The 63,396-nt window shown below is 37.5% G+C and overlaps 1 protein-coding gene across 1 annotated transcript; it reads right to left on the bottom strand.

Annotated features, from left to right (window-relative positions):
• Positions 1-7,083: 7,083 nt before the first annotated feature.
• Positions 7,084-54,681, bottom strand: LOC121391472 (carcinoembryonic antigen-related cell adhesion molecule 1-like). The gene is made up of 4 exons (XM_041523097.1): positions 54,610-54,681; positions 22,001-22,369; positions 7,570-7,830; positions 7,084-7,199 (listed from the first exon to the last, which is right to left on the bottom strand). The coding sequence occupies exons 2-4, from the start codon at positions 22,203-22,205 to the stop codon at positions 7,084-7,086; spliced, it is 582 nt and encodes a 193-aa protein (XP_041379031.1). The 5' UTR covers positions 22,206-22,369; positions 54,610-54,681.
• Between the last annotated feature and the right edge of the window lie 8,715 nt (positions 54,682-63,396).

Genomic DNA, 63,396 nt, shown 5'->3' with positions numbered 1-63,396 from the left:
CAAAAAAGAACCTGTGGTTGGTCCGTTAAAATTTGTCACAAATAAATTCAAAATAGGTCAGCTTTTAATGGTATTTTCATTTGACAAGATGCATTTGAATAAGTTGTGTGTAAATAAATACATGTAGCATGTCACAGCAGGCTTAAGTTTGATGACATATTGTAATTGTAATCCTGATATTGACACTGAAAAAAGTCCAAAATGTGACAACCCATTTACATACAATGTACCTTATATCCAAATGTATCATATGTCCAAATGCCATAGGAATTGACAAAAATATATTGAAAATGCCTCTCCTGTCAGGCTTGTCTATATTGCCCTGACAGCCATACTGGATGTACAACCGGGCTGAAGTTTGGTTTTAAGAAGTGGTTACAGTGGAATCACAATTTAAAGGTTTTTGGTTGTGCCCCACATCAGGCAGAACTGAGAATTGCAGTTCTGCTAAAAGTGGTCTGTGAAGACCTAACTATGGCCCAGCTAGGGGAACATGTGGAGTCTGTAGTTCTATGCCTAGTTAAAGGTAAAAGTTAACAGCAACAACTATGTTGGACAATGGACAATGCATGATGATATAAACTAGCTCACCTAGGTGAGCTAAAAATACCTAGGTATTACCCCGAAAAGAAATGTTATGTCCAGATTTACATTAAGTTTAAGTACATACTTTCAACTCTGTTTCCATCATTCAACTCCATCACGGAGTGGAGTTATTTATAATTAAGTGGATTTATCCATGCACTATAGTGCAGTAACATTTGAAGCTTCCTGTCATTCCATGGAGGGTCCTGCTTAAGTTAATTGACAATCATAATTAAAAAAAGTTCTTCAGCAGTTACCCTGAATAATAATGGCAGGAACAGATCGAGTGGAGTTTAGAAAAATAAGGATATGACAGAAAAATCAGTCAGCCATTCTAGTTCCACTGCACATGGCAGCTACGATGCTGACACAAGCAAGAGTTTAGCAGGGTTTGTATCCTCTAGTCACAAGTCCTGTTCATAGGGGGAGTTTGTGTAGTGATGGTTATGGTGTGGAGTAGATTTGTGTGGACACCCAATGCTGTTTTCTGTAATTTTTCATGTATGAATGCATGTTTAAAAAAATTTTAACTTTAGATTAGTAACTCATACTACTTTTGAATTAATATATGCTATTTGCAGTCTACAAATGCAGAAAAGATTAACACACTGTGACCATGAATGTTGTTATCCTGGATTGGAACCCCCTCAAAAGTTGCAAAATTCCTAATATTCTACCCTGAAACTGATAGCTACATGTAGGACGAAAATACACCACTGGTACATATACTTTATTTCCACATTGAAATGACTAAAACCTACATTTTAATGGCTAAAACACTTACTGACAATCATCACTTTTCATTTGTGCCCTTATTGAGAAAAATTACCATATATATTATGATTTTCTACACAACAAAAAAATCACTGACAAATAGTCTGTGAATATTATGTGTATTGTGCATTGGTAAAATTTTATTTGACTTTTGACCTCATTTTAACAATCTGATCAAAAAAAAATTGGAATAATAATTAAATAAAAAGTAAGATAATTGTTAATAATAAGTTTAATTAGAAGTCTTGATGAAGCATGACTGCCTTTAACATTAAAAGGTTCATGACTACACGTAGTTTCGCTACTACTGTATTTCAAGATTATGCCATTAAGGAGAAAATGATACTTTTTGGCTTAATTTCTATTGCAGTTGTACTGTATATCTTCACCTATAAGTCTAGTTTTTTTTTTATCAAAATATTATTTTATAACTTAGGGGGTCGACTTATAAGGGTATCAGAAAATGACACCAATTTTTGTTTTAGCATTTTGGAAATGGTATTGCAAGGATTTATTGTTGAATTATCCCAGTGTTTATATTCAATTTAATTTTTTGGCATTAATCGAACTCGAAACTTGTTTTTGCATGCCTATATCCATTTAAGGTTCAGGCATGTCTCTCGGATTCTACCATGGCATGGCCAGCGGTTTGATCCGGGGGAAGAGGGAGATTGACTGAAACAATTTAGAAATTATTAACAATGGGGAGGGAGACATTATCATTTTGGAAGTGTCAATTCGAAAAAAAACTAAATTGCAATGATATTGAATAACTAATAATATGTTTTGTTTGACATATAATTTTGATCGGGCTGTTCTAAAATATATATAACTCATATACTTATCTTATTAACTTAGGCCTAGAAGAATGGTTCAAAAGGGGTGGGCTTCATGACCAATCCAGTCTGCCGATCCAACATCCAGGTGAGGTTCCACATGCTCACCGGGCCGAATTCCCATGACGCGGGCCGGATGAATGCTAGACAACCCTAGCTCCTAATACCCAAACTGCCAACAACCTAGGGTAGCTATGTGCTTACGGTAATCTTAGGGCTAAGATCGCTTCATGGAACGGGGCCCTGGATTGTAAGTAAATCTGAACGATGAGTTTATTTGTGTTATCTACCAATATTCATTTATACCAGTGGCGATATTCGTTAACTGAAACTAACGTAACAGTTAACACGCGAATGACACATGCACAATCAAGAACAATGGGGTTGTAAGGCGATGAAAATTTATCATACAAAGCGTAGTCAGTCTGCACTGGCATGCTATTTCAATCTTTATCTTTTGATTATATTACATCAAAGTGTCAGAATATGTTTAATGTGACACAGAATTTAAATAATTTACTTTAATAACGGCATAATTGTTGTTAGGAAATCTGTCACCAAGACCAAAAGTCCCTTTCAAACCCATGCATGTAAATTGGTAAAGTTTGTTTTGTTTTGGTGGATTAGGCTATTCGGCACCAAAAAAGGGTAGCATACTTTGTCAATATAAATGTCAGAGAAAATTCTATTAAACTATCGAAACGATTTCTCTCTATATATGTATATATAAAGAGTTTCATTGCAAAACGCGATAAATGCCACTATACACACCCAATCCTAAAAACTTTTATTCCATAAATGCCATAAACACCACTCGTTTCTCTGCAATCTGCAATATACCCTCAGACAATCATATCACGTTTTGCTGAAAACTGAATTTGAACTTGTGTTTGTCTACGTGTGAACAGTGTCTAAGTGGTGTTTGCATAATGTTTTTTAATACGGCGTTTATCATTTAACTCTTCATATATAAATATCTCATTATCTGGCTGATTATAACACTACAAGCAACTTGTAGGAGTATATGATGATGAAAACACCCAAAACGCACCATACCTACTGTTCAACAATGTATAAGCTGTCATCCCCTTGCAATCTAGTGGTCCCTGCAATGCATGTGCTATGAATAGTCAACAGAGTGCAATGAGCTAGTTGGAACTCACTTTAATGCGAGGTCAAATTCAGCCAGACTGAGAAGAAAAACGTCCGCTAGACTGGTTTAAGCGCATCACGTTAAACCAAATGGCCACGTCGGGAACCAATCAAATAGTTCATAAACGTTAACGAAACGCTTGCCTGTTGAATTTTGGAAAAAATACTTCTTGAAAAAAAAAATCCAATATAGTCCATGGCAAAATAAATCCCGCTAAACAACCATCTACAAGTCACTTCTCTCGATTTGCTATCACGTGCAATATTTCACTAACAAATAGTTGACACCAATAATCTTTGACCCCATCCATGACATCAATATACCTACCGATATAACTTTATTCAAGTCAAATCAATGTGCTCTAGTGGTGTCGTTAAACAAAACTAACTTTAACTTTTAATTCAAGTTATAAAGTGTAAACATCGGAAAAACTAAAGTTTATCATTTTGCCGCCATTTTTTTACACTTGAATCCAAAGATTTGTTACTCTAATACTAATAGTAGTACAGTGCAAGCGTAATATGCAAAATGGTAACCAGTCTTTTATTAGTTTTAAAGGTTGCATATCGCCATTTATTTTTGCAAAACTTTAAAAGTGTAAATTATTAATTTAATTTATAAAATAATCACATAAATAACAAACAAAAAAATAATAATAAATAAATTAAAAAAAGTTTAAGAACACAATATCATGAAATAGATAAATTTAACTACGTACCTACATTGAAAAATTACTAATTTGGTGTGGGGTGGGTGGCTGGGGGTAAGCCTTAAACTGTAATACATGCATGCATTGTACACTTTATGCTAAAAAAGGCTCTTGTTTCTTTTTTCTTTCTTTATTATTCTTTTTTTTTTATCCCATTGATAAGTAAATAAATAATGCTGTTAATTGTTGTAATAGCTTGGTAACATGGATTATTTTTTATAACTTAGGTGGTTTTAGTGGAAGTTTTAATAGGTAACTTTATTCTAAACTTATGAAAATTATTTACATATTTTTCTAAACAAACCATAAAGTATGCCCAATGAGCCTATCTGTTGTGTAAATTGACAAATTGATTAAGCATGATCTCAGTATAAAAAATGTACATTAAAAAGTTAATAATTTTAATTTACTGGTTTTTTGTTTTATCAACATTGGGCAAGTGAATTTTCAAATCCACTAGCCCTATGGCAAGTGAATTATTAAAACATTTCTAGAACCCCTGCTTTGATATACGAGTTGTGGTCCACTGGCTGGAATGAGCAATAGCCCAATGGGCGCATCGAGTGAGCACTTTACCACTGGGTACATCCTGCACAAGTTAAATGGACACGCACTAGTTGTTAACCATTGCGCCGTTGTTTTTCGCTATTAAACCCATTTTTTCACAAATAAAATTGCACTTTACTTACCGGTTATTATTTAGAATATACATTTCCATTCACTTGAAGTGTTTTTTGGTAATCCTGGTAATCCTGGTGTTTGTAATACCACAAAATGCATTTTTCGTATTTCTTAAAAAGCCACGTGCCTCTGAGAAAAAAACGTTGAGCAGACAAGGTCTAATCTATTTTTAGAGGGGATATTCCCATTTCAATGTCACAGACGTTGGTATCATTTTGGTTCGGTTTGTTTTCTCGTGCACGGTTCGCGCAATCAACATCCGATTTGTTGTCGTTTGCTTCTTGTTCATTTGCGAGATTTTTCTTCACAGTTCGTGAAAATTTTCATTAACAATAAAGTTCAGACAAGTAAGTATCTCAATACAAAACGTTACAAACCCTTAAAACCAATAATTTTGCTAAGTCTTACGATATCTGGAGAGGGGATACAACCTTGGGGGGGTGGGGGTGGGGGACACAAGCTATATTGTTACCTTTATTTAAATAGAGTAGGGAAAAAAAATCTTACATTTTCGGCCTAGGGAGGGGAAGTGCCTCTCCACCCCTGACGACGACGACGACGACTACTACTACTACCACCACCGCCAAAAAAAAAAAAATACAAAATGATGTCACTTCGGGAAAATGACGTCATTTTGTCGTCTCTTTTTAGTTGTGTTTGAAATATTTTGACATGGTCCTAACTTGCTATTCATGTAAATAATATTTGGGATAATGTGGATAATAAAGAAATTATTACACTCACTAAAAAACAAAAATACTTTTACAAAATGTAGCATTTTGATAAGCGGTTACACTGTGAAAGCTACATTAAGTTATAACGTCGCTTCACAAAATTACGTCATTCGATGTGCACGTGTAATCATTATGACACACATGGGTCATACTGGTTATATTTCCCTGAATATCTTGAATTATGTGGATAATAAAAATTTATATAAATCTTATAAATTATTATTCAGTTTTTACTATAATGAGGAACAGTGGCTAGGTACTTATTTAAAATCATTATAATGATGCAACAAACAGTGTATTTCCATTCATCATAAGTAAAACCTCATTACGGACATTGTGTGAAATATAACAAAATTATACCCATTTTTGTGAGTAACTTTATGTCAAACACAACATTTATTAATTGTACAAAAATAATCTCTTGAAGTGTACCCTTGTTACCAACATTTTACTGCACAAACATACAAAATTAACTCACACAAGTATGTTTATATAGCTAATTGGTCTTTTCATTGTCTTGCTGTGACATGTGATTTTAACATGCATTGTGTGTATCGCTGTCAACTCTGGGCCAGATGCTGGCACTTCAGATTCATCATAGTTGCATTATGTAATCTAGTGGGAAGACATTTTACAATTCAGAGGCATTATGAGAACTAAACTGGATATTTTTATAAATGGCAACACTGAATGTTGATACACAGCCTGTTGAATCAGCGGCAACACGCTTCATAGCCATTACGATGACAACAAACATTATAATAACACTTAATTTTTAAACTCCATGTGCTTTTTCAACAATATAAATATCCCACAATTCTCATTTCGGCAAAGGTTAAACAGTCGGGACAATTCGGCCCGTTACATTCTCGGAAACCGAAAGTAGTCGACATTTTCCGAATGAGAAAAAAGGCAGAGTTACTTCCCTTATGTTATTTTGGCAAAAGGGGACCAATTTTTGTTTATGCTTTCAAAAATGTCATTTAATAATCAAATACTGGGAGACTTCTGTGGAATCGGGGAGGATTGACAGGTCTGGGCTGTTGGGTACAGGGTTCACAGCCTGGTATACCGGCTCCCATCCAGAGCGAGTTTTAATGACTCAATGGGTAGGTGTAAGACCACTACACCCTCTTCTCTCCAACTAACCACTAACAACAATTAACCCACTGTCCTAGACAGACAGCCTATAGATACCTGATGTGTATGCCCAGGACAGCGTGCTTGAACCTTAATTTGATATAAGCACGAAAATAAGTTGAAATGAAATTAATGTCAACTTTCAGCTTGACGTACACTGGATATCGTACCAATTTGTGGATAAATAAAGTCATTGTTAATGCACACAACTATGCATGTTGTACAGTACTATATGGTAACAGCCAAACAGAGTGTTCACCATCTATTAAGGATACATTCAGGCACGGCGGAAGCAAGTAGACATTGGGTGGGGACTGACTCAGATCAAGGGCACAAAGCAAAGTTTCTAGGGGCATTTGGGGGTATGCTACCCTGTAAAAATTTTGAAAACTAGATGTCCTGAAATGCAATTTCCTGCATTCTACAAGTAAAATTCATCTCTGCTTTAAGATTTACTACCAATAGTATTTTTTATTCAAAATTATTGCACGGACTAGAGCCTCCCATCTCCCATCCCTTCTCCACCGTACTGATATTCCCTTTTGCTGCCATGGCAGATGTAATGAGATTTGACTGAAAATGGAATACTGCAATGTACAAAGCAGAAGTTTTAAAAATAATAATTTTATTTGTTAAAATATTGTATATATGAACCATTTATGACTCTCATTTACTCAAAGAAAGAAATACTTCAAAATTTATTGTTAATTTTTTATGGGTCAACTTATAAACGGGTCGATAAAAAAAGATGTTTTCTGGATTGGAAATTAGGGAGGGGGGAGCAACTTATAAGCAATAATTAGGTTAACCCCAATCTGTGGACCAATCACATTACAGGTTTGTCTGTAAAAATCCATTCATTACATTAATTGTTATTACATTGTGCTCTCTCACAGGAGAGTGATAAAATACAATAGATATCTCCTAACAAGTATAATATATAAAATTAATACTCACAATTTACTGTCAGTGTGAACTGTTCAGTTTCAGATTTTGATAAAAATGAGTTGGTCGCATTACACGTATACACACTCTCTGTCTGACTTCTGTTGATGCTTGCCAGTGTTAACTGAGAGGTTGATGAGATCGGCTGGTTTCTCAGAGTCCAGGAATAGGAACATGGTGGATTACAACTAGCAGCACACATCACAGTCAGACTTTCTCCTTCTGCTACAGGCCCAGGTGATGGTGGACTGAATGTAATAGAGTCTGGACCACCTAAAGAATAAAACTGTACATATTAAATAATATCACATGTATCAGATGCTATAGTTACATGGTGGATTACAACTAGCAGCACATTGTCACAGTCAGACCTAGGTACCAGTGCTCTAACCCCTGACCACACATGTATAGACATACCGAAACAGCAGACAATGAAAGTGGTTAAACTAAAGAGTGATCTACTTCTCACTCAAAGTCGGTTCTGAATGGTTTGTACAGACACCCTTCTCAAACCAGGTATGCGTCCAGCAGTGTTTGTTGCTGTGGCAGTTCGGTGACGCAAGTACAGAACCCGGATGTAGCGATCTTGTGCTGCAGTTGTTATGCGAGGTCTTCCACTTTTGGGCTGGTCTTCAGCTGATTGAAACTGCTGGTACATGTCCCAGAGACGTGAAATGGTGCTCTGATGGACGTTCGTGTGGTGTGCAACTGCTGACTGTGATTCACCTAACTGGAGGCAGCCTATTGCAATGTTTTGATTTGGCAGGCTTAGTCTTGGCATCTTGTAACTCGTCTACGTCGAAATGGAAATGAGGCATCATTGCGAGCATTGCAGCTTTAAATACCCATCACTATACCCAAATCTTTCCTCCCCCCCCCCCCCCCCCGAGTTTCACGTGCATTCGCCAAAATCTGACCATTTCACGCCGATTTCCTGCATTTGTCGCACAACGTGCCATAACGTGTGTTAAATTTGTTTTAGGGTGCATTTGGGCTTGCTGTCCCATTCCAGGAACATTAACAAACATGGTCGTTCAGCAACATTGTACAAAAAAACTATATAGTTTGTAAAATCAAACACTTTTCTTCTTTCCCTATCACCTATGCGGTTTTGTTTTTGACAAGAGTATATATCATGCTAAATTTTAATTTTGTTTTAGTATGCACATTTGTTGCTAGAATCACTTTAAATTGGGAAATGAAGAACTTGGAACTTCCTACGATTTGCATATACAGTGAAACCCCTCTTTACCAGACACCCATAGGTCATTCCATGTCAATTCTTATCACCCAAAACACTGACCCTCTCAGATTTCAATGAAACTTAATACACTAGTAGGGGCCCAGGAAATAACCTTTACGCCAAAAATGTAGAACCATCGGTCAAGCGGTTGAAATATAGACCTCCAAAGTTTTACTTAATTTGTCCAAAACATTGCATGGAGCAAGTCACATTATTAAGAATGCAGTAACTTGGCTAGAGATTAAGCTAGGAAGGTCATTCAACTATCATTTTAAAGCTTTTTACAAGAAGAACAAATTCCAATAAAGCTCTAAAAAGAATAATAAATAGTTTCAGAGATGAGTAATCTCAGATTTTTTCAAAAAGTTAAAAAAAACAGATACAGTGCATGTATATGTGTAGAAATTAAAGTCCCTGTACAGCTTAGGATAGTCACTTAAAGGGTTTCTAAGATCGAGCCAATTATGTATACATGGGTACTTCAATGTAGCCTATGGTCCATTCATCTTAAAGGGGCAGGATTTAGCTCAGTCAGTTGAGAGCTGAGATGCTTGCATCGCAGGATCAAACCACCTCGGTGGATCCATTCACCTGATTGGATTTTTCTCGTTCCCACCAGTGCACCACAACTGGACAAAGGCTGTGGTATGTGCTTTCCTGTCTGTGGGAAAAATATAGAGGGTTTCCTCTAATGACTACATTTCAGAATTAATAAATGTTTGAAATCCAACAGCCAATGATTAATTAATCAATGTGTTCCAGTGGTGTCATTAAACAAAACAAACTTTTCCATTAATCTTAAAAGTCACACTTATATGTACAACAATGAATAGTACTAATATAATCTATATCAGGTGCCACTTTTAAAAGAAACAGACTATATTATGTAATGTATTTGGCATATTATTTCATTTCTAAAAGAATACTTTATAAGAATATACACATTATGGGATTCCCCACTTGGAAATTTGGGAAATCCCAATTATAGTGTGGGGATTCATCAGCAGCTGTTTAATGAAAAGACCATAGCGGCAAAAGCTAGCTTGCAAAGGCCTTATGATCAGCAAGTTATCACTCGACAAGAGCTGTTTGATTTTGCATCAGCAAACATCTTTTCTATCACCTTTCAACTCACCAATACTGAAGAATACCATCAAGAAGCTGATGCCCTCAAACCAAGACTGGAGAAAGCAAAGACCATAACTGGTACTCAAAAGCTCAATTTTTTCAGAACAGTATCATTTGTTAATCTAGAAGTCAGAGAGTACTCTTCTTCCCCAACCATGAGGAGAGAAGCAGCGACTGTTAAAGAGGAGCATCTCAGTCTTGAGAAAATCAAGAGATATGTTACGTGTATCTATGATGGACAGTGGTGCATGGCCCAGAGAATCAAGAAGTAGAACTGAACATTCTTGACCCACCCCTTTGTTTGTCTTTCCTTGTCGCCCAGACATACTATTGGTTGATGTGAATGACATTTTAACTCCTACTGGTCGAGTCTGTCAGACAAGGAAGCACAAAAGGCTACTGGAACAATCAGGAATGTGACTGGCAATATTTTAATCCATCACATTCAGGCTTGATTGTTTTGTTTAACAACACCACTAGAGCACATTCATCGGCTATTGGATGTCAAACATTTGGTAATTCTGACACATGGTAATCAGAGGAAACCTGTTACATATAATGCAGCAAGGGATCTTTTATATGCACTTTCCCACAGACAAGAAAACACATACCACAGCCTTTGACCAGTTGTGGTGAACTGGTTGGAATGAGAGAAAAACTAAACAATTACAGATGAATGGATCCACCGACACCGTTTGATCTTTACGCGAGCACTCAAGCCACTGAGCTAGATCCCCCCCCCCCCCACCACCACCAACATTCAGGTAAACCTAAGCATATGAAAATAGGTTAGAAATATGGAAGGCTGCACCTAAATGTTCAGTGTATGTTTGCAGTAAAATTCCTGGGCTCTCTGCAAGAGTTGGTCTAGCTTAAACATTGGAGGTACCAGGAAAAAACCCACTTCCAATCTGTGCACATTACCAACCTTACAATGAGGTCATATGTGACAAACACGCCAATTGCTGCAAAATGCACCACACCAGACGCCCCCAAAGGGCCCCAAAATGTGGGCTAGCTAAAACATTGGAGGTACCAGGTAAAACAAATGAACATGTACATGTTTAAATGAACATGTACATTCCACTGAGTGTAATATGACCAATGCCAGACAAATTGTCTGCTGTAGTCTAGTAGATAATGTAAAAACCATTCAAAATGTTAAAAAAGAATGTGAAATGTTGAATATATTTCATATAAATTGTGCCTACCATCAAGGTTTTCAAAATGGCCACCATCGAGAAACAAATTTGCCAGAACATGTAAGTACTTGATTTAAGTTGCAAATCCCATGTTTTCACACTCAAGGAATTCAACAGAACTAAAATACCTTACCCTCATGTCTTGTATGTCAAACTTAAACATGACCTTCATCAGAACCCCCCCCCCCCCCCCCCCCCCCCACACACCTCGCCATAAAAAATCGCATATTAGTTTCTTGGCCAAGGAACGAGAATCATACACATGTATATTTTTTGGCTAATCTGTTTTGGCAGCAACAAAAACAACAACAAAAATGAACAACAACAAATTAACAAACAAAATGTGTAATCTAGTGCAGTGGCCCCTACTGTATAACACCTAATCAGTTGCCACACATTTATGGTCCTATTAGACAGGAAGTCATATTTTGAACCTTTGTTTATGTTAAACTGATTGTAGTCATGGTAGTACTACAAGGCAAAGAGTTAATAGTCTTTATTTGCAAGGGTTTTACAAAAGAGGGACCACTGTATTAACTGTTCCAATTTATATGTTCTGTTCACTTGATAGGGGTGGGACGTAGCCCAGTGGTAAAGTGCTCCCTCGATGCGCTGTCGGTGTGAGATCGATCCCCGTCGGTGGGCCCATTGGGCTATTTCTCATTCCAGCCAGTGCACCATGACTGACATATCAAAGGTTGTGGTATGTACTACCATGTCTGTGGGATGGTGCATATAAAAGCTCACATGCTGCTAATCAAAAAGAGTAGCCCATGAAGTGGCGACAGTGGACTTCCTCTCTCAATATCTTGTGGTCTGTAACCATATGTCTGACGCCATATAAATATAGCATGTCCTTCCTTCCTGCTCACTTGATAGTTGTTTAAACACTGATCTTTTTCCCATGCAGTTTGTGTGTTCTATCCATGAAGCAGACTTCAAGCTCTGTGTTCACAGCCTTGGATAGATAGTGTTGTGGATGTGTTAATAAACCGTACAAATTATGTATATTAATGATAGTTGCATTTGCAAAACCAGGTTCCAACAGATCATGAGGAATTTGAAAAGTGTCAGTTTGTTGTACTGTAAAAAAAAAATGCAAACCTATGAGCAAATGAACCAACACATGAAATTTTTTGAGATGATTGGAATTACAAATAACCCCTCTGAATAAGTGAATTACAAGTTGGAAACTACACTTTGAATGACCACACACACACACACCACACACACACACACACACACACACACACACACACACACAGAAACAACAACAAAAAAACCTAAACAAATGAGAAACAAACAAAAAACAAAAAGGAAACAAAACAACAACACAAAAAAGAAAATGAACACAATAACCTCCCACCCACCCACCAAAAAAACAAAAACAAACAAAAAAACAACCCTGGGAAAGTTGATTCAACTCGGCTAAACGATTAAGTCCAGTGTCAGAGAACAACATGACTCTCTTTCATAAGATATCACATTCAAAGCAGTCAATGATTGCAGAGTTTTTAAACCATGAAACACGACTGAGAATTATTCTGCAGGATGTACAATTTTTGTCAATCCAAAAATAGAGATGTGAAACATATTTTCACTGCCTGCACTTTTAGACATGGGAGAACTGTGACAATGCACCAAATAGGATCTCATTGGCTGCTTCGATAAATTGGTTATAATTTGTAATTATGAGATGCCAGAAGAAGATGCAAACAAAATAGCTGGTTCCGTTATAGTCAATATGTTGCTCCTCAAATGTTGAGCAACATTTTGTGATTATGCAGAACTAAAGTCTGCATACCTTATTTACCCAGAAACTTTCAACCATAAAGTGTTTAAATGTAGTATGGGACCGATATATCAGCAACCACCTAAAGAGATCAGTGAGGCAGAATTGAAAACAGGGAACTATACTCAAAGGCAAAAGTTATTGTGACATGGATTGTTTGGAGTAATAAATTTGTGAATGGATTTATGGATGTAAATCAGAGAAAATGTGCATGAAACAGCTCAAAGAAATGCAACTAAGCAGTTGTTGCAGCGATTGTATGTTTTGTGCAAGAAACATGGAATATTCAGAAGAAATGCTGTCCAGTGTTCACCATAAAAGGCCAGACATTCAGTCGCAAATCATTGCCACTCTGTGCAGCCTTCAGAAGTCCAGAAGTCAGAAAAACACCATTAGTGAACTGTTTGATGCAATTTCGTCATGCCACAGCTTAGTGAAAATGACAGATGGCGAGTCATAGGGATGCTTGAATCTGGGACCTCGCAGCATGATGTTGCACATCAATTCAACTTCCACAGAAACACCATATGGCACTTATGGCAATGATATCAACAAAACAACCAGGTCAGGGAAGTACTTATTTATTTAAACTTGGTTTTATTTGGTACCTCCAATGTTTTAGCTAGCCCAAATTCTGGGACCTTTGGGGGTGTTGGGGGGGGGGGGGGGGGTACCTTTTGCAGTGGTTGGCGTGTCTATTGCATATGAACTTATTGTATGGTTGGTAGTGGTAGCTTAAAAGTGTTTTTCCCTGTACCTCCATTGTTTAAGCTAGACCAGTTCATGCAGAGCTGAGGTGGTGAATATTTAGGGGTGTCTGGTATGACCAATGCAGCAGACAATTTGTCTGGCATGGGCAATTTTACACTAAGTGGGATGTACTTATTTGTATAAATTTGGTTTTGCCTGGTATACCTCCAATGTTTGAGCTGGCCCAAATTTTGAAGTCCTTTGGGGACGTCTGGGGGGCCTTTTGCAGCGGTTGGCGTGTCTGTCGCATACAACCTCACTGTAAGATTGGCAGTGTGCACAGTTTGGAAGTGGTTCTGACTGGTACCTCTGATGTATAAGCATGACCAATTTTAGGATTCATTTAAGGGTTCCCAGGGTTCACATGCAGCAGGTGGGCCCCCGGCAGAAATCCATTGCTGTGTCTCATGTTACTCCCCAACTGTCCCTGTACTCTGATATTAGTACGCCATTCGTTTAAGCTACAGTCTATTACTCTGTAACTTAATAAAGCTGTGAGTCTCCTAACCCCCAAACCCCACAGACCTCTTTGTCTTTGTCATACACAAATGCCAGTGAGTTGTTAATTGCTGTTGTAATTCTTCTCAGCATTAAATTTTGGATGTAAATAAACAGCAGTGGTATAAAGAAGGTATATTTCTGATAATGAGATAATAATAAAAAAAATATATATACAAATGTATTATTATTATTTATTAAAATAATAAATACATGATACTGAAAAAAATTAGTTTTCTTCCTGGTTAATTTTTTTTTTTTTTTTTTTTTTTTTTTAAACAAAACTGGCCCTCGTCTCATAATGAGTTCTCTTGGCCCCCTGGGCTTATTTCTGGTTAAATATGGCAATAATTATTTTGTGGAGTTTTTTCTAAAAATATTTATACCATTATATTTTGTGTTACTAGTACTTTGATTGAATACCAAATATATCGCTCTTTAGTTCACTTCACCCCTACCTATAGATTGTATGTCAGTTCACCCTCAGATATTTACAGGGCTTCTAGATTATGGCAGCCCAACACCCGTGGCTAGTGTTTTTCACCTAGCTTCACTGCAATTTTGCTACTTAATTACATGTATACTGACAATTGTATTTAATTTATTTCTTACTTCTTATTACTTCGTAAGTTAATAATGCTTGGTTTTCACACACATAAGCATTTTGAGGTATGCGATTTTTCACTTGCTTAGGTTTTTCAAAAACAAATGTCTGTATTTTATTCTATAGAGTATTTATTACCAAACCAAACAGAAATACACATCTAATAATATTGGTCTAATTATGTCATTATATGACAGTCAAAGCAAAGTCTCAGTGTTACAAAATGTTACATGGGGGTCAGAGTAGGTATTTTGTCATTGCAACTTATTTTTGTGCTTGTATATCCAATTAAGGTTCAAGCATGCTGTCCTGGGCACACATCTCAGGACAGTGGGTTTGTTGTTAAGGTATTTCCATGCCAGCAGGGAAAATGGTATAATTTTTGTTAAATTTTGTTTGAATTTCCATTGTTTGACAGGAAATAAGTTGTAGTTGCTACTTTCTATGGCTGTACACACTGCGTTCATGGAAATCCCACCTTTCAGACTTGATACACAGAAAGTTCTTGTTTTCTTCATTCCAGGTAGCACATTTTTGTTGGCCCTCTACAGCCCAGTGTTCAAATACTCTCTATGTTTCACTGCTGATATAATTTCGTTGGACTTTATTCTTCATATTTTTGGTCATAAAAGTTCATTGTCTAATTATTTTTTTTCAAGGCAGTCTCTTTAACCCAGCATTAAAAATCCTGTAACGCGAGTCACAAAAAAGGTCCCTTTTTTCTTACCACACTGAAGGCCCTGGTAGAATAAAACTGGCAATGGTATATCTGCATCCCCTGTCCTTACTTAAGAAAATGACACCAACAACAGGCCGGCCTGCATGTCTCTCTTTCTCTGATACAATAGTAGGCATGGGAATATCTGTAATGCGAGACACATGTAACGCGAGTCACCGAAAAAAATGGGATAGAGTAACATGAGTCACAATGATTTTACTGAATGTTATGGATTTCTTTAAATTTTTCTAATTACGATAGCCTTTAATTAGGTTCAGAGATTTATCAAAGAGGTCAGTGCTATAATTTTCCCCAGAATCCATCTCACTTCCTGTTTGTTTATGAAACCACATGCTCATTAACCTTCTGAGTACTGCAGGCGAGATATCTCGCCCGACGTCACGTCAGTCGATATACTGTACACTGTATACAGTGCATTCCCCAATTCATATTTCCCGCCGTTTTGCACACGACACTCACCGGAAACGGAAATATAATAAAAGAAAAGATTTTTTTTCAAAATGGTGGCTTTTGTTTTGATTTTTTCAATTGAAAATACCTTGAAATTCTTAGTTCAAAAAGTGGTTTTCGGCAAGTATTTTCGCTTGACAACAATGGCGGCACGTCGCGGTCATTTTCAGGGATCGATAGCTGATTGTGACAGCTAATTTGGTAATATATTTGATCGTTTTACCAACAACAAAAATTACCAAATATTGCAATATGAATCGTAGTTCGGGTTTAAAAAAAAAATCTGGTCAGAAAACCACTGTTATCAGGAATAATGGACATAAATACTGGACAGCTGGCCACAAATGCCCGTAAGTAAACGCAACTTTTTTTTATTTGTAGTACATGTACCGCAAAAGACAAGCCTGTGCCAATTTATCTTACCATTTTGTGTTGAAAGACCTTATTAGAAGAAATTTAGTCGTAGGATTGAACCACCTCGGTGGACCCATTGGTTTTTCTTTCCTGACCTGCCAGTGCTCCACAACTGATTTATCAAAAGCTGTGGTATGTACTGTCCTGTCTTTGGGAAAGTGCTGGCAAAAATTGAAAATGGCCAGCTAAACCTAATGAAATAGTTTACATCCCAACAAATTAGTAAAAAAAAAGAAAAAAAAAGCAACCCTTCACTGTAAACCACCACGGTCATTTTGGGTTCCAAGGTTTCTAACTGTCCAGAAAAGCTTTAATTTGGAGTTGCATGTATGCAAGACATTAGTGTCTTCTTTAAGGCCTCCTTCAAAACTATTAACCTTTTGCAAGAATCAGAGTTTATATTTTCAATTCCTAGAAGATGGTAAAACAAACTGAGTCAATTTATAAATCCAAATTTCGGATAGAAAATTAGTTCCAATATTTTCTTTTAGACATTAAAAGGTTAATAACAAGTTTGGTTAAAGACATACTCTCCCATAACCAAACTTCAGTTTTACAACAACAGAAAGTTAGAAATACATCATATATGTGACCTGAAGTTTACTTTATTAGTCATGGGAAATATGTAGCGTGATTCACGCTGATTATGCAAGATCTTGCCTATATATGGAACAAAATTTAATTCACTTTCTATGTTATCTGATAGCCTGTTTAATTGTTAATGAACTATAGGTATTAATTCATTTCTGTCATTTATAGTTTGAGGAGAATTTTGAAGTGTTATGGTCGTTTCAGGCACTTTCCTTTTCGTTTAACGCAAGTCACATGATAATTAAATGTAATTAAAATATTAATTATGTAATCATGTTAGTTATTGTTGATATCATTTAATACCTTATGCAAATAGGTTCAGGCATACAACAGTTGAAATCTTAAAATATACAATTGTAGCAGATATACCAAGATATAGTTTGAAAAGTAGGCACAAAATGTAACGCAAGTCACATGGAAATGAATGCCTGTTAGTTGGTTAGTGGTTAGTGAGAGAGAAGAGGGTGTAGTGGTATTACACCTACCCAATGAGTCATTAAAACTCGCTCTGGGTGGGAGCTGGTACCGGGCTGCGAACCCTGTACTTACAAGTAGCCTAACATTTTCTATGGCCATTTGTGTTACTGAACACGAATTCAATGGAATTTTTGGTCTACGGCCATGTTTTATATCTGGAACAGTAATTTATTCAATATGGTAACCAAATTCCCTCATTTGCCATGAATTTAAATGTTTTTAGAGAAAATAATATGTGTAATATATCAATATATAGGTTTTGGGGGTTGTTAAACATGAATATGGCACTTGTAAGTAGCTTATACTTCAATCTCTTAAAAATACAATATTTCACTGATTTGTTTTAGTAGTTTGAGTGCACACTTAGTAGCTGGTTCATGTGCTCACCACTGGCGTGTAGGAAGCATGGGGGGGCGGGGGGGGGGGAGGAGAGCAAGGGGGCATGTGCCCCCTACACACTTTTCAGATATTTTGCGTTATAATAGTGTAAAAGTATGTAAATATAAAAGTGTGCCCCCACCATTTTTTGGCACCTTCCTACGCCATTGCAAATAACTTATCTGCTGACCCTGAGGACTATCCACAGGTTTACAAATACCTGTGTGTATCAACCAAAAATAAAAAATGGTGGCTGCCTAATCAGCAGAATGTTTTCTGTGTGCAATTAATTAATGCACCAGACAAAGGTTTCACGCAGAAAGGGCAGTGCAAGTGAAATTGTAGGTAAGGAAATTTGAATTTGATTGGATAATAAAAAATGTTTATTACTAGACAGAAAGAGCAGTCGTTAAACAAATATTGATTGACTAGCTATGAAACATTTCAGAAAAATGAACAAGCATGAGAATAGTTCAAAGCCAAACTCAATTTTTTTTTGAAAATGTTAATAACTGATTCCTACAATATCTGAACCAAAAACAGTTACCATGAGAAACAAAGTTAGAATCTGAAAATGGAGTGTGTCGGTATAATTTAACATGAAGTATAAAAATGAGATTTCAAAAACTGCCTTTAATAATATAATGCACTATGTATACATGTACATTGTGTAGAAAGGAAATACACAGATGGCAAAGAAAATAGGCAAGTAAAATCTACCACAGAGTTACATGATTTACTAAACCTTATCAATTGAGTTCACAAATGAATCTGGTGTAGGCATACCATTTGAATTAACATCTTCCACCCTGACTTTGGCACCAGTCACATCTTGAACACTGACATAATGCATATTCAAACAGTACAAAAGATTCCTTCATAAACACACTGATTGGGTTCGTGGTTAATCTCAAAAATGAACCTCGATCTGTCCTTTTCTTTCTGCTTCTTCTTTTATATGTTCCTTCTCTATTCACATATTTTCTGCGGATGCCAGTTAAAGGAATGTAATGTTCAAGAATGGAAGGTGTACTGTTGCATTATACTGTTCATGGCAGTTATTCAAGAACATGTAGACGTCTTCATTATTTTCAGTCATCATTACTTCATCTGCTATCTTTGCTGATATATTGAATGAGTTAGTAGTCAATCACTGAATTTGGACTTTCCCCCATAAGTTTTTGCTATATTCTGAAATGTCTCAGTCAACCAGAGTTTGTCTTGTTTTTTTAATGCTCTTTTTGTCTTGGGGATAAACCTGTATATTTACCCCCCCCCCAAAAAAAAAAAATTAAAAAAAAAAAAATTAAATTAAAAAATGCAATCTTTTTACCTACAATTTAATTTGTACTGTCTTTTTAGTCACTTGAAGTCTTTTTTCTGGTAAATGACCGGCCTCGGTGGCATCATGGCAGGCCATCGGTCTACAGGCTGGTAGGTACTGGGTTCAGATCCCAGTCGAGGCATGGGATTTTTAATCCAGATACTGACTCCAAACCCTGAGTGAGTGCTCCGCAAGGCTCAATGGGTAGATGTAAACCACTTGCACCAACCAGTGATCCATAACTGGTTCAACAAAGGCCATGGTTTGTGCTATCCTGCCTGTGGGAAGCGCAAATAAAAGATCCCTTGCTGCTAATCGGAAGAGTAGCCCATGTAGTGGCGACAGCGGGTTTCCACTCAAAATCTGTGTGGTCCTTAACCATATGTCTGACGCCATATAACCGTAAATAAAATGTGTTGAGTGCGTCGTTAAATAAAACATTTCTTTCTTTCTTTCTTTTTTCTGGTACATAATATATAGAAAGCATTCTACTTATAAGATAGGCTCCTGTGAAACAGTTTTCATTTTGGTTGGTATTAATGAACCTGCTGATAGGACTCAATGAACAAGTTTCCCATTCTGTCCACACTGAAAATTTGTGCCATTTATTTTCAACAATAAAGATTTAGACCCATGTTTAGGTATTAAATATGGTGAAGATATGACTCATTTACAAATTGTTCACTCAAGCTGCTAACAAAATAGTGAAATTCAATGATATCCTGTAGAACAGGTAATAGTTTCAGTGCAAAAAGAAAGGCAAGACCTCTATATGAAGTCTATGCTATTTGAAAGTGTCATTTTTGTGTTCTGTGACCCAGAAAACCCACATATATATATATTACATGGAGCGTAGGATGTAAAAGCTACAAAATACACAAAATGAGATGAAATTTTGCTGCCATTTTGAATAAATTAAAGTTCTGGATATAAAAAGTGGTTGTAAAAAAAAACTTCCACCGGAATCGTGTTCAATGACCAAAATGGCCATATAAATGACAAGGCATATTTATCTAATGTAGAAAAAGTATTTATTTGCCCAAGCCTACTACCAGCCTCATGTCCAATGGCTTAACCATTACACCAGTGAGGCCGGTTAGTCCAAGTACTCTGACTGTAGAAGGTTAGGTGGACATTTTGACAGATATTCAGCCCTATAGTCAAGAGACCAAACTAAGTAATTTCCGGGTCCCTGTAACTTTGTGTAAGGCGGAATCACCCAGTAAGCGATCACGTGACATACGTCATGATATAGGTCAGCGAGCTTTGTAATTCTTGCAACACTGTCAGATTTCTTTCTGTATATATATATATATACAGTGTACCCTCGATTTATTGCCCCCCGATTTAACGCCAACCTCGCATACCGCCAACTTTCTTTAAAGTACAGTTTTCATTCATGTTTATTTCCCTCGATATAACGCCACCTTGGTATCCGCCATCCGCCAACAACGTTTTTGAACGGAACTCCATTTAGCCATTATAATTCCCTTGATTTTGCTGCCAATGGTCTGGTCACAAAGTTGATTATAGTGACATAATTACTAGCGATCTGTTGAATGGGGAAATCCTAACTCCGTTGTACTCTGGCAGTACACACTGAATCTGTTTTTGTTTATTGTCTAGCAATTAACGGATGTAAGTGCTAGAATTGTTTAGGCAGGCGCGGTGTTTGTGTCCAATCAACACTCGGTTTAGAAAGAACAGCCGCTATAGTGATCACGTGATAGAGGGGTGCATTAGATTCATTATTTCAATCGCGGATTGTTCTGTCGGGTCTTTGAAGTGCTGGCAACAACGACTCAAGTTTAATTAATAAACAAACTTTAGGTAAGTTTTATTATGCTCAAGCATATTTCGACCATGGTCTCATGTTAAGTTGCTATTTAGCTTTGGCATAAGTGCAACGACACCGGTAACGCATTTTGTTACAGCCGAATGGATTTAAAGCTAAAACGTATCGTATTAGACGCGGTTAAAAAAAGACAAATTGTTCAGTACTCGAAGATAAATTCAACTAATTCAACATATAGCCAATCACTTTTCAGCGTTGTGACAGCATTCATTTTGTTAAACATGCTTGGGATATCGTCAGTGCCACCACCATCAAAAATTGTTGGATTCACACAGGGGTCGTTCCTCGGGACCCTCATTTCCGACTTGCACCAAGCACCAGCCAATGAAATGACAGCGTTGCGAGATCTGGTTGGTGACGTCACGGGCCGGCTTTCAATCGACGAACAGCTGAGAATGGATGTTGATGAGTTTGTCAACGAAGCAGAGACATTTGCTAATATCAGCAACGAGCAGATTCTTGAAAGTGTTAAACAGATTCACGATAAAACGACTGATGACCAGGAAGAAGAGTCCAACGCTGAACCGGAGCCCATATATGTCATATTCTTGACATTCAGCAATTTAAAAAAAAAATTAAGTTTGGTAGTAAACCCTCACTATACCGCCAACTCGATATAACGCCAAAATTATTTTGGAACATTGGTTGGCGTTAAATCGAGGTTATACTGTATATATAGTGTGTGTATTAGTCTGGATTTTTAAAAAATCAATCAACTCGAAAATGATCGATGTAAAGGTATTTGACGTCAAACATAGGATTGTTGTGGTATTAGAGTGGGAATCTTTGACTACTGTGTGGTGGGCTGCGATTGCCCGAAAATTACATAGCTTGGTCTCTGATTTTAGGGCTGAATAGCTGTCTAAATGTCTGTCTAGCCCTCTACAGTTGAAAAGCCCTATGGTAATGAAATATCAAGAGCATCTGTTTTGGTTTTAAACAAAGAACATAAAAAAATTATGTTTATAATGTCAAATAATATTAAAGTAATAACTTACTGCTGATCTGCAGCCTAAACGTGTTGCTGCGTGTTGCAGATGTACTCAGGTCACACCACCAGTCTGTAGCATCACGTTCTGCAGCTGTGTTGATCCTCAGGTGATACCTCTTAGTGGAGGACGAGCTGCTGTCTGTTCCACGTCCACAGGATGTAGAGTACTTCAGTGGTTCATTAGGAGGACTGAACACAGAACACGAGCCCATATTTTGACTGAGGATAACAAAGGCTTCATTTGGTAATTTGTTTGTAAAGAATCGTACAAGATCACCGAGACCAGCAGCTTGTGACACTGTACACGTCAAGGTAAATGGCTGATTTAACAGTGCATAAGACGAAGATCCAGAAATAGACAGAGACGTACAGATACCTGAAAAATGTAGTTTTTTTTAAACCTTAAAAATAACATGTTAAAACTTTTATGAAAAAAATAAAGTTTTAATAATTACTATAAAAGAACACAATCATAAAATTTACTGTAATTTATGGAAGATTTCCTACCGATGGCCTCATTTAGGTTTAAACAATATTTGGCTAACATGCAGATGCCTATATTAATTAGGCCTCTTCCTACAAAGTACATATGGAACTGTACTTTAGACTGTTAGTAAATGAGAAATAAATCATTTGTGATATTCAGAATTGCAAACCAGATTGTAAAGTTTTATTGTATTTTTCTTTTAAATGTGGGATTTTTATTTATTTATAGCAATGACGTAGTTCAAAAACAGAAACTGTTTTACCAGTATATGTAGGTTATTTGATTACATTACATTTAAATCAAAGCATTGACATGCCTTATGTGTGAAAGGTCTTTTTTAGTAGAAATATTTGGTGGTCAAATAATATATACACTGCCTTTACAAAAACGAAACTGCTTTTTATCATTTGGCAATAATATACTACTCAAAAGAATTTAAGGGTCAAAAATTTATAACCAAATAAGTTTCAGCATGTATTAGATTGATGATGTAAACTACACCAATTTTTTTATTTATTGTTCCATATTTACAAAAAACCACAAATAAACGTCACTGTATACAAGAAAGTCACATGACATGCTGTCAAAGTTGAAGGTTGTCAAACATGGATTTTACACATTAGAACATTCGTTTAATAGTGTGTGAATCCACCCCTGGCGCGAATACTCGACACATCGTTGCCTCATGCTGTTGATCAGACGTCTGAAGAACTCTTGGGGAATGGCCTGCCACTCTGCCATAAGAAGTTGACCCAGATCATGAAGGTTGGCCGGAGGGGCATGGTTATCCCGAACTCTCCTGCCTAATTCGTCCCAGGCGTGCTCTATTGGGGCCAAGTCAGGCAAATATGCTGGCCAATCCATCCTGGCGATACCTTGTTGTCTGAGAAAGTCCGTTACCACCCTGGCGCGGTGGGGTCTGGCATTGTCATCCTGCAGAACTTCCCCGCCGCCAATCTGCTGAAGGCCTGGGAGAACCAACGGCCGAATAATCTCATTCAGATAGCGGATTCCATTCAGATTGCCATCCACCACATAGAGGGGGGTCCTGTGGTGGATAGAGATGCCGCCCCACACCATGACGCTGCCACCACCGAACTGGTGACGTTGTCTAACGTTAACGTCAGCAAAGAGCTGCCCAGGACGTCTGTAGACACTAACCCGACCGTCGTTGAACTGGAGACTAAACCTGGACTTATCAGTGAACATCACTCGACCCCACTGAACACGTTGCCACCGCAGATGAAGCGTGCACCAGTGATGTCTGGCCATACTGGTGATGTAGCGGTCCTCTCTATTTGTAGTGCTTCGGGGTCTTCCCGAACGTGGACGATTTCGAACAGAATTCGTTGCTTGGTACCGTTGCCACAGTCGGCCAACGACTCTCTGACTGACACCAAGTCTCAGAGCAACATTTCTTTGCGTATTGCCATCCTGAAGCCAAGCAATAGCCCTTCCTCGATCTTCGATAGTCAGTTGAAGTCGTACCATTGTCGAATTTGGAGTGTGCACCGTACACGAACGCAAGCTCCAATTATACGGAAATTCAGCATTGGGAACATGGAATACACGTGCAAAGCGTGCAAATGAAGCGCTTTGTGAAAAAGCAAGTTATGGGCACTTAGCAGACTTTCGCTTTCGCCCTAATTTACGTGCAAATGTAAGCATGTTTTCGCCATTAGAACTAGTCGACAGTGTCAATGACAGTGGATTTTAATTCATTTATGGGTTGCTTAGACCCATGCACTTTCGTCAAAATGGAACAATACCATGCGTGACATTATGGTCTAGCTAATATAATTGACATTCAGAAAATAATGTCGAAAATATTGTCTGACCCTTAAATTCTTTTGAGTAGTATACATGTATAAGCATCACATTTATCAGGAAACATCAAAGAAACTGACTGTTAATTGTAAAACATAACTGGATTTGTCAGGGCATAAAATTTGAACTTTTCAATCAACCAATATGTTGTTTGTGTGATTTTAGTGTTTACACGAACAATTTTCTTCAGTAGTTCAGATACAAATGAAAAGGTTAATGATTTAAATAATGAGCAACGATATTCAAACGAGAATCTAAGATGAGCGATTTTCGTAGCTTTTCTCCTATCATAAATATGAAAATATACTTTTTGTGTACTAGGACATAAAAGCTACCAGGTAAAATTAAAAATTAGGTTTGTTTGTCCTATAACTTGATCAACTCACGAAAATCGACCTGTGTCAAAATCTTTTTTGATCTCTTTTGGGAAAGAATTTTATTTTTTGAATATTTAACCAATTTCAATTTGGGCTTAAACAAGTCTAATATTGATATGTAGATGATATTTGTCAAACATTTTAAAACCTCAATATAATGTAACCAAAATTTATTAACATCAGTTTTGATACTTTGGAAATTAGAAATTCTGTAAAATGCTATTCATAGTAATAAGAACATGATTTTCCTGCGACGGTTGTACAAGATTTTGTGCACCGCGGTGCATCTTCATAATACATGGTACATGCTCTTGTGACAGGCAAAATGAGTTTAAAAGTAAATCATTCTAACCGTAACTGCATGAGCCAGATGAGACTACATGTATGTGTGGGTATGCTTTCACAGTCACAAAATTAATGTTAACCTGATGATCTTATTGTTGACCAGTGATAAAAATAAGAAAAAAAATTCACCAGACAAGTATACCACAAAATCTACTTGTCTGCCAATATTTCCACTTGTCCCTCTATGTAAGACAGGAAGTATATGCAGAAGGAAAAGTTAAAGCCCTGGGCTTTTCTTTTCAAACCAATTCGCTTATTAGGCCTACTCTTCACTTCAGATTGCATGTAATTTCGTGACTCAGGTCACTAAAACAAATTGTATAATTTGTTTACAGTCAAGATAGTTTTAGCATCAAACAAAAAGTCATACAAAATTAGTGTTTTTGTTTATGATTCAATTAAAGCCAGTTAAATTGTTCTCGAGAACAGTTCCCATCAGAACACGTCACTGGTTTTCAGCTTTCACTTTCAGCTGAAGGCCTTGGAATAATTGTTTGGCAGTGCTTGTCGAAATCATCTGTCATAAATGAAAATATGCCTGTCACCAAATGTTAAAATAATGTTACTGTTGTCCTTTATTAATCATGTACTGTTACATGTACTAGTAGGTACAAGATTACATGATGCAGTGAATCTCCTCTAAGCAGTACATAGCCTAAACCCATGGGCCAAATTGGTTCCAAGTAAGTTTGATGGGGTTTGGTTTGATGTAAGAGTCTTTTTTTGTATTCTGTTCACTATTAAATATGGAAAAAGTAATAAACTGTCAAATAACAACTACAATAAATAGACAAAACCACATATATATAGTTTTGTATTTATTACATACCCTAAATTGGAATTTTGTTCCCAAATAATAGATAAAAAATTGTAACACTGCTAGCTAATGACGGGATTTCTCAATTTATACAACTAGGTCAGTTGTGTTACTACACTGACCGATGAACCACCAATTATTACACATAGGAATATAATTCTATTTAAACAATAAACAGAAATAAGAAAGAATGAGTGAGAAGTACCTATAATTTTAATGATATTGTTTGAAATGCCTTTCAAAGACAATGTAATAGCTAAAATTCATGAACAATGTAATATTTAATTTGTTCGTAATATATCACAAAACCTTGAGCGCATCAGTTTTACCAATGAAGAAAAATGTCTAGAATTGTTCACACTCTCTGTCTGTGTCATCATCGGTGTATTTTCTTTTACTGATTTTCATGGAATTACTTGTTGCTGAAAAGTGGAAGTTTATATTACATGTGCCTCCATAAATCATTGCTCCACTGAATAATCCGGTTGTCAGTTCATCCAAATTTTCTACATGAGACGTCATTGATGCTAAAGTCGACGACAGTCACTTTTTGCACCCTTGTTTTGGCTTCGTACACAGTAAATATAGCATATCTTACCATAATTTAACTACAAATCCATATTTCGTAAAAGGTACAATTTTTTAATCACAAGATGTTTTTGAAACACATTCAGGTGCATTAGAAATGTTTTTAAAAAATCAATAGCAATTTTGCATTGGAATTTTTCCTTAAAAAAAGTGTGCATATCGTTTTTTCAGTTCATACTTGCATGAACCAAAAAATAATTGAGGTCAAATGTTATAATTAAATTTTTATGCATACTTTAACAATACATAACTGAATTTATTTAGTTTAGCTTTAAATACGCCTGTAGTATTGTTTGTGTAAACTTCATTGATACTTATGTCGCATAAGAATGCAAACATTCATTCACTATTATTTGAATCAGGTGATTTTGATAAATGACGTAATTTTGATAAGCAACGCCATTTTCTCTAGCTGCTGTGCATTTTCGTGTTTAGTTTATATTTTATGAAAGTGAATGAAGGAACGTGTCTAACATTTATACTGTCGGTGGAACCGTTTAATTTTCGCCAACAGCTGTAGAACATCACTTACAATTAAGTTACAGGCGTGAAGTTTCCTACATGATTTCTTTGGCCACCGACCGGGTCTCATATGTCATGATTACCGAAGAGGTGTTTTTTATGTTTTTGTTTTGTTTTAAATCAATGCGTAAGAATCTACATGTCTATTCTGCTATAGCATTTTCCATTAATTTATCGTATACATTTTTTATTGCTTTTGTAGCTTTCACGTGTTTTCTTCTTCAAAATATCTAAATATGGTTGCCTGAATAATCCGACTTGTTGCACAAAAGTAGTGCAGGTCAGTGGGGCGGGGGGGGGGGGGGGGGGGTAGTAGGCGTGGCTTAAATTTTTTCAGTTCATCGAGATATGAACAAAAAAAGTAAGCACCTCTGGACCAATCAGATTGAGGGCAAAGAAAATTTAATTATATAATTTTGGACAAAATATTAATTTTAAGTTTTAAAAGATGAAAGAAATAAAAGGTACCTTTTGTCAAATATATCATATCACAAAATTACCATTGGATATGTTTTATTTATTGTGTATGAAGCTAAACCAAGGGTCCAAAAAGTGAATGTTGTCGACCTTAATCGTGGATTAAAAGCTTGTTGGTGGGTGAGTAGTGTTCCCGTCTCCAAGTTTTGGTAACACACTCATTAAATTGTAAATATTCATCACCGTTTTCGTCTGTTTTCAGTTCAAATGTTCCACAAAATAGCATTTTAAAAATGCATACCAGTTAACTGCTTTAATAAGCAATTCAAACCAAGCACCAACTTTGTTTACATATCCCTAAGGGCATTCCCGGTAACCATGTGCTATAAATAATAGCACTGAATATAGTTCCGGCAGTTCAGTTGCATACGGAAAAGTGTACATGTATTTCATTTTTGTATTCAGGGCTGTATTTATATAGTAAGACTTAATGCTATGTAATAAAATGAAAGAAAGAAAGAAATGTTTTATTTAACAACACACTAAACACATTTTATTTACGGTTATATGGCGTCAGACATATGGTTAAGGACCACACAGACTGAGAGAGGAAACCCGTTGTCACCACTTCATGGGCTACTCTTTTTGATTAGCCACAAGGGATCTTTTATATGCACCATCCCACAGACAGGGTAGTACATACCACAGTCGTGGTGCACTGGCTGGAACGAGAAATAACCCAATGGGCCCACCGACAGGGATCTATCCCAGACCGACCGCGCATCGAGCGAGCACTGTACCACTGGGCTACATCCCGCCCACAATTAAATGTGGATAAAATTGTGAAATTTATAAACATTTGGCTTGGGAGTTCGAGGTGCGTTTTTTTATCAAACAAGTTGACGTTTTGTCGGACTTTTGACATGTAATTTCATTTGAAAATGAAATACAGTCAACATCTTTCCACGAATGCAAGCCGAAGAATTTATTTTGTTAAACACACATTAAAAACTTAACAAATAAAAAATACAATTCATGATTGTCCGGTCACTGCAGAAAGGCCTACGAGATGTAAACTAATTCCAGTCATGTTTGCAACTCAAACAACTTTATAATAACAAAGCTAGTGATCAACATAATGAATAAGGCATACTTTACTTACTTCATAATAAAAGTTTCTATTTAACTTTGGTTGCTTAATTGACATTTGTCAAAAACACGGCACAAGCTGAAGTGAAAGTACCGTAGTGACAACTAACCCGGAGCCTCGTCCAAGGTAATATTCTGCCATAAATGCTACCTGCAGGACCGTGCGCTTTCAGAGGTGCGATTTACATTAAATAAACATAGTGGAACTAGATGATTCGTCCACTGTTTGGTTTTAAAGGGTAGGACTAAACATTCATGTTAAAGGATGTGTTTGTCGTTTAGCAATTCGCAACGCATAGGGCTTCCTTGGGTTAATTAATAGGCACGGGGAAACTCTTTTCCCCGGAAAACGTGAAGGCGTTCTAGTAACAAGTCAAGTATGAACATGTGCATGATATTGTAAAAACAATTTTAAAAAACAAACCTTTAAATACGCATTTTAAAATGTACTACATCGCACTGCTTCAACAAAGAAATATTTACTCTTCATATTAATTAAGTTTGTGATTATCAAAGCCTGGCAAATGACACATTTAAATAAATTTGTACTAGGCTGTCCATGACCTGATGCTTATTTAGGCCCATAGAAATGATATCTGGAGTAGGGGATGGAAACCTCTATGGTGGGGAGATCAGCCATATTTTTACTTTTATTTTTTATTGAATGGGGTCCTATTATTTTCAGACTTGTTCTGATAACAAATCACAAGAAACTACGTGATCGGGCTTATCCCACTTTTTCAAGTGTTTGCCGATTATCGTAATTTAGTTTTTTCATTCAAAATTATGTTTAAGTAATTTATTTCATAAAATTCACTGCAGAGATACATGTATATGTAAATATAACTTACACCTAAATAATAAAATAATAAATGTTAACTAATATGTTTTTAATCTTGGATTATCCCGTCTAACAGGTTTTTCTTTTATCACATTACCGATGATGTAATCAGTAATTCACAAAAAATTTTAAGGAAAACTGACTTTCACATGTGTGGTAAACAGGCAACTACTATGGACTTCATTTTAAACTTAAACAACAAAACAGTAAATGTTTTGGGGTTGTTTTTTTTCTTTCTTTTTTAAATACAAATGGTATCGAATATAATTTGTCGATCAAATAAATTATTCATATCAGCCGAGACATTCCGAGTGGGGGGAATTCGGAACTCCATCGCAACTCCAAGGTATTCCGAATATTCACGAGCTAAGACCATTATGTTATTAAGACCATGTTATTAACAGTTTGCAATGAGATTTCGGTGGGGTATTTTTTTTTTTTTTGATTTTTTTTTTTTTTGGGGGGGGGGGGGGGGGGGGGGGGGATGGAGGTGGGGAGGTGGGGATGGGGGGTGGGGTGGGGGGGGGGTTTGAAGTACAACAATTGATAAAAATTCTGATACTGCTTTGTAAAAAAACATTTTACTTGTCCACCAGATAACCACACGGTAAATTATGCTTGTCAGAGTAAATTTTCACTTGTCGGGACAAACGGACAAGTGCTTATTTCGAAAGCTGTTGACACAAGCCATATGCTGCCTAAATCCGAGAACACATTGTTGATATACTGTAGGGAATAACCAAACGGGTGGAGGAAAACAAAGTGAAAAATTTAACTCGATGTCGTCGCCACCCTCGTAGTCCATGCCATTCTAATATACCTTTTCCGTTGTAAAATGCACCAACACAACACAAACTAGGGTTCATACAAACTTCTCCCTTCAAAATTCACACTTTTCACAAACTTTCAAGACTATTTTTCTCAAAATTCAAAGACCCATTTTGGAACTTACTTACTTTTAATTCAACATTCATCATGCAGTTAATCCATTCTTTTTTAATATACACTGTCTAATGATATTCAGCCAGTGTTTCTGCCAGAAAGAAATATTTGGTTATGGCGCTATGGAAGTGAATGCAACCACAGTCAACTGGGGGTATAGGGGACCTCCTCCAGAAAGAAAATGGGCTAAGTTTAGGGTTAGGGTTAAGAAAATCATACAGTAGTGGTAAGAGTAATTAATTTTGCCAAAAAGTTAACTTTATAAAATAAAATGTGCCAAAATTTTGTATATGGCGCCATACCTGTTTTACCCTCTGGCAGAAACCCTGCCATGCAGCTGGTTATGGTCAATGTTATTGCAATATTAGTTCTTTAAACTTTCAGTTTCATCTGTGGTAACAGGTTTGTAAGGCATCTTGGCCTTTTAAAACCTATAATCACAAAAATACTTTTAATCATACCGGTATTTTTTTATATATATATACACGTATATATATATATATATATATATATATATATATATATATATATATATAGTCGAACCTGGTCTAACGGCCACCTGTACACAACGGTCACCTGCCTATAACAGTCACCTGCGAATAACGGTCACTATAAATCCCCCCAATGAATTTCCTTCCTGTTTTGACCTGTACATAATGGTCACCTGTCCGTAACAGCTAGCGGTCACTATTTTTCACCCAAAATCAAAGGTTGAACCTACTATAACAGTCACAAGAAGATCATCTTGAAGACATGTTTTGGTTTATTTTTTGTCCCTGGTTATGTCTTTACTTTTTCAATCATCTCAAAAATTATAAATTAAATGGTTTTATATGGCCATGTCTGTAGTATTGGGTTTATTTTCCGTCAAAGTAAAGTTCCATTGTAATTCTCTGATCGTAATTGAAAAACAAATGGGCACTTAATAACTTCTTTGACACGCAGTTACTGGTGGTGTAATTCAATTGGTTCTCAGCATCCTCACTGAACAGTAGACGACTTCCCATTGGCTGTACATAATGTCATCTGTATTTAGGGTCACTATTGAGTCTCGGAAGTGTTATGTTAAATGTCTGTTTGTTTCTAGCCAGACATTATTGGTAAATAAACATGAACTGCTGAAGGCGGCGGTCATTAAAGATGCCCCGTGTTAGGATTATTTAATGACTCATCAACAGTCATACTCCACTGAAGGATTAGCGGTGACAGGAAACAAACAAATGAGTTAAACATGCCACATGGATAATAACCTTCAATTAAACAAAATATCTTCTGCAAGTCAATATCAATGTTTGCGAAATGTATTAACGAATACGTTTGCATGGAAAATGCCACCAGAAAATCGTACTGCTTTAACGTTAGAATAGAGAATTGACGTTAATTATTAACAAATCTGAGAAAGGCAATTTAAGTGTGCAAAAGATCGCTGATTATTTTGGTGTAGGACGTTCTCAGATTAATTTTATTTTAAAAAGAGAAGCTGATGTTCTGGCCGATTTTGACAATAATGTTTCAGCTGAAAGAAGAAGGCAGAAGAAAGCAACAGGCAATGATGACATAAACAAGCTAGTGTGGGAACAATTTAAAATGCAACAGTTGTGATATGTTTTAATATATGGGTTCTAATTTTGAACCTGTAGATAAAGGTCACCTGTCTATAATGGCCACTTTTGTCATGTCCCCTTGGATCTCTGTTATATATACATTTGTTCTATTGTTGCCAGTTCAAAACAGAAGATGAAAGAATGACTCCACACATCAATCATTCTGATGGTCATTCTTATTGACAGCATTATGGTTACATGTAAAATACTATTTTTCTAGTGATTCAGTTGTATGCATTTGTACAGAGTTCTTCCAAGTCTGTCATTCCATTTCTAAAATAATATGACACTGACAGATGCTATGAGCTATTTTCCAATTTCCTGAAATATTAAGTACTCCTCAGCATGTGAGACTCCAAACAATGTAGGGTAAAAAAGATATAATATACACATACAGTCATACATGTACACCAACAAATCATTAGCCCTTACAATACTGTCATTCTGTTTGTCATTCCATTTCTAAAAGTGATATGATAGATACTGTTAGACTTGTATGTGTACTTCAATGATCAGCATTTATACATTGTTCTAACTAGTCTGTCATTCCACTTCTGAAGTGATGTGATAGACTGTGTTAACTATCTAGTGATTCAGTTGTATGCATTTGTACCGAGTTCTTCCAAGCCTATCACTCAGATTAAAGTTGTACAATACATTAAAATCATACAAGGGGAAGTAATATTAAATACATGGGCAGATTTATATGCACACACCAAAACTATTTGCCCTTCCAAGTACTATTTTGTTTTACATTCCATTTCTGGAAGTAATGACAGATACCATGGATACATATTTTAAATTTTCTTAAATATTATTAGTGCATAGTATTTGGGACTATATGCAAACAAATTAAGTCAATAAACTGTGTGTGCACAACAATGAATGAATGAATGGATAAATGAATGAATGTTTAACGACACCCCAGCACGAAAAATACATCGGCTATTGGGTGTCAAACTATGGTAATGCAAATAAATAAAGTGATGATCAACATCAATATAAAAATTCAAGACTTAAACAAAAACAGTGTAAAGAACTGTGCAAAAACACAAATATCACAGAATTTTACGGATACTGAATTTTACTCAAAACTTCAATTTTGTGCTGTATTGGCCGTTCTCAAAGAGAATTTGTGTGCACAACCAATAACTGTTTCAAGAGAAAAGACTGTCATTCTGTTTGTCATTCCATTTCTGAAACAAAGCACATTAAAGGGACATTCCTGAGTTTGCTGCATTGTAAGATGTTTCCGACTAATAAAATATTTCTACGATTAAACTTACATATTAAATATATTTTCTTAATTTTCCTAATGGTTCCAATATAGAATAATCCACAGAATTCTCCCTACAAACAAGTCTCTCTATAATATTAGAGTGATAAGCAGCCCAAAGTGTAGCTTCTGTAATGCGTATATTGAAATGTATACGCATTTATTTTTTGATCGTGTACACGTCCAAAATTTAATTAAACAAGTCGAGTAATGGATAAAAGAAGCTGCAGACATTATAGTTTTCTCTCGTACCAGTTTTTTTCTTGGGCACTCAAAGAACAATATCATAATTGACATTATTGCTCTTTTGACAAAGCAATTTATATATATAGTTCAAAATTTCTGAAGATATCACTAGATATTAAAATATTAAAAATTATTATATATTAGAAAACAAAATGTATTCCAATAAAATCAAATATAATGAATTTATTAAAAGATGGAGTGTATACCATAAGTTGTTTGAATAAATATCTCTACGTCATCCACCACTGACAGTATCTAAGTATTTATTACCATATATACATGTATAAGAAATTTTGAGTGTTTAGTACTGAGTGAGGTTCGATGACGTGTTGGCAAGATGTTTGTTGTTTTATTTTATATTAACTAATTTTGATCTGTGTATGTATGTATAAAAAATATATATATACTGTGTGAAAATGTGACCAAAAATGAAGAAAAAAAACCTTCAAATAAAAAAACATATATATATTTTCTTGTTTAGAATATCATTGTCTGTATATTCAATGCGTTTCTGGTCAACTTAATATTTTGTCTTCAAATAATTTTGTATGTACAAAATTTTTTTTGTTTAAAAAATAAAATGAAAATTAACCTAGTACAAATATTAGAACGATCAAACACACGTTTAATATAAGGCCACTAATATTCTAAACAAGATAATATATAATTATATTTAATATGTGAGTTTAATCCTAGAAACATTTTATTAGTAAATAACATCATAAAAATTGCAGCAAACTCAGGAATATCCCTTTAAACTGTAGGAGAAATCAGATACATTAATATACATACAGAAACACATTTTTAGTCCTTCCACAACTTTCATTCTGTTTGTCATTCCATATCTAAAATGATACCCTACATGTAGCTCTAATCCATATCCATTTTATTTTTATTTTTTGGGGGGATATTTTACTTAAGTGGATAACTGTTTGACTTTCAGGACTGTCATTCTGTTTGTCATTCCATTTCTGAAAGATATTTTGTGTGCTTTTTTCTTCCTAGTCAGTCTTTCAGTATAAATTAGGCTTCTGTCATTCCCTTTCTAAAGAGCTATGACATTATTCTAGTATATGTATATACATGTATATGCATTCCATATATATTATTATATTATAATAATTATTCACATAAATGATGCATTGTCAATATTTCTGTCTGCCATTCAGTTTGTAAGAAGGGAGCATTCATTGTTGATATTTTTCTTTGTCATTCGTCATTCAATGTCATTCGTCATTCAGATTAGGGTGTCCCCTAAAATATTATACTTTACTGGCTAGGGAAGAGTAAATTGTAACTTGCTTTGTAGAGCACTGCTTTAATAGAAGATTTCCATTTTGGGGGGTTAGGACAAAGATATTTTTTAGTTCTTTCAAAATAGTTATTTTAAAGGCATCCCATCAGTACAACAAGAAAACATTGTTATCATTCTTGTCATATTTAGAAAGTGTCCGCGGTCCCTAATTCTATCGATAGGCTTAGCGAGAATGTGACCAAACATTTTGAGCCATTCTGGAATCATAACAGTGAGTTTAGTGCTCATTTGAAGCGAATTAGAAAATTTGTTTCTAATTTTCATTATTATTCATACTTACCTAGTGCTAGCACAACAAATATGCTATTCAACCTGAGTCATACCTACACACTGCAGAATTCTCTCCCTTGCCGGATATGCGCAATGCTATCCTTGCACAGGCTACATGTAACTTCATTCTCGGTTCAAAGTCCACCCAAACCCACCGAGGGAAAGCCTCATAGGGGTGGGTGGGAGGTATAGTTTGTTGTGCTAACACTAGGTAAGTATGAATAATAATGAAAATTAGAAAAAAAAATTCTAATAGTCTTATTCAACTTACTGTGCTAGCACAGCAAATATGCTATAACGGACGTGCAATGACACTGTTAGAGCACGTGAATTCAACATTAATGGGAGGAGGTAAGAAAATAGAGGACTTACCCATACCCAAAAAGCTCCTTTGAAGTAATGACATGGAGATAGGATGAACCATGACATACGGTAACAAGGAGTCAAAAAACTTTTGGGAATAAAAAGGGGCTTCCCAAAAGAAAAACTCATCTCCATGAAAGGGAGGAAAAACATCTCCCCAGGAAGAGGAAACGGTAGACAACACTACAAAAAACCCCATCCCTCAGAAAAGGGTGGAGTGTTAAACATGCCCGAAGCGTGAATCGGGGGCAGTCGAACGGAAAAGAGGTCGACCCCTTCCGTTGCCCTGCGCACAGACACGACGTGTTGAGCCGTCAGGACCAACCGCCATATCTCGGAAATAGAAACGGTCAAAAGTGTGCCGTCCTTTCCAAACCCCTGCATTCATGACCTTTATAATATCTAAAGAGTCATGAAAATTCAGGGAAGCAGAAATGGCTCGGATTTCCGTAACACATGATCACCCGCCATCTCATATGCTAGCTTGATGGTAGCTGCTATCCATCGAGACAAAGCATTTTTTTTGACGTTACCCGGCCTAATGGTATAAGAAATAAACAATCTCTTTTTACCCTGCCGCCGGTTTTTCGTACACTCCAAATAATACTTCAGTGCTCTCACCGGGCAAAGAAGTCTATCCGAGTTGTCAGATGAGTGTACGAGATAAATTGTGAATGACAGTAGGTGGAAACTCTTCCCCCAGAGACTGGATTTTAGCAACAAAGATAGGGTCGGTACGTAAAGTGACAGACCCGTCCGAATTGTAATCAACCAAGTCATGCAAAAAAGCATGTATCTCACTGATCCGACGACAAGCCGCCAGCGAAACCAGAAACAGAGTCTTCCACGTCAAGGCACGAAGACTAGCAAACCCCAACGGCTCATAAGGCGCACCTTTAAGAGCATGTAACACAAGAAAGACATTCCATTTTGGAACAATGGAAGGTCGTTCAACCGTGGATTGCAATGACTTAAGTAAATCATGCACCACAAAGTTCGTAGAAAAGTCACAACATCCACACTGGTTAAGAGTAGTGAAAATCGCAGCTCTGACTTTTCACTGTCGTGACTTTAAGTTTCCTTTCTTGGACCAACACCAGAAAGTACTCCGCTAAATCGTTGACAGTAGGCGATAAGGGATCGAAATCCCGTGCGTTCGCCCAACAAACCCACATATGCCAATGACACTGATAAACCGACTCGGTAGATTTGCGCTTTGCTGAAGAGACGAGATGCGCAATTCTTGTCGAAAAACCACTGTGTCGCAAGGAAGCCCTGATAACCTCCACGCGTGAAGCCGGAAGACCTCCGGCTTCAGATGCCACACTGTCTGACTCAGTCGCTGGCTGAGTAGATCGGACAACACTGGTAACCGGAACGGGACTGCCACTAACAGTGACAGGAGCTGTGGAAACCAGGGCTGCGCCACCCACAGAGGAGCTATCAATGTCACGTGACAAGGTTCCTGGACCACTTTGGTCAACACCTTGCTGAGTAAGACAGGAGGAGGCAAGGCATAAAAATCCAGTCCCATCAAATCCATACTCAACGCATCGTACTCCAACGCCAATGTGTCCGGTACCGGGGACACGAATGCTGGCAATTGGTTGTTTAACTGTGTGGCAAACATGTCCACCTGTGGACTGCCCCACACCCAAAGAACCGCTGCGACCACCACTTTGTTCAACATCCACTCCGTCTGAACAGGGGTATGTCGACTGAGGGCATCGGCTAACACATTCACCGACGAAGGAATGTGTTTCGCCCACAGAGTTGTTCCTAGTTGGTCGCAGAATTCCAAAATCGCAAGAGCTTTGTGACCCAAAGTCTCCGATTTGGTTCCACCCCAACGATTGAGATATGCCACTACCGACGTATTGTCGCATCTCAACAGAATTCGACGGTGTCGAAGAACACACTGGAAATGAAGACAGGCACGATGCACTGCCTCCATCTTCAAACAGTTGATATGAAGCTTCCTTTCAGAGAGATTCCATACCCCTGAAATGTGTTGATCCAACAGATGCGCCCCGTACCCGTGCAGCGACGCATCCGTGAAAAGGATCAGATTCGGAGCAGGGGGGTGCAACGGAACCGATAGGGACATGCACTTGTCCGACAGGCACTCCTGTATCGGATGAGTGAACCATGGGCCAATTGTGACCATCCCACCGTGGGGACAAATGCCACTGGAGTGGTCGTTTGAATCGTCTGAACCGCACGATCAATGAGGCCAGCTAGAGATTCGAGGTGGCCCAACACCACGTGGAGAGATCGTACCGAAGTACTTTGCTCCCCCATCAAACGTCGCACCGACGTTTGAAAATTGTGGATACGCGCATCAGTGGGACGAACCGACGCTACCACAAGATCGAAGACCACTCCGAGATATGTGAACATTTGAGCCGGCATTAACTCCAATGCCAAAACCAATTGGAGGATCGTGTCCAAAACCAACCCGACATTGGTCCGACACTCCTGTTGCGATGAAGCTGGGATCAACCAATCGTCCAGATAGGTATGCATTCGAACCCCTAACGAATGAACATGACCTACCACCGCTTTTACCACACGTGTAAAAGCATGGAGACTCGTCGCCAACCCGAACGGGAGCACACGAAACTCGTACGCTTTCCCGTCGAAAAGGAAGCGCAGAAACTTCCAAAACACCTTGTGCACCAGGACATGGAGGTATGCGTCTTACAGATCGATCGACGCAGCCCACTCCCCAATTTGAAGCAGGTTCCGGACTGAATGAACCGTTTCCATTTTCATGGAAGGAACGTCGACGTAGACATTCAATGGCTTCAAATTTAGGATTGGTCTCCATTCCCCGTTTTTTTTCTGGGCGAAGAAAAGATGAGAATAAAATCCCGGAGTGTCCAGACTGACTCTCTGGGTGGCCCCTTTGTCGAGAAACTCGGCAATCATACTCTCCACTAAAATGTGCCGATCCGTGGACGGTAACGGCGGCATTCTCGGAGTGGAAGTAAGAGGGGGGCTCGAAGAAAAGGGTATTTTGTAACCGTGTCGAACGACCGACAACCCAGGGGTCGAGACCCGGCAGCTTGCACCAATTTCGAAGGAAATGGCGGAGCCTGCTCCCCACGGATATGGTTGCTAACAGTACCTCCGAAAGCAACTGCCGATCGTTCACATACCCTCACCTCAACCACTTACCACCCGTAGGCACAAAGCCTTTGGTGGACTGAGAATGGAATGCTGTACGACGTTTGCATCCTCGCTTAGCGGAAGACGGGTTGTTACCTGGTTGCCTCCTAGTGTCAGGAACCCTAGGGCCTTTTTCACAGGAGGAGGCTTGAACCCCGAAAACGTGGACCGACGTTTACCAAAGGTTGAGGGTTGAGTGTTCAGGACTGGTCACAACAAATCCTTATCTAGGACAATATTAAAATCGGGACCGAAAAGTAAATTTTCCCATACCGAAAGTGTACGAAAAAACGTCTTCGCAACATTTGACGCGCTCAAACCCGCCAGGTAATGGTCACGCCGTAACAAAAGACTGTTCGCAAACAATCGGCCAGATAACTGAGTGATATGCTTAGAGGCTTTTGACGCAGCCTCCAAACAGCCTTTCGCCATCGCGGGAAGGCTCTCGACAGCCTTATCCAAGCCAAATAGGAACGTACCTAAATGGTTATTAACATGGAACATCGACTTAGCCAGCCGTTTTAACGATTCCAGATCTGCGATTGGCAATGACACATGCGGCGATGGGGAACAAGCGGCTCGGATACTAGCAGGAACGACCGCCGGATGTTCGAGAAAATCCACTCCCAACGTCTCATAGGAATCGGCACAAAAAATGCGCGCTCCGTTAAGATTTTCCCCGTAGGCAGTGCCGGTGGGTACTCATCAACACCCACTCCCAGGATACGATCACTGCCAGTGATCAACACATCAATGTCACAAAGTGAACTGTGCGCCTCCTGTGCAAGTGGTAAACCCGACTCCTCACGAGGAGTGACCAAATTCAAAGAACGGTTCCCGAAGGAAACACCTTTGAATGTAGGCTGGGCCTCAACCTGAGGTATAGCGTCCTCGCATACCTGTCGGACCTGGTCTCTGATAAAAGCCAGAACCGCCGGATAATCACACTCCTCCTCTACCAAAGACGGTGCAAACTGTGAGGAGATGTCCATTGCTACCGAAGTCACCGGACCCATGGGGTAAACATATGCAAACGGAGGACCCAAACGGGATGAGTCCTCCACCCAACAGTAAACATCGGTCGGGATGCCATCAGAGACGGATCCCGGCATCGGAACAACTGGCTCAGTTCGAAGCAAACTGGCAGAACTCTCCTCGGGCCTTGAGAATGCTGAGGTTCCGAAGCGACTGTCAGCAATCGAAGGCAAAGTCGGGGCCACCTGCTCTGCGGACGAAGCAGTGGACCTATGCACAACGGAGTGCATGTGCTCGGTAACCGATGAAGTTGTCAAAACCGGTGCCACGACAACTCCACCCTGCCCCCCTTCTGTTTGTAAAGGTAACCGTAACGACGATGGCGACACCTGAGATGAAGCCACACAAACAGAAGAAGGCGACGTCACTAACGAAGACGGCTCACTTACCACGGTCACAATAGGAGCCCGGGGGGGGGGGGGGGGGGGGGGGGTGCTCCCGAAGTATCGGTAACTGTACTCATAACACGGACCGACGAAGAAACACCCTTGTGTTTCCACCCTTTCAGGACACTTTTCGAAGTGTCTACAGACTTATGGGACCTACCCACTAAGTCCGACTTGCTGACTACTGCCGAAGCAGCCGGTAAGATTTTGCTGGTACCCGAAACCTGAGTCTGCGAACCAAACCGAACCCACTGGTCAGGAGACCACGTGGCGCAGATCTCACACTGACGGTCTTGAGGACAACACCGACAGTCCGGACACAACACGTGTGTGTCTTTACGTCGTAAAGGAAATTGACAACCATCTCACGCACAAAGCTAGCTGTCAACGAACTCGCGTCAGACATGGTAAATTCAACACAGAATTCCCAACTACCAACCGTATGTCAAGTTCAACCGAAAAACAAACACAAAATTACAAGTAAAGAAAACTTTTTGCCAAAGCTTAAACAGGTGTTAACAGGTGGACTGCAGAATTGAGAATGAAGTTACAGGTAGCCCGTGCAAGGATAGCATTGCGCATATCCGGCAAGGGAGAGAATTCTGCAGTGTGTAGGTATGACTCAGGTTGAATAGCATTTTTGTTGTGCTAGCACAGTAAGTTGAATAAGACTATATATTATTACACTAATAAAAATGTAGTAGGGCAATGACCCCAGTATTCAACCAGTACCCAGTATTCGACCAATGTATTTATTTAATTACCATACTTGTTTAAACTGAATAGAATATAGATTTTCCCAACGTATTTTGAACATACGCGACAGGGTGAATATTCTTTCTTCTGGAAACGCAATAGTAGACGATAACCATGTGAATGAACATAAGTATATATTCATCGGATATAGTGATAATATGAATATCGGCTATTTTATAGCATGCTATTACACCATCCAACATCCCGTGAACATTTGCAATACTTTTAATCCATTTGAAATCTTTGAAAATGTATTTAATGTTATTATTTATAATCAAATGGAGCTGGCAATGCAATGTGACCTCAGTCATTATAATTTCAATCACGTGACCACGTGATCAAGTAATGGCATATGATAGAGAGGGTTGCCCCAGTATTCGACCAATAGAAAAGCTTGAGGATACATTCCCAAAATAAACTCCCAAGAACCACAAATTTACTAATTTTATATATTTCGGTGCTGTTTGTCAGGACTTACACAATTATGTTTTCTTTTATTTTCAGTCTAATATCATTATTTGTAAACTGAGACCAAATAGACTGTTCACCAAAAAGTAATTGTGCGTGTGTGAATGTGTTTATAAGTATGTGCGTGCCTGCGTAAATGCATGAATATGTGTTACAGTTGTTAAAATCAACAGTTTTTGGATTTAGTTGTTTGATATATGCTGCATTTACTATGAAATAAACTTCAAAGTTTAGTTTTATTAGTTAATTAGAAAGTGGTCGAATACTGGGTCAGCTGGTCGAATACTGCATACTGTTCCTTGTGGCACTCAAACCTACTCTAGTCGGCATATACCGCATGAACAAAACTTGGGTCTATTCAGTGAATAGCATTGCCATTAAGTATTTACGAAGAAAAACAAATATTAGCAAATGCCAATAAAATTAATATGTTATAATCCTTTTTTTCTTAAACACGCTCTTTCACAGATGACCGGCCTCGGTGGCGTCGTGGCAGGCCATCGGTCTACAGGCTGGTAGGTACTGGGTTCGGATCCCAGTCGAGGCATGGGATTTTTAATCGAGATACCGACTCTAAACCCTGAGTGAGTGTTCCGCAAGGCTCAATGGGTAGGTGTAAACCACTTGCACCGACCAGTGATCCATAACTGGTTCAACAAAGGCCATGGTTTGTGCTATCCTGCCTGTGGGAAGCGCAAATAAAAGATCCCTTGCTGCCTGTCGTAAAAAGAGTAGCCTATGTGGCGACAGCGGGTTTCCTCTAAAAACAGTGTCAGAATGACCATATGTTTGACGTCCAATAGCCGATGATAAGATAAAAAATCAATGTGCTCTAGCGGCGTCGTTAAATAAAACAAACTTTACTTTCACAGATGGTTGACCTAATTATTGACCCAACAAGACATTATATGACAATAATATATATACATTTGATTTGTACCTAAAAGTACTTTATTGAACTATCTACATAACCACCATATCACACTTATTATTGATATTTTATAAAAATAATTGAATTATGGGTACAGTCCATAATTCTGAGAAAAATAACGGCTATTTGGAGAGCAGAGGTGTGACGTATTATTTTGAGTCACGTGACAGGCATTCCCCAAATAACCACAGTGTCAAAATGTTTTTACTAAGCTCGTGTAACGAGAACACTTGACCGTCCTCTGCGACATAGGGTAAATAGAAAAAACAACAACAATGAAAATAAGTTATTAAAAAATAATAAAAACATGTACTGAATGATAATAAGCTTATACATTAATTTATTTTAGTAACAGAAGCATGTTAAATGTCAACAATCCCGACTAGTTAGGACTTTGCATCTATATAGGTAAATTTATCATTAGTCTTACGCGAAAAAGTCTAAACATCTGGATCATGAACACCTTCATTTTCTACCTTGTCAAATTCATTATCATGCAAAATATGCCATAACAGCTGACTTGGGATAGGAATTGTTACATTTTTAAAGAATACTCCGAACTAAATTATATACAAAGGCTGTGTCTATAGCCTCCACTAACGAGGGCTGGCTATATTCACAGCAAAAATGTATATAGGCAGTAAATAAGTACATGTATTTGATTGATCCATATTACTGAACCATCTGGAACAGGAGAATACATATTAAGTACTCAGGGGTACAAAAATCCCATTGCCCGACGCCCATGCCAAGTGGAATTTTCATGCCGGGCAAGTAATTATGTTAACTGCATATACCCGATGACAAGTGACTAATGTAACACCTAAAACCTTTTTTAAAATTTTGTTACAAATCTCGGTAAAACCTACATAGCTCTAGGGATAACCAACCCTAACCCTAAATGCTAGAATGATCGGAACTCTTGCCAATGTGTTGACACACCAATACTGAAAACAATATGTTGAAAAGTTTGATGATTTTAGAGTCATTCCCCTTTTACTATCAAGTAAGATCGGTAATTAAGTAATCGGTTCGTTCGATGATCTTCAAACTTAGAAATAACATCCAATACACTTTACAGCTCATATAAAAAATAAAGTATACATGCCTTGTGTGTGCAATCATAATAGACCGTGGGCCCACTATAACCCCCCCTCCCCCCCCCCCCTGGGATTTTTCAAGATGAGTATATCTTTGAAGCCTATACATAGACATATTCAAATCAGCTTGTCTGTAGGCAATCTGTTGGTGGGTGTGCCTGTAGGGCATGTTTGAGTGTAGGCACCCTATTTATTTTTAACAGAGCAAATTTCTGATCAAGGTGAATGTTCCACATAATTTTTGAAAATATTTGAAAATAATTCTGGACTATATCACTGCTTTTACTTTAAAGCTGGGATATTGGTGAATGTATTCCACCAAAAAATAATACAATTTTGGCATCTGACTAAGCATAGTGAGTCAATGAATTTGAAATGTCCTGAGTATTACAAACATAGTATATGAAAAAACTGTATGGCAATGTTCAAGTTAACATCAGGACATATTTTGAACAGGTTTAAGACCAAATTATGAACGCTATTCATGCTAAATTACATGTTCATAACAACAAACCACAAAGCAATGCAATATATGTGGTATGGATATAGTACCGGGGGTATACTCACCAGCAAAAGTTACACAGTTACCGATATACGTAATTCTCTATGTACATGTGTATATATACATACCGTACCTAAACATTCTGATCCTTTTATTATTGTATTGTATTTAATATCTGAAGGCAGCATTACTTAAATATGGTGCAGTACATGCTTTCTAAACCATTTACATGGATATTTTGAATATTTTTATATTACACACAAGTCTTACAAACATAAAAAGTGAATTTACATACCATTCTAGGCAAGTCTGCATTACATATACAATTTATCTGTCTCACAACAGTTCATCTTACAATAGCTAGGTTTTTTGTTGCTTTTTGTAATATTTTAGAATTGCAGTTTTATTTATATTATGCTTAACTTATGTTTTGGTGTATATAATTGATATCTACATAGAATATTGTCATCAGGCAAATATCTAGCACTATAAAAATCTAACTTTCATTCCCAATTCTCAATCATTTTATGTGACCCAAATATGATATATGTGAAGTTTACAATTTTCTATTTCTACATCCTCCCTTTTATTCTATTAAGTAGATGTTAATAACAATTACAAAACAATATAATATGAGGTATGAATAATTATATAATTCTCAAAATAAGTTACTAGTAAGCAATGCCAGAAATGTATTAATTTTTATGTATACACATACTTAGGATTGCCTGAAGCTTTTATTATTATAAAAACAAATTGACCTGGATTTTTTCTATAACATATTGAGGCTTCATTATTCAAATATGGTTAAGTATATGGAGTTTATATACTATGTTCACAAATTTATGAAGACGTCCCTCTGTTCTTAGTACCAACCATATATTATAAGTACCTTTCCTCGGCATGTGTGTTAAAACATTTACAATTCATCTATCTCACAGAAGCTTGTACTATTTTTAAAAACATATTTGTATTTAAATTGTGCTTAATTTATGCTTAGGTTTACATAATTGACATCAGATATAGTCATCAGGCATATCTAGTACTTGACTTTCTTTCCTATTTCAGTCTTATCATCTGACTCAAATATAATGTCTGTTATGTTCACAATATCTGTAATTTCTTATTTTGTCCTCTGGGCCTTTGCTCTTCTTCCTCCCTCAGTATGTCAACAGCTCTTGTTATCAGATCACAAACCATCCAATTCAGCTTCAGTATTTCTTTGGACATTTCTCAGCCATTTCTATGTGGTTGAGGAATACCCTGGACTTTGTGATATGACTAATACCATATGAGACCATGGCAATTTGCTCTCTGGCAATTTGCTCTCTTCCAATTTGCTCTATTGGTACAGCATATTTTCAGGGAATATCTACTGGATGGAAGGTTTGCAACTAATCCACAGCAGCATAATAACAGCATTCGTGGTTTGGCACTAAATTTCTCATGTCAAAGGGGTTCTTCTAAGCCACACTTGATCTAAGGAATCCCTACAAAGGTTTTAAGAGATTGGAAGACCATTTAAATGAAAAAAAATAAAACTCTGTCCCCAGCTTCTTGGGAAGAGGGTTCTATTTGTGAGACAAAGTACATGTTTCAAACGCAAACCAACGCAAACCATGTCTGAGGGTGTTGTAAAGTGCACAAGAAGATACAGAAACAAAGATTATACTTCAATGTCTGTACATTGCTGCCAGTTCACCATCCCAAATACGGACATTTGTATACACTCAATTTGGCAACAAGAGGCATCTTATAGATGTGCACAGCATCATTAAGGATGCAGGGAAGACACCAACTAGCAATTCCAGCTGTGCTTGCCATTACTGGCTATGATACCAACAGTGCTTTTATGCAGAATGGAAAACTGGAGGTTTTGAATATTCTCAAGCAATGCCAAGACTTCCTTGGAAGTTCAGCAAAAATTGATGTTCATATATTTAAGAAGCAGATCATTTCATATACCTTCTCTATGGGAGTGCAGGTGCGAATAACATACAAAAAGATCATGACTTGAGAAATATCTGGAAATGTTTGTTGCCAAACCAAGGATGATAATATTGAACTACAGTAGAGTATAAATCAGCCTTCTCCACTCTACATGTAAGTATTCACTGAGAATGCTCTGAGAATGCACATAAAGAGAACAAATTGCCAAGTTGTCATTTGGTATCAGTCATGCCAGGCATACCAGGCTATTCCCCAACCAAATTGTCATATGGCTAAGAAATTTTTGAAGGCACAGATGAAATAGTGATATGATACCATGAGAGCTGATGGACATACTGATGGAGGAACCAGAGTAGAGTCTGGAGAAGGAGAATACCAGAAATTGTGAACATGACAGACATATTTTAATTGCATGAAAATGCAAAGGAATATGAAAGGAAGTCAAAACTTTCCTAGACAATATTTGATGTAGAAACTAATTATATACACTTGAGCATAAGTTAAGCACAATGTAAATATAAAGGCAAATCTAAACATATTACAAACACAGACTAGTATAAGATGAACTTCTGTGAGATAGATGACTTGTACATGTAATGCAAAAGAAATTATGGTAGGTACACAAAACTGATGCTTTAAATTTTTAACACTGGTGTTTAGTAAAGAGGGACATATATTTAAAGGAAAATGCTAAAATATCTATTGGACCTTAATTAATTTTGTTGAGTATAGTATAGGCAGATATACTGAACCATATTTGAATAATGCTGCCTCAATATATTAAATACAGTGCAATTTTTAATAGTAAAAGGTTCAAGCAGCCCAAAATATGTGTAAATATAAAAATAATGTATTTCAGGCATTGCTTAACTTTTGTCGATGAGTATATCATTATTCATACGACATATTGCGTTGTTATTTGGTTTGTTACTATTAACATCTAGTATAGGATGAATATCATTCATTTTGGCCTTATATCTGTTAAAAATGTATATGGATGACAAATTTATCACTATATTTAATTTTTCAATATAGTGTTTTTGGAACACAAAATGTGCAATGGTAACCCCATTCAAATGGCAATATTTTTTAAATCCACCAACATTTTTGCTGCAGACAAGCAGATATTAAATTCATATATAATGAGGTATCTAAAAATACTTGTCTCCAAAAATCCCGGGGGGGGGGGGGGTTCGGTATCTGGCCCATGGACCTATAATGTTTAGTCCTTGCAAACATGGTAAATGAGGTGGGATACAGTTTAAAATTGTCATATTCAAATTAAATTAGACGTTAATGTGGTTCCGGAATCTGCTCTTTGCAAATGAACGGGGGCATAAAGCAAATTTATAATTTCTGAGTTCACTTGAACAGAGCATAAATATTATGAACTGTATGCTTATAAAAGATGCAAGACATTTTAGTTTAGATATAATAAACTTTGTAGCAGAAAAATACTTAATGTGTTTCAGTACTTTGCAAATGTAAATCTATGTTCGTGTAAAATGAACGGGTAAGGTGAAGTTAGATTTCATTAGCCATACGCCATAATCGTGATGGTGCGATGCCCTCTAAGCAAACATGAATAGATTAATTTTTTCTGCTTTATTAATAGTTTTTAACAAATTGATTATGCTCAGTTTACAAGTTAAAAATACAAGGCTGCAATCGATGTACACCCTCCCCGGCTGTTGTTTACCAAGCCTGCACTATTTAAAAACATTTGCAAAGTAACAGAGTTCATGTTTACTTTGAGCCCAGCCACGACTGTTTGCGACTCTGAGCTATTAACAGGGTAAAAACACCTCAGAGAAGTGTTTAGGGGCAAAATATGTTAAATAATATACACACAGTAATGACACATATGGTCTAAAATCCATAAACATTTTTGAACCAATGCCAGCCATAAAAGAATGGCTCACGAGTGGAAAGGGATCTTACAACATCCATGGCTATACAAGTGGCCACTAAGGCATACATCGACACTATAATTATATTTAGATGAACAAGTAGATACTACCAAACAAATAACAAAGTTTAAATCAACAAATGGACGCTAGCTATTTAAAAAATAAAGTTTAAAACAATACATAGAGAAGACAGTTGATACTATTGGACAGACATCTACATTTAGTACTTCCTAGGTGAGTGTTGTAACCTATTGGCAAAATTCTTTATTTGTGCAATTAAACCAATTACTTTCAAGATTATTACACTATTAAGCACTGTATTAAATTAAATAGGAGTAACACAATTGGTATGGGCAAGTGGGAAAATATATGGGGCAAGTGAATATCTGATTGGCAATTTTTGAACCCCTAGTACTGTACGAACAGTGCAATAGGGCTTGAACTTAATAATTTTTCACTGATTGCAATTTTGAGGCTGCTTATGTAAATTTTGTAAAAAAGTTAATTTTACCACAAATAAATATGACTAAAAGGTTATTTTGCTGTATTTAGTCACATTTCAAATGCTGAAAATTGCAAAGGGCAATAAAACTCAATTTTTTTTTTTTTATAGGCTACTAGTAAAGTTGAGACCACTCCCAGTCCCCCTCTAAATTTATTTAATGTTTCTGTAACAACTGCCCCCACCCACCCAACCCCACCGCAACGTGATTTTACCAACATTATAATACATGTAATAATAATAATAATAATACACAATTACTACTACTACTACTACTACTATTATTATTCCTATTATTACTACTGTTACTACTACTACTACTATTATTATTCCTATTATTACTACTATTACTACTACTACTACTATTATTATTATTAGCCTACTACTACCTTTTTGGGTGGAGTGGCGGTGTTTTATGTGGAGGAGTTTTGGCTATAAAAATGCAAGATTAAAGGAGACCGGACACCAAACCATATATACGGCGTAATGAATTGTTTGCCGTCATAAACCACAACACGCAACTACCGTGCTCCCCTTATTGAGTAAGTGAAGCGTGCCAGTCTTTGTTGGGCTTTTTTTTCGCCGATCTCCGATGTTTGCCGGAAACTGTCGACAATTGATGAGCTAGACCTGTGACGTCATCGATGAGAGGAAAACTGAAGAAACTACCAAGCAGCATGGACAAACTTAATGATTCGAGTGACGAAAAATTGTGTCCAGCTTGTGCTAATGGCATCAAACCATATCAGTTTGAACTACTTATCAGAGACTTGGTCGCTAATCCTGGAAATGTTGTCTTAGACGAAAATTCGGATGAATCAAGTGCCGACGAAAACGAGGAAGCCACACGGTCATAGACTAACATACAAGCATTTTTTAAAACATAATTTTTTATGACATTTTTAATGCAAACTGAAGCAAATGGACCTAATTAGAAGAAAAGCACACAAAATGTAATAATATTTTATCATAAATCTTGTTCAGCATAGATGTAAATATGACACGTCAGTGAATATTCCAGAGGCCGATTTCACAAATTTGCAAAAAGCGTCCTCTCCTCACCAAAGCAAGATATAATAATTTAACAAAAAACTTTGTTCTCTTAACTAGTTACCCTCCAAGTTTTAATGTGTTTGGTTAAACCGTGTACTTTTAATTATTAAGGAAATGTGTTACCAGTCTGCCGAAACTGTCCACAGCCGGGTACAGAAACACAGAAGGGGCGGGCCTAAGGGCTTGTTCTCCATCACACACTCTAGGATGAAAATGTATGCTTTAAATTTTCACTACTTTGCATAAATAAAGATGATATAAAGATAAAAAATCTAGTTTTTATCCCTCACTAGAGACTGTATTCCCCCTTCACCCCCCCCCCCCCCCCCCCCCCCCACTTCAAATATCGTTCCTACAGGCCTATACAAATGTAGATACTATGTAGAGGGTGAAGTTAGGAACCAGTTCCTTTTATCTTTAGGATTTTGTAATCATGATTTCAAACCAACTGTTTCAGGTAGTTTGCTCCACATAGTGACATAAAACACATTTGTTATATATTGGAATAAAATAAAAATAATTACAATATATCCAGTGTTATTTTCTTTAATCATTCATGGAGGAAGAAGGAAGTCCTGATGAAAATATATTACAGGTAAAATATATTACAGGTAAAACAAAATAATATATGATGCTTATTCCATGTGTTAACTATTGTTAATTTTGTTTTAAATTGCTAGATGCCAAAAGTGATTAATTATATTATTTTATGGTAACAGTCGAAAATTAGATGACCAATTGTTTCAACCTCTGCCAAAGGTACCAGGTTTTCTGCCAGAAAATAATTTGAGGGTACGTAATAAAACTTGCCCGTAGGAACTGTGTGGTGGGGGGGGGGGGGGGACGACTCTCCACTTGTGAGCTTTTCTTTATCACATTAATTTTTGCCATTGTAACCAAAATCTGATGTAGAATGTATAGTCCGTCAGCCCCCCCCCCCCCCCCCCCCCCCCAGTCGTTCCTACAGGCCTGTAAAAACTAAATATATTCAAAGGAGTATATTGGGTGGTTATAGGTTTGAAATGGGGTTTTTACTGAACATTTTATTTCATGCACTTTTATAAATTTTAAACAGCAATTGTGTTACTATAATCTATCGAAAAAATAAAACATTATATATATAGGCCCTATATACATTAATTTCTGAGATTTTTTAGTACATACATATAAGTTTACCCTCTGCACCCTCTGGCAGAAACCCAGGGTAGGTATTAATAATTATTTGGTGTAGAGTATGTTTAATATGACATACCGAAAGCATTGAAAAGTACAATTTATTATGTTTTAATAATCGACATTAGCTTTAAAATTATTTAACCATCATTCCTTCTGGCCAGAGTACATATGTTGTTTCTGCCAAAGTGTTAGCATTTTAATTTTAATGACAATATACTGAACTGACGATAAACATTGTTAACTAACGTAATAATTCACGGTTTGAAGGTGTTTTGTTATGAGGTTAACAAACCAACTAGATCAAGAGACGTTAGTATGGAGTCGTTATGGGCTGTCGGTGAATATTAATTTGGTAATTATAGGTAAATAAATGTGAAGTTTAAATATTCGTATGTGAACAAATTGCAATACCTTTATTTAATGTATATATCTTAAGTACATACTTGTTTTAATTTTCACATTGTAAATGTACCATAATCTGCTGTATTTAGTTTAAAGCCCATTCGACAACAATAATGCATCCATGTTTTAAAACAACTTTTGTTTTATTTGAAATCGAAACTATGATGTTGGCCGTTTCTTGGGATGCATTGATGTTACTGTTGCAGTTAAACACTGCGCAGTTAACCATCATATAATTACGTCGACAGTATATAATAACACTAATTATCTTGTAAATTAAATTTGCGATAAACCTGGAGACAAAAAAAAAAAGATGATTAAAAGGCACAACCAAAGAATCAACAGGTGTACCGGTATTGCTTGGTAACTCTCACCAATGACGTATTGCCTCGCTTTCGTTCAGATCTATGCATAATCCCGCCACTACTGTTTTTACCCCAAACCCAAGACGCGCAGCTGATCGGTGCCTCGCAGCGAGCCAGGCATTAGAGTAATGTGGTCTTTGACGCTAACTTAATCCATTACACTATACATGTTTTTTGGTGTCCAGTCTCCATTAACATGCGTGCACACACGCACAAACGGCAGGTTGAACTTGTCTCTGCACGTAGAACTGGATTCAACTGGGTTAAGTAATAATTAGCTAACATTTGGACGACAAAACATGCAACAGTACACTGTTTTTTTACGCTATACATTAAAACCGAAATACCACTTTGCAAACCAGTCAAAATAATTTGCACATGCGCCTAATAATAATAATAATAATAATAATAATAAATGGCGAGTTCATGTTCCAACTGTTTATTATTTTATTTCAGCGTATTTGTGGTTATTTTCGTCATGAAATAATATATTTTTCATTATTTGCCATGTATATATAGCTGGCCCTTATTTGCCAAGTCTCTATACACGGCGATCGTTTATATAAAATCCAAAAATACATTATACAGTTGTCGTATATGGCCTCAGATTACAGTTATCTTCCCATTTGGTTGTCGAAAATCCGGAAATTTGACCGCGCAAGTAGTCTGCTGTTTGACTGTGATTATTTCATGGCAGACAGCTATGAAGTGGCAACTGTTTGACTGAAGTGACAGGGGAGAGCATGTAGTTTGTAAACCTGTGTAACTTGTTGACATTGGAGACTTGTTTGTGGTAATTCCGGCCCATGCAAAAGTAGTGCTTTTTGTGTAAAATGGGTGTACTCCGGCCTGGTTTAAGAGTGTGTGTTTGTTTAAACCAATATGCTGGGAGAAAGAGCTGGACAACAGGGGTTGTCCTTTTCAGGGTATGTGTCCCCCAGGCAGGCAAAGGCACATACAAAAATCCACGGGCCGGGTGATATTAATAAAAAATTTAAATCCGTGATTGAGCTCCTTTAAAGGGACACACCCTAGTTACGTTTATTTGTTAACCATTACGGCGTTGTTTTTCGCTATTAAATCCCATTTTTCACAAATAAAATTGCACTTTACTTACATTTTATTATTTAGAATACACATTTCCATTCACCTGAAGGTAGTAGTCTACCAAATAGCATCTCGTCCAGGTCAGAGTTCGAGGTGCACCCAACTTTTGATACAGCACTTCATGGTTCCTCGAATGCCATTGGTGACATATGTGACAGGACTTGTTGTAATAAAGTGTTGTCTTATGTGACCAAAAACTTGCTATGATTTGATTTGAACCAGTGTTAGTGTACCACATACTGTGATGCTTGAAAGATAGGTGGGATGTAATAAAAATAATCTTGTCAATTTTTGTGCGGGACAGCGGTTGTGAAGGACGCTTCATGTTATCTCAGAAACTAGCAGCTTGACCCCCCATTTTCTGTGATTTATTTCAAGGGTGAGGTGTTCTAGTATTTATATATGTTGTGTGTATGTTGATTGATACGTTGCATCTAACTGTTATACCCCCATATGTTACTATGGTCGTCTATGGGATTTTATTTCGTGTTATACACCCTGAAGTGCTTTTTGGTAATCCTGATGTTTGTAAAACCACGAAATGCATTTTTTGCATTTTTTCACAAAACGTGTTGTCGAGAAAAAACCGTTAAAGGTAGGGTCAACTCCAACAAGAGCCTTGTGTGTTGGAAAGATGCATACCCGGACCACCAACACATACTGACACTTTAGCAAATTAAAAACGCGTAATTTTAGAGTTAATAAAAAACCATGATTATTCCTGCTAACTGGGGGCAGCCATTTTGTTTCGTTTTTATGACGTCCGGTGGGATAGCTTGGGGCGAAGTGACGTCAGCTCCTGACCATCTCCTATATGTACAGTGTAAACAAAAGCAGTAATTTTCGACAAGGCGCTTCTCTTTGATCAACCTGACTTGTAAAACAGCATAAATGACGCAATAATATAATAAACTATTTAACTAAATATATTTCAAGTTGCATTAACGGAACAAAATGGGGTTATAGTATTTTTCTCTGTTTAATAATCCAAAGGAAAAATGTACACTATTAGGCCTATTGATATGCTATGTTGGAGCAAAAACGACAACCCACGATACCCAAGTGATGATTTTTTTTTCTTTGGGACTATGTAATTGGTTTTAGATGGAAAAGTCTACTTAATCAATACAGTAATAAACCATGTCCATTACAATTTTAGGGGCGACAGGTAATATTCCACAATACCGGTATGTATTTTTGCGTCTAGACAGCGTCAATTAACTGGCTCATCTGGTTACCAATCAAATACACACCTGTCAATCAGGAATTACAGGTAGAAGCAACTAACAGCATAGACCAATTAACTAAGAAAGCACTCCGTGTATCATTCCAGTACGTAGGTTAATGCATGGGCATAACATTGTTAATTGTTTCGACTTGTTGTGTAGCCGCTTTGACAATGGTATTTTATTTTGTATTGAATAATAATATATGTAGTACTGGATATACTTATTACTGGCTTACTGGGATGTGTATTATTACAGAACATTGCAATGTAGGACTATTTATCATCCCGCAAAAACCAGGTAGATTGTGTTTCTCTAGTTCTAAGGCTCATTCCTGACGTGACGCGTTAAGCATTATGTAACCACCAGCTCGCCAGAGGGCGTACTCACTGAGATGGTACAAAATGGCTGCACCCGTTATATATAATAGCCGTCACATTTAAGCATTTTATTAATTAACTATACGATTATACGTGTTGATATTAAGCAATAATGTGCATTATATATCGTTAAATATGCATACCAGGCCAAATGCCTTAATTGTCCTCTCCTTTAAGCAAGCGAGGTCCAATCTATTTTTAATGTCACAGACGTTGGTATATCACGTGACCGTTATCATTTTGGTTCGGTTTGTTTTCTCGTGCACGGTTCGCGCAATCAACATCCGATTTGTTGTTGTTCATTTGTGAGATTTTTCTTCACAGTTCGTGAACATTTTCAGTAACAATAAAGTTCAGACAAGTAAGTGTCTCAATATAAAACGTTACAAACCCTTAAAACCAATAATTTTGCCAAGTCTTACGATATCTGGAGGGGATACAACCAGGACAGAACAGTTGGAACATGTCCAGGAGAGGTGAAACGAACGCACCCCAAGTCTGTGAAATCTGTCGTGACGTAGGCATTGTTGTGCTTCTACCGGTGACATCAGAATACTAACTTTAAAAATTATTTCAAGCAATTGGGACATGGGGATTCCCATGGTATTTATCGATATAAAACCTGCTTTTTTCACTCCATTTGATAAAAACGTGATCTAAGTGTGTTACAGGTTTGTAGATTAACCAAATTATAATTTATTTTCGCTGGATGGAACTAGGATGTGCGGCTTTAACTTTTAAGTGATCGAATACTGGGGTCGTTGCCCTAGCGGTATGAGTTCGTGTCGAACTCTTTCCCTGCATACTCACAAATATCAACGTTGAGCAAAAACGCCAGAAGATACAAGTTCCTCTTGAATAACGAAATAACAAAAGTTGAGAATGGTGCCATTTTCTGGTCAACAATTTTGTTTTATTTGCTACTCTCTTCTCATATTTTAACTTTTCAGCTTGGGTGATCGAGCTGAATCTAGCAGCCAAATCATAGCAGCCACTTTCAGTGAAATGCTGGTCAACTCGTCCTACCAACTCGCCGGGTGTTATAAAACGCGGACCGGAACGAAACGGAATGGAATCAGATAGCTAATGCACATCAATTGGGTTATTTTTGTTGTTTCTTTTTTGTTTGTTTGTGTTGGGGGTTTTGGTGTGTGTTTTTTTGTGTTTTTTTTTTTTTTTTTTTGGGGGGGGGGGGTGGTGGTGGTTTGGTTGTGCTTTTTTCAGTTTGTGATATATCATTTTTATTTTTTATTATTATTATTTTTTTAATTATTATTAAAGAACAGTGAGTAGGCGCGCGTGCATGAAAATTATGTAAGCATTTATTTTCACTCCAAAATTGAGAACATTTCCGTCTCAGTTTTTTGCTATATAACCGCATCTGGCTGTAGTACCGGTCCGAACAGGTGGTTCATTAACCGATTCACTCCGGCGGTCTCTTGCGCTGTACACCCATGTCCCAAAAGGTCGATGCACAATATTACAAAATAACATGGGCAACTGAGTTTATGACCGATGTATCGGACTACAAACAACGCTGCATAGTTAATCGTTTGTTAACGTGACACAATAATAATAATATGTGAATAATATAATATATCGCATAGCTGTTGTCAAATGGTGTCATCTTGCCCAGTGACCACGAGTCTGGTTCTGTGTGTGAGCATTGTGGAAAGCCACATCGTTCCTGAGGTCTGTACAGATGACATTTATCAGCTGAATCTTATTTGCGGTGATCAGAAGCACAACCTTTTGTGACACAAGTTTGGTATTAAGAGTCAGCTGGTGCACTCTACTGGCTTCCTTTCCAGTTCGTGTTTATCGTGTTACAGACTTCGTACTGTATTCACGATACCTATCAAACACGAGATGAACATCGCTTGTGTTCAACATTGTAGCTATGTGTTTCTTGAAACTATTGACAACATTATCTGGATTGAGTGGGTCAATACAAAGTTCCAGCTTTTTCCGAAGCCCCAACCTGTCCTGTTAAACTGATGCAATCCTTGCATTCATCTCCTCCTTGTGTACATTCTGCTGTTTTGAGGTAGTTTCCTCACACATACGACTTATGTCTCCAACCAGTTGACTTTATGCATGGAGACCGAGTGCCCATGTCTTAAGGGTCTGTGGTTTTAATGTTATTCCAATGATCCCACTTTTCCCATGCCCGTATCGCATGAACGTCGTTTCAATAAACATATCACTCTATATCCCATTCCATACGCCCTGGATGTTCACCATCCATAAAGCGGTCTAACACTTCCCTTGGCAATATTGTCATTGAATCCAGGTAATTAATAGAGGCCATAACGGGCAAAATTCACAGTGAAAGAAATAAGAAAACAAATTCACTTGTCCACCAGAGAAGTATGCCACAAAATATACTTGTCTGCCAACATGTCCACTTGTCCCTCTATGTAAGACAGGAAGTGGATGTAGAAGGAAAAGTTAAAGACCTGGGCTTTTCTTTTTAAACCAATTCGCTTAGTACTCTTCACTTCAGATTGCAAGTAATTTTGTTACTCGGGTGACTACAACAAATTGTAGAATTGTTTACAGTCAAGATAGTTTCAGCATAAAAAAAAGAGAGTAAAAACCCATTAGTGTTTTTGTTTAGGATTCAATGAAAACCAATTAAAGTGTTCTCGAGCACATTCCCTTTAGAACACCTCACTGGTTTTCAACTTTCATTTTCAGCTTGTCGAAATGACCTGTCATAAATAAAAATGTGTATGTCACCAAATGTTAAAATAATGTGACTGTCCTTTATTAATCATGTACTGTTACATATACTAGTACGTACAAGTTTACGTGATGCAGTGAATCTCCTCTAAACAGTACCCTAAACCTATGGGCCAAATTGGGCCTACGTAAGTTCAATCCATGGGTATCCAGTTTACAGGGGGATTGAGGTAAAAGTCTCTGTTGTATTCTGTTCACTATTAAATATGGAAAAAGTAATAAAATGGTTAAATAACAACTACACTCAAATGTGGATAAAATGATGCAATTTAAAAACACTTATCTTGGGAGGTGGGTGTTCGTTTCATCATCAAACAATTTGACGTTTTGTCGGACTTTTGACATGTTGCAATTTCATTTGAAAATGAAATACAGTCGATATCTTTCCATGAATCAAAGCTGAAAATACATTTAGTTAGATACACGTTAAAAACTCAACAACTAAAAATAAAATTCAGGATTGTCCGGTCACTGCGGAAGGGCCTACGAGATGTAAACGAATTTCAATCACATTCGCAACTCAAATAACTACAATAACAAAGCTAGTGATAAACATAATGAATAAGGTATACTTTACTCACTTCAAAATAAACGTTTCCATTTAACTTTGGTTGCTTACTTGACATTTGTCAAAAACGCAACATAACCTGAAGTGAAGGTACCGTAGTGACAGCTAACTCGGAGTTTCGTCAAAGGTAATATTCTGCCATAAATGATGACTGCTACCTACGGGATAGTGTGGTTTCGGAGGTACAATTTACAATAAATAAACACAATGGGACTAGATGATTCATCCACTATTCAGTTTAGGATAGGCCAAATCATCCATTTAAAGAATGCGTTAGCCATAGTGCCATTTGCAAAGCATAGGGCATTCTCTGGTCTATTAATAATAATGGTCTATTGCAACGCTCGGACATTTTGGGGAAATTTCTTGCGTGTTAACATTTTCCCTACTCCACCAAACACTGACCATAGTACTTCTGTCAATCCTGTCTCTGTCAACAAAGTTCCTACAGACCCAATAAAGCTAATTAGCAAGTGCATGCTGCCAAGCCGGAGAACAATATTAGAGAATCAGTCAGGGTATATCCACATGACGTCAAGGGCAACACGGTAAAGCTGTTGGTCGCATGTGAAGACTGTGAATGTCTGCCCTGTTTGTGCCGTCATGCATCCTCTGTGCCTCTACCAAGGCTGTCATCATTGTGTCGGGATCCGCAGGTGGCATATCTATGAGTGGCTGGTAAGTCGCTTTCATCGCTGGTTTCAGTGTGTGATTTTGTTCCTATGATACCCCAGTGTTGTAACCATTGAACTCAGCACATTTATCATTCGAATGTACGTCTTTAAAAAACGTAAGGTCCAACTCATTTGCCCGCTTCCACGATACAGTAGCTTGTGCAAGCACTTTCAGTGGTAGAAGTGTCTTCTTTGTGACTGCTTCTGGCATTTCTGGTCTCTTTCCGCCTTTATATCGTTCAATGTTGACATTGTGAGCTATTTCATCCACCACTTCCGACTTGGATATGCGAGGAAAATTTCCATTTGATGCTTCCCTATCTTCATGCACGGTCGCCGGTTGTACTACTAGAAGCGCAAGTGAATGGGTAGACAGTTTGCCATTTTGAGAGGCAATATCAGCATCGAAGTTGTCAACTACCACCTGTACCAAGCCTTTATTTGCATCATGAATGCCGGCCAGTCCGTGGTTTTTGTTTTGCGCTACTGTAGCTGACATTTTGAATCGCCGTATTTCATCGTAAGAGCACGTTACTAGGAACTTATTCAGTTGTTTCATAAGTGACTTGCAATATCTCACCAGAATCCTGAGAGCAGTCTGCAAATTAGCCGACTGATTACGCAATATGCTGGTAACTATATTACCAATAAGTAATGCAGGCAGAGTGGTACACAGCTTTGGAGATATGGCTGCGAGCAAGTTCTGGAACGTGTTGCTCACAGACTCTTCTGCTATATGTTTGTCTATCCGGGCATTGTAGTTCTTTTCCAAGGATAGAGCTTTTGTTTCCTTGGTAACTCGTTTACTGATTTTCAAAATCGCCAAATTGATGTCATCGTCTTCATCGGGTACAAGGGTTAGAAGAGTAATGGCCTTACTCTTGAATATTACCATCCTCGCCACATCTGGAGATGCCAGAGTTAATATCTTATCACCGAAACAAGCAGACAATTGGGACAACAAGAGGCGTTTAGACAGAATTCGACCACATTTGTCTGCATATGCTTCAAACAGCTCTACTGAGTTCCAAACGTGACTCAAATCAGTCTTCATAACTTCAACTAGAGATTCAAAGAAAGAAAGAAAGAAATGCTTTATTTAACGACGCACTCAACACATTTTATTCACGGTTATATGGCGTCAGACATATGGTTAAGGACCACACAGATTTTTGAGAGGAAACCCGCTGTCGTCACTACATGGGCTACTCTTTCCAATTAGCAGCAAGGGATCTTTTATTTGCGCTTCCCACAGGCAGGATAGCACAAACCATGGCCTTTGTTGAACCAGTTATGGACCACTGGTCGGTGCAAGTGGTTTACACCTACCCATTGAGCATTGCGGTCAAAAATGACATCTGTAGGATCAAATAGACAATAACACCCGCAAATCTAAAAACTCCATATGGTTATCTCCTAAGTGGTGAGAAGCAACTGCAACGTGCAACGAAGTCTGTAACTGAACAATGCACATCTTAACGCTATGCTTTTTTCTCAGGACTTTTTTGATGATACGCAACTGTAACGTTGCATTAACAATTATTGCCAATTTCAGAAAATCTACACATTTCAGCTTTTTTGCAAAGTTTGTTTGTAGTGTATATCCCAATAATTTCCTTTTTAGGTGTTTCGTTCTCAGCAATGGTGTAGACCGCTTGAGTTGCAGGCTGCAGGGGTGTGCTCGAGTTCCCACCGATAGGTCTGTTGTTGTAACGGCAGTCTCCCACGACACTTACCTTGTGATCACTGGTAAAACCTTTTTGTTTGTTTAGTCAAACCAAATTAGATCGTCTTTCTTTCATATCCTGTCTGTTTATGTATACACTGTTTTGGATCCAACATAATTGGCTAAATTCTGCATTCCACGCTTGCTTCCAAAAGGGGTACCAGCTGCGGATAAGGAATTGCGAAATCCTGTAATTCCAACTGATGTATTCATAAGGCCAACATGCATCCCAGTATTAGGCTGAGCAGCTTTCTGACCTCGTGCAGTGGGTAAAGTGACTTCTTCGTACAATTTGTGCTTCTTCGATCTAAAATGACACAGCTCACATTTTAAACCTAGGCGCCAACACATACCCCATTGTTGATAGGACTGTTCGTCATACTTCAGATCACCATCACATGTTGGGAAGTTATTTCTATGTTCTCGATAAGATTCATTGAATAGATTGAGCACTTTACCACAATGAAGAAGTTTATAGCCATCTAAGTCTTGATTGGTTTGTTTCAGGAAATCTTCCAAGGCATCGGGAACAGCTGGGTGAGGCCGAAGTAACCGCATGTTGCCAGTCATCCCCTGTGAATCGGTGACCACATATGAAGATGCACCTAGACTCGACGGCTTAGCCACTGCATCAAAGTCTTCCCTAGACAGCCTAGTACACGTAGGTGATTTGGTGGCATTTTGAAGCAATGTACTTTCTTTTTGGTGATGGAATTTGTGACCAATTACATATACATTTTTTCTTTTAGGGGGTCTACCCAAAACGTTTTTTTTCTTGGCGGGGGGGTTCCCCATAATAATTTCTCAATGTCAGTATATAAATTTAATTTTCTGTAGTCTGCCCCAGTGTGACAAAAACATGTTCTCACTTTTCAAAATTATCTGACTGACAAATAGCCCTGCCTCTGGGAACACATTAGCCAGGTCCGCAGAATACCCCCCACTGAATACTTTGTCCTGGTATGCAGTAACAACACACTGAAACAACATGCTGTTGTGTCATGGTGGACGTATGGCTGCTAGTGGTTACCCAATATGCCAAAGATACTCCAAATAGAGCAAACATTTTGTGATAATTACTGAAGTAATTAGAAAATGTTTCCCACATTCCACAATTTTCAACTTTAAAATCAAATGTAAAAATTGAAGGACAGGTGAGGTGGCCTGAAAATACCCCCCTGTATACAGTATGATATTACCAGGTTTAGCAATCAGTCAGACTTGGTCTAAAAGAGAAATCTTTATTTAAACAAAACAATTCCAGTGTATCATACTAATAATTTCCCCATTTTTTACAGGCCAAATCAGACCAATACAGTGACACTCCTCAAAGAGTTATCTCCCCTTGGCCAGTCGTCAACATATAACCAAGTGACTTTCGTGAAGTGCAAAATGTTAATATTCATGTTGGAGCAATAAAATTTATAAACCGAATTTTTTTTCTTTTTTTTTCTTAAGGTTGCAGAGAAGTAAATTGACCAATCAGTGTCGTGTAGCCCACGAAGATAGTGCTTTTAAAATACACCCCATATTTGAATAAAATAATTTATGAGTTTGAAAATAGGTAAGAAACTGGATCTTTGACAGGAATTGCACCTACATTTATGGTGCACAGTTGTGTTGAATGAGATCTCAATTTCCATGAGTGATTTGTACATACCGAGTACGAATACATGGTCGGGGTGGAGAGACTTCCTAGCAGCCGTGAAATGGCAAAATGGGGGGTGCCTCCAAAAATAAAAGATTATTTCCAGACATCACCCAGTTCAGACATACTTACTGCACAAAACAAGGACTGGCCATCATCACTACATGTGTGATTCACCTGGGAAAATTCTCTTTTTCAATTTTTTTAAATTTATGTTAATATGGTGGACAGTATGTTATGATTTACTTCACTGCTACCTTCAGGCGCCTCCCCCCTCTCTCTTTCTCTCTCTCCCCCTCCCCCCCCTCCCCCCCCCCCCCCCCCCCTCTCTCCCCTCTCTCTCTCTCTCTCTCTCTCTCTCTCTCTCTCTCTCTCGCACAATGCAAATTGTACATTATTTCGATTTGAAACAGATACAGGTATGTGTGTGAATGAATCGTCGCTGGGGACAGGCATCAATAATGTATAACAAAACGCCATTCACAAGTACCATGTCACTTTAGGCGATGTCGTTTTAACATCATCATGTCAACTACGGCAGTCCGAGCTCTCCAGTGACTTGTTGGACCCATCTTAGACTTAGGGGGATCATTAACAAGATTTTTTTTTTCATTTCAGTTGAGTCGCGTGTGAACGGATTTCAGACACGACCGATTGGTCAGCGATCGTGGTCCACAACGCGACGTGACCGTCCAGTTGAGTCGCGTCGTATAATGTGATCTAGGCTTAAAGGAGAGGACAATTAAGGCATTTGGCCTGGTAACGATATATAATGCACATTATTGCTTAATATCAACACGTATAATCGTATAGTTAATTAATAAAACGGTTAAATGTGACGGCTATTATATATAACGGGCGCAGCCATTTTGTACCATCTCAGTGAGTACGCCCTCTGGCGAGCTGGTGGTTACGTAATACTTAACGCGTAACGTCAGGAATGAGCCTTAGAACTAGAGAAACACAATCTACCTGGTTTTTGCGGGATGATAAATAGTCATACACTGCAATGTAATAATACACATCCCAGTAAGCTAGCAATAAGTATATCCAGCACTATATACCCGGTATATTATTTTTCAATACAAAATAAAATACCATTGTCAAAGTGGCTACACAACAAGTCGAAACAATTAACAATGTTTTGCCCATGCATTAACCTACGTACTGAAATGATACACGGAGTGTTTTCTTAGTTAATTGGTCTATGCTGTTAGTTGCTTCTACCTGTGATTCATGATTGGCAGGTGTGTATTTGATTGGTAACCAGACGAGCCAATTAATTGACGCTGTCTAGACACAAAAATACATACCGATATTGTGGAATATTACCTGTCGCTCCTAAAATTGTAATGGACATGGTTTATTACTGTAAATAGTTCTGTAAAACTATTGATTAAGTAGACTTTTCCATCTAAAACCACAGAACTGACCAATTACGTAGTCCCAAAGAAAAGAAAATTATCACTTTGGTATCGTGGGTTGTCGTTTTTGCTCCAACGTAGCATATCAATAGACCTAATAGTGTACATTTTTCCTTTGGATTATTAAACAGAGAAAAATACTATAACCCCATTTTGTTCCGTTAATGCTACTTGAAATATATTTAGTTAAATAGTTTATTATATTATTACGTCATTTATGCTGTTTTACAAGTCAGGTTGATCAAAGAGAAGCGCCTTGTCGAAAATTACTGCTTTTGTTTACTCTGTACATACAGGAGATGGTCAGGAGCTGACGTCACTTCGCCCCAAGCTGGCCTCAGACCACAATTAATTTCGCTATATGTTTCTATATAGCCTTAGTGGCTATAACATTTTTATTAATATCAGCAGGCCCGTGAAGTTTTGTATGTACCTTTGCCTGCATGGGGGACACATACCCTGAAAAGGACAACCCCTGTTGTCCAGCTCTTTCTCCCAGCATATTGGTTTAAACAGACACACCCTCTAAACCAGGCCGGAGTACACCCATTTTACACAAAAAGCACTACTTTTGCATGGGCCGGAATTACCACAAACAAGTCTTCAATGTCAACAAGTTACACATGTTTACAGACTACATGCTATCCCCTGTCACTTCAGTCAAACAGTTGCCACTTCATAGCTGTCTGCCATGAAATAATCACAGTCAAACAGCAGACTACTTGCGCGGTGAAACTTCCGGATTTTCGGACAACCAAATGGGAAGATAACTGTAATCTGAGGCCAGCTATCCCACCGGACGTCACAAAAAC

The sequence above is a fragment of the Gigantopelta aegis genome, unplaced genomic scaffold (genome assembly GCF_016097555.1).
Source record: "Gigantopelta aegis isolate Gae_Host unplaced genomic scaffold, Gae_host_genome ctg2513_pilon_pilon:::debris, whole genome shotgun sequence".
NCBI lineage: Eukaryota > Metazoa > Mollusca > Gastropoda > Neomphalida > Peltospiridae > Gigantopelta > Gigantopelta aegis.
Note: the sequence above shows the minus strand (reverse complement) of the source record. Positions and strands in the feature narration are given on the sequence as shown.

What these genes read in the sequence shown, in the direction of transcription:
- LOC121391472 (XM_041523097.1), bottom strand. Translation starts at nt 22,205, where the DNA reads ATGGGCTCGTGTTCTGTGTTCAGTCCTCCTAATGAACCACTGAAGTAC. An exon ending in GTTTAGGCTGCAGATCAGCA is followed by an intron (nt 7,831 to 22,000) that starts GTAAGTTATTAC and finishes TTTATTCTTTAG; the next exon opens with GTGGTCCAGACTCTATTACA. An exon ending in GTTCACACTGACAGTAAATT is followed by an intron (nt 7,200 to 7,569) that starts GTGAGTATTAAT and finishes TGTACATTGCAG; the next exon opens with TATTCCATTTTCAGTCAAAT.